Raw genomic sequence first — 72089 nt, 5'->3', positions numbered from 1 at the left:
CCGTTTAATGACCGGTTTGTCGATTCTATATTTTAAGCGTAAAGATAAATGACGATAATTAAAGTGCGTAAAATAATGACAATAAATAAAATGACAGTAAATAAAATTGCGAGTAATAAAATGACAGTAAATAAAGATACGATGAGAAATATAATAAAAGAATTATGCTTATTTAAACTTCCGTAATCATGATGTTTGACGTGTTGATTTTAATTTATTACCATGGGTTAATTGTCCTTTGTCCTGGTTTATTTGATACGTCTATCTGGTTTTTGTCCATAATAGTCCATCGGTCATAAATATAAAGTGCGAGTATCCTCGTCAAATTACCCTTATACCCGAAGTCAAATATTCCAACTGATTAAGGATTTAAACTGTGACGCAGTTATCACTTCTGTCAACAATTACACCAGTTATCAATGTATGTAATCCACCCCTGTTTTAATTAGTTTATGAATATTAATTCATCCACTTGATCAGAATGAATAATCAATTACCCAACCCAATTGATTAATTAAATGATTATAACAGATTCCATATGTGAGATGACCCGTCCCTATCCATAAGGACGAATACAATAACATATGATTACATCGCGAGGTATTTGACCTCTATATGATACATTTTACAAACATTGCATTCGTTTTAAAAGAAAAGCTTTCATTTACATCGAAAGTTGACAGGCATGCATACCATTTCATAATATCCAAACTATAAATGACCTAATCTGTCATCTACTTAAATATAATCTTTAATGAACTTCAACGACTCGAATGCAACGTCTTTTGAAATATGTCATGAATGACTCCAAGTAATATCTTTAAAATCAGCTAATGCACAGCGGAAGATCTCTTTCAAACCTGAGAATAAACATGCCTTCAAGTGTCAACCAAAAGGTTGGTGAGTTCATTAGTTTATCATAATCATTTATTTTCATCATTTTTATAGACCACAAGAATTTCATTTCCAGTTCTCTTAAATATACGTCCCATGCATAGAGACAAAAATAATCATTCATATGGTGAACACCTGGTAACCGACATTAACTAGATACATATAAGAATATCCCCTATCATTCCGGGATCCTCCTTCGGACATGATATAAATTTCGAAGTACTAAAGCATCCGGTACTTTGGATGGAGTTTGTTAGGCCCAATAGATCTATCTTTAGGATTCGCGTCAATTAGGGTGTCTGTTCCCTAATTCTTAGATTACCAGACTTTAATAAAAAGGGGCATATTCGATTTCGATAATTCAACCATAGAATGTAGTTTCAATTACTTGTGTCTATTTCGTCAAACATTTATAAAAGCGCATGTATTCTCAGTCCCAAAAATATAAAGGGAAAAAAAGGCAAATGAAACTCACCATACTGTATTTTGTAGTAAAAATACATATAACATCATCGAACAAGTGTAAGGTTGGCCTTGGATTCACGAACCTATATTAATTATATATATTTATATGACGGTCAATATTTGTCTAACAATTTAGGCTAAGTCATAGTGTACCACAATCCTAATGCTCGAGTCTGACTCAACAGTATAGTAACATGTTATATTACCCATGCTCATTTAAAATTCTAGTAAAAGGTGACGTGTGAAACAACGTAACACAAATGGTATCATAATCATAAAATAGTATTTTAGTATTTAGAGAAAGTCAACACGAAAAAATTAACTGAAAAGTTAATGGAAAAAGTCAAAGTTCAAGGTCAAAAGTCAAAGGTTAAAGTAAAAACGAGGTCGCATGCAAAAATACAATAACTTATACAAAAATGATTTTTTTTCGGTCAAACATGACTAAACGACCACTTCAGCGATTTTTTAGAAAAATTATCGAAACTCCGATTGATAAACGGGCAAAGATAAAAGTTACACATTACCAAAAAGATTAAGCATAAATTTTTACAGAAGTAAACTAAATCTAGACAACTCGTAGTTGCCAACGCGGTTTCGGCGTTTCAAAGTTAATTTTTCAGCTTTAATAAATTTACAAAAGTGACCGAGTAGCCTACTTTGGAGATTTTTAGAAAATTCCTCGAAACTCGGATTGACAAGCGGTCAAAGCCTTCAAATTCTCGTTACCATAAAGATATAACATGATTTTTGGCAAAAGTAAACACACATCAGGTCGACCATGGCAACTGATACAAAACTGACATTTTTAATAAAAAGTTCCAGCTCTTTTTAGAATTTTAAAATGTGACCAAACAGTCAACTTTGACGATTTTTAGAAAAATCGTCGAGACTCGAATTGACAAACGGCCAGAGTCGTTTGTTAGACCTTACAGCAAAGAATTTAGTGGTATTTTTGTTTTAATCTGAAACAACGCAGGTCAGCGAGAATTTCAGTTTCCGTATCGACGTTTCATCAAAATTTACAAAATTTATTTTATCTATAACTTGACAACCGTTCAACGAAACGAGACGTGCTTTATATGAAAATTCATCTACTCGACGAGTAGAATTCAAATAACCACTTTTTATTACCCAAAAATTTAGTTCACTAATTATCATTAGCAATCTTAATTACGAAATTAAGTGTTTAATTCAAAACTTTCTAACCGTTCATCGAATCCATTCGATATCTAAATGAAAAGTTCTTAATTTTTCGCTAGCTTTCCAATGACATGCATATCTTACACCTTATTTCATCCATGGTATAACAACCTTTAAGATTCAACATAACCTATCTAAGGGCAATATTAAATGTACAAGCATGCATGATCCTATTTTCTCGAGCACTAGTCAGGGATACACTATTAATATGTAAAAATAAATTTAGGAGTACTCACGTATCAATATTGAGGTTCAATATTGTAGGAAAGGTTCGTAAACGCAACGGAGATGATAAACACTAGGTTGACCTCACGAGCATACCCATGAACCATTCCCATCACCTCCATAGCTATAACCCATAATTTCCTTAGCCCTATCCTACTCATAAAACTTGTCTTGAAATGACCCGCTCATGACCTCGTCGTAGTATTTTATGTATAACACTAATAATATCGCTCTCAATAATACTAATAATAATAAGATTAATATTAATAATAATAATAATAAATTAAGTAATACTCCGTAATATGAAAATGAAAATGAATGGCAGATTGAACGAGTTCGGTTTTTAAAGAGAAAGTTTGCCACCTACCACCACAACTTGCGACAACTTTATGATTCCCATTTCAAATCTTACGTAACTTTACAACTTTATGTAAAGTGTATATATATATATATATATTATTTAATATATAATATATTTAATCTTTAGAATTAATTAAATATTATATTATATTTACGCTCATGGTAAAAATATAATTTTTACAAAAATGACACGGTCGTGGTCTCACGACTCATGTACCACTTTCGGTTTTTCAGGCGCACTTTCGTACGTTTAGAAAACTAGCCTTTTACGTTACGTGACGTGTACCTTTTACAAAAATTAGACTTACTCAACAATAAATTACCTTTATAAAAATATAACTTATAAAATTGAGCGTTGTGGTCATTTCCTTCTATAAATTAAAGTCTCGTTGTTTGTCAATATATTTTATTTTAAATTAAACATTTTGTGACACGTACCTTTATTAATAACTAGACTTAAATTAATTAAAAACTAACCCACTCAAAGTGTAACTTAATCTTTTGAGTGTTTTGATCATTTCCTTTTATAATTCATAATCTTGTTATTTATCAAAGCCTATTTATTAATATTAGTTTAAAATCAAAACGTTTTATGACTAATTAAAATTTATAATCTTATACATATTTTTGAAATATTTATCTAATAACATACTAGTTATCCTTTCAAAACTAATTATATAATTTAAGTTCATTTACATAATCGAAAATCCTATAACGTTTATGCTTTAAAACTTAATTTGATTTCATTCTTTTATGCGTAAATGTTTAGTTTAATTTCCTTAACTTTCTAAATAATATAACTTATTATAACATATCAAATGGGTTTATCTAGTCAACGAATCGTATCCCAATTATTCCTTCTATATGATAAATTGAGTATTATGAAATTCAATTCTCCACTAACTTTTGTCTAACTCCCAATAAGTGATACTTTGTTCTTACTTGTAAATCACTTTACCATTTATTCCGAATACCGTTAAAAAAGTAAGGGTTTCCTAATTCAAAGTGGACCTCATAACAGAGACTCATAATCATAGTTCAATGTATCCGATAATTCAATCATTTGATATTATCTTTTAATCTCGTCGATAAACTTACATCGAACAAATACGTTCATGTAAAGTATTATTTATTCAATACCTTGATAGCATTTCCAAGTTCATAAAATATATCTCATAACTTATATTCATATTAACTAATCCGTTCAATGTTTTATTAATATATCACAATTTAATAATCACACATGTATATGTATATATATTTATTTACACATAATTGTTCGTGAATCGTTAGGCATGGTCAAAGGGTAATTGATTACATGAATATAGTTTCAAAGCTTTCGAGACTCAACAATACAGATTTTTGCTTATCGTGTCGGATATATATAAAGATTAAAGTTTAAATTTGTTCTGAAATTTCTGGGTCATCACAGTACCTACCCGTTAAAAGAAATTTCGTCCCGAAATTTGATCGAAGTCGTCATGGCTAACTATAAAAATGTTTTCATGACGAATATGAGTTAATAAATAGAGTTTTATCATCATTGAGTAATATAGATAGAACAATTTGATTATGCGAAGAGTATAAGTGAAGCTATCGCAAGAGTGTGAAATGAGTAAATGTATATTCGTTTTAACCAATGACGTGGTTATGATTGATTTTCCGGAATTCATGGGATTTAAAGAAAATCTTCGTAATAAGATTTGGGGTTTCGGCGATTTAGGAAATCAGGATCTTCTTTGATTAAATGCAATAATCTGTTTCGATTGGTCTGTCGGATATTTCACTATAAATTCACTCCCTTCATTTCCTTATTTCCACAGCTCACACCTTCTATTCTTGCTCCCTTGATTCATATTTTAAAACATTCGTCAACATGCTCCATCCAGTACTGATTCTTGATATACTCCTAACTTTCATATCTGTCATCCTTCTCTTTCATCTACCACCGGAGGAAGTTACTTACTTCTATCATTACCTTGGGGTTATAGTGTTTTTCATTCTCCCGTGTCTTTATATCGCTATACGTATTGATATACACGGTTTGTAGTTTCTGGGTGGTCGTTGGGTTTTATATCTTCCTTTATACTTCGATGTCCCTGCTTCTGTCTTCTATAATCATTGTCATCCATAGTTAATGTTCTCTCCTATTTGCTGCGGTTTATACCCCAATTTTTGATTTCGGAGCTTTGTCCTTTCGTTTCTTCTTCTTGCGATTAAGTAGCTCTTGTAATGGTCCGGAATTTGTATGTATGGCTTTCAGAAGGAATATAGTAATTGTTCTAAGTTAGAATTTGAAAGGGTAATATCTTGATTTGTCAAATTACCAGAATATCCTGAAAAAGGCCGAATCATCAAGAAATATTTTCTTGATATATTTAGAGGTTAGATAGAATGTAAGAGTCGTGTAAATGACACATGATGACGGTATGTCCTGTGAATCATCACGTCCATTAGAAACTCAGCATGAATTACTGTAATATAATGACGTTGATCAAGTGTCATTATATTATACTAACTCATGCATCAGTTCCCAACACTACTTCAAAAACATTCATATTCGAATTTTTCAGAATTTAGAAACTAACACAGTCTCTTTTATTTTGCAGTTATTACGGAGAGATAAATGATACTTGATAAGAATAGTTGTGATGATATTTCCAGAAATATGGAGAATATGTATAATGGAAGATACGAAGATATCTTATAATATTTAAGATATGATGATGATGAAGAATATCTGTCTGTGAAGGTTTAGAATAAGAAGTAAGGTGTTTGCTAACGAGTTCAGCAGGCACTGAATCATTTAGATCCTTTGAAGGCAGATTCAGTCTCTATAATTTGTCCACGGCTTCCCTCATACTTTGCTCAATCCGTTTTTCAGTACCAAATCCTTTCTTTTTCTGAGCTTTACCAACTCACTATCTTTTATCATCAAAATTTTGACCGTTTAAACCTTCTACCATTTTTATGTTTCCTCTGCATTTAATGCTATAATATCTGAATCTCTGGTTATCAATCCGAGGTGGGTTCAGAAGAATCGTGTTTCAGATGATTAAACGCTGGTGGTAATATGGTGGAATATGAAAGGTTCCCCAGTAATAATGACGAAAGAGCAACGTATCTATCGGGGTTATAATAAGACTAGTCCGACTGAGAAATCGAAATTGACTTGCTGGAGCTGTGACAAAATTGGCTACTTTGAAAAGAAATCGAAGTGTTGTTTTTGCTAATAAATGCTAAAGAATTCGACGAGGGTACGTGTTAAACTACGACTTTGGTTTCGAGAGCTTTTCAGGTACAAGACTTCGGATAATGTGTGGTTGGATCATCATCTCGATTGTTCAATGTTTGAAGTGTCTTCCAGGATTTCGAAGGGTTTTAAATGCAGATTGTCATAGTCAATATCCAAATGATAAAATCGTCCTGATTCCCTAATGAATTTCATCTATTTCTGAGTGTTACGAATAAAAGTGATGTTCTGTCACAGTTTTGAATTCAAAGTATGACTTTGATAGATGTAGGAATTCTAAGAGTGATGTCTTCTGTTAAATCTTGACTTGGATTTTTTTGATTTGTCAAAATTAGAATATGTAATCAAATTTGGATGAGAATAGTTATTTTGATTTTTACGAAAGAATGTATATTGTTGAGAGAGTAGTGAATACAGTTGGTGATTGCTGAATCAGATTCAAAGAATGTAACATATTAATTGTGAATTTAGACATCTCTCGGGTATTACCTACCCGTTAAAAAAAATTCACAAATAATGTTTTGAATAAGAATTTTCATTACAGTCCTTATGAAAATATAAGTGAATATATTTTCTTCAGATGTAATACAGATTCAATGAGTTTAAATCATATTAAGCTCATTTGATTTTCAGATTGAATTAGAAATGAATTTTTTTTTTTTTTTTAAAACATTAGAGATTTCATAATCTTTGCGGAGTATTTCACTAATGTAGTCAATACTTCAATATTTATTCTTATTGATATTCTTCAGTGAAGGATGTTGACGCTTGAAGAATTCTTGCGAACTTCGCAAAGTACGATTGATGTTTTCTAGAAAGTTTCGAGTGCATCGAAGATGAAAGTGTAAAATCAAACATGTTATTGAATGATACACTTGACTTATTATGAGACGGAATTCATTGAATTGAAGCAGAGATTGTGGTTAACAATGATGAAATTGTTAACGAATAATGTACATCATAGCATATTAGTAATATGAATTAACCGGATAGTTAAGTTCCATACATAATAGCTTAGTACAGAAAGATTTATTATGGTTAAATTTTTTTTTTTTTTTTATATATATATATAGGATATACATATAAATTCTTTGGAGGAACTGAGTTAATACTTCATATCTCGTTGATATAATATACTCGTTATTAATTCGTAATGATTTCCACAGTGATTCTTGAACTGGCGAAGCTTGTGAGGTTGGAGGTGTTGACGATTCTCACTATGTTGACAGCATTTGACTGTGTTGGTGAGGCTATTGGTACTGCTGATGTTGTTGGTAAAACAAGTCTAGCTTGTACCTTACGCACTAGTCTTGTTAGGGTTTCGGTTCTTCTCTCTATCATCTCTGTCCACTCATCTAGTTTTTGGTTTAGGCTGAGATAGATAATCTCTAAAACTTTAGAGATTACATAATTACCACAGAATGTTTCTCCGATGAAGTTATGAATCAATACTTCATCATTTGTTGTTGTTGGTACTCCTTGGTATCTTTGGTGCGTGTGACGTTGATATCATATATATAGATTGGGATATTGAGGTGTGTGATGCATATGTGATTGTTGGTGGTGGTAATGATCCTGTTGTTGATGGTGGTGTTGTTGATGCCGGTGATGCTGCTGGTGCTTAGGGTATTGAGGCTTGCGATGTTGATGTTACTGGCGGTACTGATTATGCTGCTGGTGCTGCTGATGGTGTTTGTAATCCTTGCACCATAAGCTCCAAAGCCGTCACACGAGCACGAAGTTCGTTAACTTCTGCTAGTATACCGGGATGATTGTTGGTTGGGACGAGCGGATAAATAAAATCTAGAATTTAATGTAGTATATAATCGTGACGAGATACTCTGGAAATGAGAGAGAAAATGGTTTCACGAACAGGTTCGCCGGTAAGTGCTTCAGTTTCATCGCCAAGAGGGTAATGTGGTGGATGGAAAGGATCACCTTCTTCTTGTCTCCAATAATTGAGGAGGCTACGAACCCATCCCCATTTCATCCAGAATAGATGATGACTGATTGGTTGATCTACTCCGGTCACACTGTTTTCGGAGCTCGAATGGAAATCCATATCGACATAGCTATCGAAATCTGAGGAGTTCGAACTGGTTGAGGGATCCATCTTGTATGATTAGGGAAAGAATTTTGTTATGAAATAGATTATAGGAATTAGATTTGATATTCTTCAATACATAATTTACATATGTATATATATTATCAAAATCCCATAAATTACGGAAGAAACTTTGAAAGATGTCAGTCAAAGTTCACAGTAACAGATATGCCAGGATAAGATTTCGTCTATACACTATTATGCAATAAATGCAAGAAAACGCGTATAGACTAAAGAATGATAATCAGGTAATTTCCTAAGGATGGTAGGTAGATGATTTCCGACTAAATGATAAGCAAAACTTTTGACATGCAGACACGGTCGAAGTCCAGACTCACTAATGCATCTAAACAACTATCAGTTAGACACACTAATGCAAGACCTGGTTCGCTAAGACCACCGCTCTGATACCACATGAGATGACCCGTCCCTATCCATAAGGACGAATACAATAACATATGATTACATCGCGAGGTATTTGACCTCTATATGATACATTTTACAAACATTGCATTCGTTTTAAAAGAAAAGCTTTCATTTACATCGAAAGTTGACAGGCATGCATACCATTTCATAATATCCAAACTATAAATGACCTAATCTGTCATCTACTTAAATATAATCTTTAATGAACTTCAACGACTCGAATGCAACGTCTTTTGAAATATGTCATGAATGACTCCAAGTAATATCTTTAAAATCAGCTAATGCACAGCGGAAGATCTCTTTCAAACCTGAGAATAAACATGCCTTCAAGTGTCAACCAAAAGGTTGGTGAGTTCATTAGTTTATCATAATCATTTATTTTCATCATTTTTATAGACCACAAGAATTTCATTTCCAGTTCTCTTAAATATACGTCCCATGCATAGAGACAAAAATAATCATTCATATGGTGAACACCTGGTAACCGACATTAACTAGATACATATAAGAATATCCCCTATCATTCCGGGATCCTCCTTCGGACATGATATAAATTTCGAAGTACTAAAGCATCCGGTACTTTGGATGGGGTTTGTTAGGCCCAATAGATCTATCTTTAGGATTCGCGTCAATTAGGGTGTCTGTTCCCTAATTCTTAGATTACCAGACTTTAATAAAAAGGGGCATATTCGATTTCGATAATTCAACCATAGAATGTAGTTTCAATTACTTGTGTCTATTTCGTCAAACATTTATAAAAGCGCATGTATTCTCAGTCCCAAAAATATAAAGGGAAAAAAAGGCAAATGAAACTCACCATACTGTATTTTGTAGTAAAAATACATATAACATCATCGAACAAGTGTAAGGTTGGCCTTGGATTCACGAACCTATATTAATTATATATATTTATATGACGGTCAATATTTGTCTAACAATTTAGGCTAAGTCATAGTGTACCACAATCCTAATGCTCGAGTCTGACTCAACAGTATAGTAACATGTTATATTACCCATGCTCATTTAAAATTCTAGTAAAAGGTGACGTGTGAAACAACGTAACACAAATGGTATCATAATCATAAAATAGTATTTTAGTATTTAGAGAAAGTCAACACAAAAAAATTAACTGAAAAGTTAATGGAAAAAGTCAAAGTTCAAGGTCAAAAGTCAAAGGTTAAAGTAAAAACGAGGTCGCATGCAAAAATACAATAACTTATACAAAAATGATTTTTTTTCGGTCAAACATGACTAAACGACCACTTCAGCGATTTTTTAGAAAAATTATCGAAACTCCGATTGATAAACGGGCAAAGATAAAAGTTACACATTACCAAAAAGATTAAGCATAAATTTTTACAGAAGTAAACTAAATCTAGACAACTCGTAGTTGCCAACGCGGTTTCGGCGTTTCAAAGTTAATTTTTCAGCTTTAATAAATTTACAAAAGTGACCGAGTAGCCTACTTTGGAGATTTTTAGAAAATTCCTCGAAACTCGGATTGACAAGCGGTCAAAGCCTTCAAATTCTCGTTACCATAAAGATATAACATGATTTTTGGCAAAAGTAAACACACATCAGGTCGACCATGGCAACTGATACAAAACTGACATTTTTAATAAAAAGTTCCAGCTCTTTTTAGAATTTTAAAATGTGACCAAACAGTCAACTTTGACGATTTTTAGAAAAATCGTCGAGACTCGAATTGACAAACGGCCAGAGTCGTTTGTTAGACCTTACAGCAAAGAATTTAGTGGTATTTTTGTTTTAATCTGAAACAACGCAGGTCAGCGAGAATTTCAGTTTCCGTATCGACGTTTCATCAAAATTTACAAAATTTATTTTATCTATAACTTGACAACCGTTCAACGAAACGAGACGTGCTTTATATGAAAATTCATCTACTCGACGAGTAGAATTCAAATAACCACTTTTTATTACCCAAAAATTTAGTTCACTAATTATCATTAGCAATCTTAATTACGAAATTAAGTGTTTAATTCAAAACTTTCTAACCGTTCATCGAATCCATTCGATATCTAAATGAAAAGTTCTTAATTTTTCGCTAGCTTTCCAATGACATGCATATCTTACACCTTATTTCATCCATGGTATAACAACCTTTAAGATTCAACATAACCTATCTAAGGGCAATATTAAATGTACAAGCATGCATGATCCTATTTTCTCGAGCACTAGTCAGGGATACACTATTAATATGTAAAAATAAATTTAGGAGTACTCACGTATCAATATTGAGGTTCAATATTGTAGGAAAGGTTCGTAAACGCAACGGAGATGATAAACACTAGGTTGACCTCACGAGCATACCCATGAACCATTCCCATCACCTCCATAGCTATAACCCATAATTTCCTTAGCCCTATCCTACTCATAAAACTTGTCTTGAAATGACCCGCTCATGACCTCGTCGTAGTATTTTATGTATAACACTAATAATATCGCTCTCAATAATACTAATAATAATAAGATTAATATTAATAATAATAATAATAAATTAAGTAATACTCCGTAATATGAAAATGAAAATGAATGGCAGATTGAACGAGTTCGGTTTTTAAAGAGAAAGTTTGCCACCTACCACCACAACTTGCGACAACTTTATGATTCCCATTTCAAATCTTACGTAACTTTACAACTTTATGTAAAGTGTATATATATATATATATATTATTTAATATATAATATATTTAATCTTTAGAATTAATTAAATATTATATTATATTTACGCTCATGGTAAAAATATAATTTTTACAAAAATGACACGGTCGTGGTCTCACGACTCATGTACCACTTTCGGTTTTTCAGGCGCACTTTCGTACGTTTAGAAAACTAGCCTTTTACGTTACGTGACGTGTACCTTTTACAAAAATTAGACTTACTCAACAATAAATTACCTTTATAAAAATATAACTTATAAAATTGAGCGTTGTGGTCATTTCCTTCTATAAATTAAAGTCTCGTTGTTTGTCAATATATTTTATTTTAAATTAAACATTTTGTGACACGTACCTTTATTAATAACTAGACTTAAATTAATTAAAAACTAACCCACTCAAAGTGTAACTTAATCTTTTGAGTGTTTTGATCATTTCCTTTTATAATTCATAATCTTGTTATTTATCAAAGCCTATTTATTAATATTAGTTTAAAATCAAAACGTTTTATGACTAATTAAAATTTATAATCTTATACATATTTTTGAAATATTTATCTAATAACATACTAGTTATCCTTTCAAAACTAATTATATAATTTAAGTTCATTTACATAATCGAAAATCCTATAACGTTTATGCTTTAAAACTTAATTTGATTTCATTCTTTTATGCGTAAATGTTTAGTTTAATTTCCTTAACTTTCTAAATAATATAACTTATTATAACATATCAAATGGGTTTATCTAGTCAACGAATCGTATCCCAATTATTCCTTCTATATGATAAATTGAGTATTATGAAATTCAATTCTCCACTAACTTTTGTCTAACTCCCAATAAGTGATACTTTGTTCTTACTTGTAAATCACTTTACCATTTATTCCGAATACCGTTAAAAAAGTAAGGGTTTCCTAATTCAAAGTGGACCTCATAACAGAGACTCATAATCATAGTTCAATGTATCCGATAATTCAATCATTTGATATTATCTTTTAATCTCGTCGATAAACTTACATCGAACAAATACGTTCATGTAAAGTATTATTTATTCAATACCTTGATAGCATTTCCAAGTTCATAAAATATATCTCATAACTTATATTCATATTAACTAATCCGTTCAATGTTTTATTAATATATCACAATTTAATAATCACACATGTATATGTATATATATTTATTTACACATAATTGTTCGTGAATCGTTAGGCATGGTCAAAGGGTAATTGATTACATGAATATAGTTTCAAAGCTTTCGAGACTCAACAATACAGATTTTTGCTTATCGTGTCGGATATATATAAAGATTAAAGTTTAAATTTGTTCTGAAATTTCTGGGTCATCACAATATGAACGTCACTAAATAGGACAACCATAATCATTATTAATTATTAGGTTAATTAATTTGAAGATAGGTTCGACAGACTCCAATGAGTTGTCACTCAATTAGACAATACCCCCCATCTATTAATAGTCAATAATCCAATTTCCACAAGTGTCGGTCTTTTGCCCAAACCTTAATTATGGTCCAAAGTTCAATAACCCAATTTTAGTAATTAGCCCAACATCATGAGTACTTCATTTTAAATAAGCATAATAACGACTTAGCTACGAGACATTAATGTAAAAAGGTTGAACATAACTTACAATGATTAAAAATAGCGTAGCGTTACACGGACAGAATTTCGACTTACACACTCAAACGATCTCTATCATAAATCTTATTATTATCATAATTTAAAATTAAAATTAAGATTATTGTTATATCTTATTAAGTTAACATTATGATAGAGATATAGAATATAGATATTGATAATTGATATAGATATTTGATTGATAAAAAAAAAGATCGGAAAAAATTCTTCCTCTCCCTCATCGTTACATAGATCGTTCCTTTTATAGGCCAAATTATAAATTGAATTTTCATTTACGACCCCTGAACTATGCTCAATTAACAACTTTTTATTATTTAATATTATTCTTATTATGATTTATTTAAATATTATATTTTATTCTTGTGCATAGTTGACTCGTAATTTTTACACCGTTGCGTCGAGCGTTGAGAGTTGGTTCATGTCCTGGTTCCGGATTTTCGAACGTCCTTTCGTACAATTTTATATCGTGTCCTTTGCGTTTTGTAACTTGTACTCTTGTCATTTTTAGACGTTCTTCATCAATAAATTGAACCTTTTGAATTGTATCTTGTACATTTGAGCTTTTTGGACGTTTTGGTCTTTCAAATCTTCGTTTTTGTCTTTAAATCTTCATTTTCGAGCGATTTGCGTCTTTCGTCTTCGCACTTATTTATTTAACTATTACAACTAAAAATAAGGAAATTACATTTAAAAACTTTACATATTGGAACGATATTGCTACTAAATATATGTTCATTTGGAACACTATCAACATGCCTTTATCCTGATCCTTAGCAAAATCAGAATCTGCATAAGCTACTATATCACACTTTTCAACTAACCCTTCACTGTAGTAATTTAACCCAATGCAGTCCCATTCAAGTATTTGAGTATCCATTTAACTGCTTCCCAGTGTAGTTTGCCTGGATTGGCCAAATACCTACTAACTAAACTTGCAGCATAACCAAGAACTAGTCTAGTACAAACCATCAAATACATCAGGCTAAATACTGCACTTGAATATGGAACCTTTGACATTTCATTAATTCCCACATTCGTAGAAGGTAAATCTTTAGCTGACAGCTTAAAATGTTGACCAATAGGAGTCTGCACAGGCCTACCATGTGACAAATAATAGTGATGTAACACCTTTTTGACATTTCCAGTTTGAGTCAGCCTCAATGACTTCAGAATTCTATTTCTAGATATTTCCATGCCCGAAATCTTCTTAGCACTACCCAACTCCTTCATGTCCAATTCCATTTAAGAAGCTCTTTTGTATCATGAACCACACTCTTATCTGCACAAGCAATCAGCATATCATCTACATACAACTGTAGATACACATACTTCCTTTTTCATTTCCCTGAATTATACACAACTATCATAGTTGCTTTTATGAAAACCATGACCAATAATACAAGTATTAAACCTCTTATACCATTGCCTAGGTGACTGTTTTAGCCCATATAATGACTTCTGTAACAAGCACACCTTATTTTCTTCACCAACAGCTACATACCCTTTTGGTTGAACCATGTATATATCTTCATCTAAATCTCCATGTAAAAAGGCAGTTTTTACATCCAATTGTTCCAACTCAAAATCATATACAGCTGATAAAACTAAAATGACTCTAGTTGAACAATGTTTAACAACTGGTGAGAAAATCTCATTATAGTCAACTCCGACCACTTGAGTAAAACCTTTTGATACTAGCCTAGTTTTATACCTAGACTTTTCTCCACCCGCAATTCCTTCCTTCAACTTGTATATCCATTTACACCCAAATAGTTACTGCGCTCCAAGTCTTTCCACCAACCTCCAAGTCTTATTTTTATGCAATGATTCAATCTCTTCATCCATTGCTTGTCTCCACTGTTGACTTTCATTTGATGCTATAGCCTCATCAAACGTTAATGGCTCACAAGTATCTTCATGTTTAGCAGTAGCAAAAGCAAATGCAGTGACATCTCCACCTTGCCTATACCTCATAGGTGAAACAATTTGCCTTCTTGACCTATCTCTAGCAATACTATAATCAACCATTGTATTACTACCACTGCTTGTTGACTCATCACACTGGATTGGTACATCCTTTTTGGTACCACCAAACTCCACCTCAGTTTGACTACCATTAGTAACAACTTGAGTTTTCAATAGTGTATCCCTGTAAACCACCTTTTCATTGAAAACTACATCTTCACTAACAATTATCTTTGGCTTTGAATCATCACATCTCCATAGCCTATATCCCTTCACACCATCAGGGTAACCAAGAAAAATGAACTTTTGTGCTCTTGGATCTAATTTCTCATTAACATGTGCATATGAAACACACCCAAACAACTTTAAATGATCATGGTTACGGACTTTACATGACCACATTTCCATAAGTGATTTCATTTGTATGGCAGATGATAGTGATAAGTGATCAAATAAGCATATGTTGACACTGCTTCAACCCAGAAACTCTTTGGTAACCCATAATTGGACAACATGCACCTGACTTTGTTTAACAAAGTCCTATTCATCCTTTCTGCAAGCCTTGTGGAATGCCACGAACTGTTAGATGCCTTGAAATTCCATTGACTTTACAGAAGTCAATAAAGTCAAAATTACATAATTCCAACCCATTATCAGTCCTTAACTTCTTGACCCTATCCCAGTTTGATTTTCAACAAGTGCTTTTCATTCCTTGAACTTTTTAAAAGCATCACTCTTGTTTTTCACAACATATACCCTAACTCTTTTGGAATAATCATAAATAATGGACAGAAAATACATGCATCCACCCAAACTTTATGTTCTTGCCCCTACAGATCAGCATGAACATATTCAATTACTTTGTTGGTCTTATGAACTCCTCTACTGAACTTAACCCTGTGTGCTTTTCCACAAACACATTGCTCACAGAATTCAATATCCATCAGATTTATCTTGCCAAACACCTCTTTCTTGTTGAGTTAAGATAAACCTTGAGAACTGTTATGACCCATTCTTTGATGCAATAGCATGGTATTGTTTTCTCTTTTGCTTTCAACCATAGCAGCATCATAAGTCAAAGTTTGACCATCATAATGATACAAGTTATTGCTTACCTTGTAATACCACCAATGAACCTTTAACTACTTTGATTTTTTCATTCTTCATGTTCACCTTATGACCAATGCTTTCCAGTTCACCTAATGAGATTAAATTCCTTCTTAACTTAGGAATATATCTCACATTAAGAAATTCACAAACCATGCCACTATTTGATCTTAAAGTAACCTGCCAATGCCTTTTATTTCACATTACGTGTCATCTCCCAACATCATTGTACCTTGATCAATATCATGATATTCAGTAAAGAAACACTTATTTAGAGTCATATGATATGAACAACCCGAATCCATTACCCATTTCTGATTTGAAACATCAGATGAAACTACCAACACATTTGCACTTTCATATCCATCAGGATATGCATCTTGACTTACTTCTTTATTGACTTTACTAGATCCATTACCCTTCTTGTTTCTTTCTGGACAATCTCTCTTGAGATGATTTTTAGAATGACATATAAAACACTTTCTTTTGAATGTATTTCTAGATTTTTGATCTATGACTATTCATGGGACTAAAATCTCTTCTGTCAGAGTGAGTGTCCCCTGACTACCAGACCTTCACTTGTTTCATCACTTAAATCAATTCTTTTCTTTAATTCCTTTGAATTGATTGCTGACAGAACATCATCCACAAACAAAGTATCACGCCCATACGTAAAAGTATCTGCAAAGTGTTCATATGATGATGGTAAAGAAGTCAAGAAAATGTTAGCTCTATCTTCATCATCAATCTTTACGTCTACATTCTCCAAATCAAGCATCACCTTATTGAATTCATCTACATGATCATCCAGTGACTTTCCACCACTCATTTGAAACCTATATAATCTCTTCTTCAAGTATACACGATTGGCCAATGACTTAGTCATGTACAATGTTTTCATTTTGGTCCACAACCCATGTGCAGTTGTTTCTTTTGATACTTCTTAAAGAACTCTATCACCAACACTAAGAATGATTGCACTATGAGCCTTTTCCATAATATCACTCTTTTATTTTTCAGATAGTTCATCTGGTAAACTATCGATTCCTTCCAAAGCACCTGCAATCCCTTGATGAACTAATAATGCCTTCATCTAACACGCCACAATCTAAAGTCGTTCTTGCCGTCGAATTTCTCCAATTCGAACTTAGCCGACACCATGATTGAAGCCAATTTTCAATTCTATCACCGATTGATAAAACTACCTCTTATCATCACTCAAGAACCCTAACAGGGCTCTGATACCATTTGTTATAAAATCAAGATGAAATAAAATGAAATTGAGAGCTAAATTGTACTCGTTTATTACTTGATTGAATGCAAAAGGATTACAACTGAATTAATTGAAATGAAAATAGAAACTATGGTTCATATACCCAATTCCAGACACTAACGACATCTAAAAATATTACAACTATGACCCCTGCACTATTAGACAAGTTACCATCTGGTCCTTGTACTATTATGACTTTGACAATAACCAGCTAATCTCTATTTACAAGTATCATTATCATTTATCAAATAATACTAAACATGGTGAGATTGTGAACAATATCGGATCAACCCTACCCGGTCGTGTCAACCCAGACGGGTTGACCTGACCCGACTTGGCCCGTCTTTTTTCCCTTATTTGAATATATTTTTCTTGGTCTTTACAAATTTGTTTTCCTTCTTTTTTATGCCTTTACTTTTAAAAAAATTTAGTTAACCGACCGTTAAAAGATTTTTTTATGTAAAATTAATCGATCGTTAACCGAAAAAAAAACCTCGCAACGAAGTTAGTTTTTTATAACTTAATTTTACTTCCTTCTATCCTTCCTTTTTCATTCCTTTACTATTTTTACCGCTTAATTTCCGGACCTTTAACCCTTTTGTTTTAGACGTTCAATTAACCGAACGTTGACTGACAAAAACCACCGTGTAGCGAAGCGCAACTTTTTATATTCGTTAAATTTAAAATATAATACTTTTAATAACACCACTGTTGAAATCGGCTAAATACTTTCTATAAAACTACTGTAGAAATTCGTTTCTCGCAACAATGTTACATCACTACTAGGAATGACAGTGGATCAGATATGGATCGGCGATGCCGTATTTATATTTATACCTGTTAGTTTTTTGATGTCAAAGCTAAGGGGTATAAAATACTATTAAATTTTACAAGGAAATACTATTAAATGCGATACAATTTTACACAAGATATTTATTTATTTATAGAATGGATATACTTAAACCTTGCTACAACACTTATAGGCAGTGTACCTAATCGTACAGTAGTGTAGTTTTTAGTAAGTCCGGTTCGTTCCACAGAGAAAAAAAATCTTTAAACAAAGCTTAACGCTATATTAGTTTTATTTTATAAAAATACGAATATATATATAAGTAATATTATTATTTTAAAGGGGGTTTTTTACCGTTTAATGACCGGTTTGTCGATTTTAAAACTTTAGTTGCAGTTAAAACAAAATGTAAAATATTAAATAAATAAAAGACTTAATTTAAAGCGTAAAGTAAATAACGATAATGAAATTGCGATAAATAAAAGTGCGATAAAATAAACTTGCGATAATTAAAAAGTACGATAATTAAAAGTGTAATTAAATACAATAACAATAAAAGTGCGATAATTAGAAGTGCAATTAAATATAAAATAAAGGAAATTAAATATGAAATAAAAGAATTATGCTTATTTAAACTTCCGTAATCATGATGTTTGACGTGGTGATTTTAGTTTTATGCCCATGGGTTAATTGTCCTTTGTCCTGAATTATTTAATATGTCCGTCTGGTTTTTGTCCATAACAGTCCATCAGTCATAAATATAAAGTGCGAGTGTCCTCGTCAAATTATCCTTATACCCGAAGTTAAATATTCCAACTAATTGGGGACTTAAACTGTAACAAGGTTTTATTACTTTGTTTAATAATTACACCAGGATATCGACTGCGTGTAAGCCAAGGTTTTAATACTTTGTTATCAATTATGCCAAGTGTCCTTGTACATAATTTCACCCCTGTTTTAATAATTCTAGTGACTATTAATCCATTCCCGTGTCCGGTTAAATGAACGATTATTCGTACATATAAATATCCCGCCCATCGTGTCCGATTGAGTGTATATGGTTATTTATAGGGACGTCCAATTGTAAATCTTTATATTTAAAATTAACAAACTATCATTTAGTTAAACAAATATAAAGCCCATTAATAGCCCATAGTCTAATTTCCACAAGTGTCGTTCTTTTGTCCAAACCCCAATTATGGTACAAAGCCCAATTACCCAATTTTAGTAATTAGCTCAACATCATGATTACTTCGGTATTAAATAAGCATAATAATAACTTAGCTACGAGAAATTAAATTAAAAAGGTTGAACATAACTTACAATGATTAAAAATAGCGTATCGTTACACGGACAGAATTTCGACTTACACCCTTACAACATTCGCTAACATACCCTTATTATTAGGAATTAAAATTAAAATTAAAATTAAAATATAAATATATATATATTACGTATATATTGAGAGAGAGATAGATTAATGGATATTTTTACGATCAGAATGCCTTTTATAGGAATTTTCGTCCAGGTGAGCTCCGCAAGTCGCGGCCTTTTCTTTCTTTGAACTCCGCAAGTCGCAGAGTTCGATTTTACAGCTCACACCATTTTGGAGCCTTTCTTGCCGACGGATTATTATATAAATATAATATATATATAATTTATATAATTAATTATATATTATATTATATTTATATACATAGTTAACTTGTAATTTTTAGTCCGTTGCGTCGAGCGTTGAGAGTTGACTCTGGTCCCGGGTCCGGATTTTTGAACGTCCTTGCGTACAATTTAATATCTTGTACTTTGCGTTTTGAATTTTGTACTCTTGTAATTTCAAGACGTTTCTTATCAATAATTGAAACCTCTTTGATTGTATTTTGTACTTTTGAGCTTTTTGATCGTTTGCGTCTTCAATTCGTCGAATCTGTCTTTTGTCTTCACCTTTTATTATTTAAACGAATATCACTTGTAAATAGGACAATTGTAACTAAAAGCTTGTCTTTCTTGAGGAATAATGCTTTGAAATATATGTTCGTTTTTAGCATTATCATTTTTGTTTATCAATATTCATGTAATTTCAGTTCATTCATCAATATCTATATCTAGTAGATTAAGCATGTTAATATATATTGGATATTTAAAAGTATTATAATATTTTGTAATATGTGATAAAAACAAGATTTTTTTGTGCCGTTGGTCTCTCCATTATACACCAAATAGTGAACAGCTTCCCTTTCATTTTTTTCTGCTTACAGCATCCCTCCATTTTACAAATATGTGTTTCAGTGTCCCTCCGTCTAACTTTCATTAAATAAGTCCGTTAAGTCATGACACGTGCCTTGCATGTGAGGGTAAATTCATCTTTTAGTCTTCTTCTTCACCAAACCTTAAACTAAAAATAAAATTCTAAAAATCAAATTGAAAACCCCATCATCATACCAAGAGCTTGATTCCGAATAATCCATTACACTGCATTACAATACTATAATAAGAAATCTCGGTCTTCTAAAATTGATTCGACTCCACGATCAATTTTCTGCATATTTCTTTTAACAATCCGTTGATCAACGTTCACTCTTTACGGTCCTTGATATTGCATTTGTTCAAAATTAAATTTAGGGTTTTTGATTCAGTTTGGAGGCGGAAAGTGTTGGTAATTGTAATTGAGGTTAGGTTATGGTGAAATTGGAGGTGTAATTTTTTTTATTTTTTTTATTTTTTTGAAAAGCAATTGAAGGTGTAATTAGTTCGAAATGGATGATATAGGAAGCAGCGGTGGCGGATCATTTGTGGTAGTTAGAAGGATTTCATAAGGACTTGATAGAAGTAATACTTGTCAAACTAGTTCAGGTATAATAAGTGTATATATAATTGTAATTATAATTTGTTATTATTGGAAAATAGCTTGTGATTAAGGTGATTATGATTATAATATGTGGAATTGCGTTCATATGGAGTAGTACTTATTATTATGTGTTTTACATGCCAGGAGTTAATTTGTAGAAGTTTGGATCTGTCGCGATTGAATTTAGATGATTACTTGCATTGATTTTTGTGGTGAGTTGAGTTTGCTTACTAGTGTGGATTTGTGAATTTTATCAAACTTTCAATTGTTTTTCCTTAAAATATTGATGTTATGTAGGCTTGATTAGGTTAGTTGAGATGTTAAGTTTGAATTGTTTAGTAAAGGATTTAATTAAAACAACAACAAAAAATGAGAAAAGCGATCTGATTCACTACTGTTCAAAGCTGAACACAATTTTTATGAATATGCTTATATGCTAGGATATATAAATTCCTGAAGTAAATCGGTTTGCTCTCACACCTCTCACTTATATTTACATTCTCATTTGATGTTAAGCCGAGTTACTAATATGTAGGATCATAGTTTTAATGTTGGGGAAGTACACTAAATACCATTAGTGGTAGAAGAAATGAAATATGCAAGCCCCTATGTGTAATTATGAACTCATTACCAGAGTTTATTGTGCATACGTTCTCTTGTAATTCAGGGATATCTAGTTAGATTTGTGCAAATATAGCTAGAATCTAAAAGATAATTAGTTACTTCTTTGAGCTCTGGTGCTTAAATACCATTTCTTTATATGTTTATTTATCATAAATAAAAATAAAATATAAACAAAAAACTGTTTTATGGATCTGTTCTTGCATCCAAACAGGATTCAAGTTAACTAGGGGTGGTGGGTTTATCTCGTTGGAGAACTTATTGTATTTTGCGAGAAATTACCCGGTATGCCTTTTTCTATTTTAAATATCTAATAGCTTTCGATAATTTTTAGTAATCAATTATGTCACATTTCTATTGAACCAAATGTTTTGCCTTAATGTAAACACTGGTTACGAGTTTCGGAAAAGGATACTAGGAATGGCAGGAAGGTGAGCGGTCCATGTGGGTTCTGCTTTGTCTCCTACTAGAAATGGCAAAATGGGTCCTTATTATAGTTTTGTTTTTTAATTTAGTTGTTGGTTTTATTTTTATTTTTTTTAATTTAGGGTTTGAATTTTGGGGAAGAGCAAGTTCAACAAACATTAGATTTAGATACAGATGAGGACGATGGGGAAAAAGACAATTTTACCCTCACATGCAAGGCACATGTCAAGGGTTAATGGACTTTTTTAACGAAAATTTGACGAAGGGACTCGGTATGCTTAAATGGGATAATGGAGGGATGTTGTAAGCAGAAAAAAATGAAAGGGACGCTGTTCACTATTTGGTGTATAATGGAGGGACCAACGACACAAAAAAGACTAAAAACAAAAACGTAATATAACAAAAAGATATATAATGTGATATAATTTAAAATCTATCTACAAGAACGTGTAATCTTTATCGAAGATATAACACAATTTGTTAAATTTACTATTAAATATGGACTATGACAAATCAAATGTTACATTTGTATGTTTATTTGATTAGATATGCCTGTTTTATTAAAATATATCATAGCTAATTGATTATAGTATATGACTAGCAAAATGTATGTGTAATGGTAAAATGTATTTGCAATAGTAAATGTGTTTGCATATATTTATATTTATGTATTTATATATGTAAAGCTTTCTTTTCATTGAGGCATTGAGCGAAAAAGGCGCCCCGAGAAAAGAGCATTCCCGAGAAGTCTCAAAATAAGAGAATAAGCCCATTTTAGGATCGAAGAAGGACTTTTAGGAATGGGAATGGATGAAGCGGGGTGGAGGAATGGTCAACTCCGTCTCAAGAGAATTATGCAACTTTTGTGGAATGAGATGGTTTCGGTCTTTATCAAGATAGGTCAAGGGTGCGTCGAGTCATGTCCTTTTCTTATATTAGTGAAAACTCTTCTCTTCTAAAATCTTTCAATTTTCTTTTAGTTTCAGATTGTTATTCAGGAAAACGAATTTTTTTAATAGAATATGTAATATAGAGGTCAAAACTAGTGATTTAATTGATATAATCTTTTATTTATATTCATTTAAATTTATTCGTATCCATATACATTTGAATTATCTATCTTTATCTATAACTGTATGTATATATGTATATCTACATCTATAGCTGTATATGTATATATGTATATACATATACATTTGAATTATCTACATCTATATCAATCTCTGTATCTATATCTATATCAATCTATATCCATATACATTTGAATTATCTATATCTATCTATACCAATAAATTTGCTGGTGATTGTCACTAATCACTACAATTATCTTCCAACTCCACAATACACGAAAGAAAGAGAATATTTTTACTAGTAGGGTCGGTAGCTTACGTGGAAACTTTAATAATTCTACTAGTGGTCAGCCGAAACCCCTTTCTCCACTGGTTTTGATATTTTTCAGAACCCTAATTCTTCCGTACTAGTATAAAATTACTTGCAGCTGCTGCTGCATCAATCCTTGTAACAACACTCAACCATTGCTAATCGCCCATGGTTTCTCTTGCGTTTTCATCTGCAAATCTCGCTGCTACCAATCAATTTCGTTCTTCAATTCCTTCTTCTTCGTCTTCCAACCGCTTAATTGTCAGTTTCCTGTTTTCTCTTTAAATTATATCGATTTCATATTGCCTTTTATGTATATGCATTGAACTCTCACATTTTACACATATATATAGATTTTTACTTCACCTTTCACAATCAATTATTGTGTTTCGTCTGTTTTACAGATATGTTAATGCTGATTAATTGTACAGTAATTCAATATAAAATAATCACAAGCTTTTTATTTTATATGTGAGTGTATTTATGTATATTTATGTTATATGATATGTCATTGTATTTCTTACCTGTGTATAAGTACATATGGTTCATTTTTGCTATAGTTTTACATACATATGTAAGCATACTTACATTTTGTTGTTGTGGAAGCAGAGTTGCAGGGTCAATTACAAGGATAATGGAAGTTTGGGTACACAAATGCTCACCAATGAGCAAAAAAGTATGCCTAACTTCTTGACTATGAATCAATTTGAGAAAACTCCAATGAAAAAGGACGAGAATAGACTTCGAATTTTTTCAGGCACTGCAAATCCCTTGTTATCTGAGGTACATTTTGGTCAATAGTCATATACTTTTGTTATTCTGTCGTATACTCGTATTTACAGACAAATATAGGCCTATGCTGCTTATTTTTTTCTTTAATATCTTTGTTACGGTATCAATCACTTGAAATTATTTGCATTAGTGTATATGCTGATTAAGGTTTGTTCTATTTGACAGGAAATTGCATGTTACATGGGCCTGGACCTTGGTAAGATCGATATAAAACGTTTTGCCGATGGAGAGATATATGTCCAGTTGCGTGAAAGTGTTAGAGGGTGTGATGTGTATCTTGTGCAGCCGACATGTCCTCCTGCAAATGAGAATCTTATGGAGCTTTTGATTATGATAGATGCATGTCGCAGAGCATCTGCCAAAACCATCACTGCAGTTATCCCATACTTTGGATATGCAAGAGCTGATCGCAAGGTAATTTTGTATTATGAACTACAGTACTAACTAACTTGGTTTAACTAACACATTTTCTCCATTTTTCTGAAACAACCCAACCCGTATTCCATACGATAATTTTTTTTTTATAATAATAATACACATTTACGCGCCAATTAAATGTGTAAACTATTTCACACGTTCGTTAAAACATACATCAAGTTTAGTGTTTACAAAAGGCACGAAGGCCATTAATAAATGTGATACAAGTTTGACCTACTACAATTGATAGTTTATAATCCAAACGACACATGAGCATGGTTTGGGACTAAACTACCCAAAACGTTAGGCCAACATCAAAAAGCCAACACCACAAGCACTCCCCGACAACATAAGCGGGAGACCACTAGTCCAAACGTATGCCCTTACCCTTGTCCAAGCCGGAACCTAAAAAAAATGGTAAACAACGAGAGGGTAAGCAAGGCTTAGTGAGTGCAACAATTATACATACATATATATAACCTACTTACTTGCAAACACTTACCAAATCCGCATACATACTAGTTACATAATTAGCATACCTTTCACATGTATAACGCTAAGTACCACGACAACAAGGCTAGTATAACAATAGCATATAACACAACAATACAATATGCTATAATACAAGTATAACGATGATGTTCACAACATCTATAGTACTCAAAATCTCAAGGCTAGCCTAACGAATGGTATCGTCAACATCGAACTTAAAACCCATTCGCCTATAATAATGTGGTATCGTCAACACCGAACTTTAAACCCACATATGAGGTATCGTCAACATCGAACTTTAAACCCTCATCCAACGTCACTACTATAGTCGTAAGGCATCGTCAACATCGAACTTAAATTCCATACGTTTATATTAATGTGGTATCGTCAACAACGAACTTTAAACCCACATATATACTCTAGGGTACGGTATCGTCAACAACGAACTTTAAACCCTTACCCCACAAATAAATAAATCATATATATACATATATAATTATTCCACTCACCTTGTCACAAGGATGATGATCTAGTACTTCCGAGCTTCAACGCAATGTACCTAAATCATTAAGTGCACATTCAATTTCACAACTAGTGGGATTAACCACAATACTCCCACTTGAGCATTTAATGACCCAAATTGCATTAAATGACTCAACTACTCACAACCGCCCTCTTAATGGCAAAGACTCGACTTTAGTTACCAACATTAGTGCATTAAAGTCTACTAGCCTCAATTGACATCCACCTAGGGTAATTTACACCCATTTTACCCAAACTAGGTCAACTAGTACATTCTTGACCCAAATGACATCCCTTTCAATTCTAACAAGTGTTTAATGCTTACAATACCATTAACACTTTCAAACTCACAATTACAAGACCAAAACCCTAGATTATGGCCATTAGGGTTTCATTACAACAACCTAACCCAAATTCACCCATTTTACTCCCAAATGGGTCATACAAGCTTCTATTAACCAAAACCCTAGCCATAATCAATTAAAACTCGAAACTTAGAGTTAGAACTTACCGAGACTATCACCACGTAGCTAGAGTCACAAGGAACAACTTTAATACTTGCTCCAAAGATCAACCCTAAATCCTTCCTCTCTCAATCTCACTTTGAATCCAAATGGGTGTTAGAGTTTTGGGAGAGAAATTGGAAGAAAATGAAAAAGGAAAATGAAATAAATGAACTAGTGGACCAGATTTAATGCACCCATCTGATCTATACGTCCATTTACCATTTTGCCCCTCAAAATCTCTTAATTTAACCTAAAACCGGGACCTGGCCAGCAGGCCTGCCGCGGCGCGGCACTAAACGTCGCGGCGCGACGAATCAAAGTAAAATTCACCATGCTTAAGTCCTGTTCTGATCAGGAAACGCTTGATGGGTCGCGGCGCGGACCCGTTTGTCGCGGCGCGACATACGCCTGGGTCTGGCCACTTCGACTAGTTAGTCAAATTTCCAAGGTTTCCACAACTAATTCCTTCATTCTCGTTCCCAATACACGTCTAAGCCTCGCATCTAAGTCTCACGAGACCTAACACTACACAAGCTCATTTGTACACTTATATACGCACATGTTAACTAGCACACAATAAATTATATATATATACGTTTATCTATACAATTACGCATAAGCTTCCGAATCATAACGTACAAATGGTTAAATATGTACCTTTAGTCACGTACGGGAAAAACGGGATGTTACAACTCTCCCCCACTTAGATCGGAGCGCGTCCTCGCGATCCAAGCCGCATGACAAGCCGGAAGATAAACCAAAGCAAACTCTTCGGATTCCCATGTAAACTCGGAACCCTTTCGATGTCGCCATTGCACTTTGAAGGTTCTAACTTCCTTGTTCCGCAACATCTTAACCTTTTCATCAAGGATTGCAACCGGTTCTTCCGCATACTCTAACTTGTTATTCAAAGTAATCTCATCCAATGGCACCCAAGTCGAGTCATCCACAAGACACTTGCGAAGATGGGAAACATGGAACGTATTATGAATTCCCGCAAGTTCTTCGGGTAACTCTAATCGATAAGCAACCTCACCAACACGTGCCAATACCTTGAAAGGACCAATAAACCGAGGAGCTAACTTTCCTCGCTTTCTAAACCGAATCACACCCTTCCATGGAGAAACCTTAAGCATCACCATATCACCTTCTTGAAACTCAATCGTTCTTCTACCTTTATCGGCATAAGACTTTTTCTATCTTGCGCCGCTTTAAGTCGAGCCCGAATCATTTCAATTTTTCTATTCGTCTCCAAAACCAAATCGGAACTTCCGATTTCTCGTTGACCCACTTCTCCCCAACAAATGGGAGTTCGACATCTACGCCCATAGAGCATCTCGTATGGTGGCATCCCAATACTAGCGTGGTAACTATTATTGTATGAGAATTCCACCAAGGGTAAGTGCTCGTCCCAACTTCCACCAAAATCAATAATACACGCCCTTAACATATCCTCTAGCATTTGGTTAGTACGCTCGGTTTGACCGTCCGTTTGAGGATGATACGCCGTGCTCATTTTCAATTGAGTACCCATATCTTCATGAAACTTGTTCCAAAACCGAGATGTAAAGCGAGTATCTCGATCCGAAACAATAGATACCGGAACCCCATGTCTTGATATCACCTCCTTTATAAACAACTTAGCTAAAGTCTCCGATGATATCGTTTCCCGAATGGGAAGAAACAAGGCACTCTTCGTCAATCTATCAACAATCATCCAAATCGTATCGTATTGGGTTCGCGCCGTCTTCGGTAACTTGGTAATAAAGTCCATGGTAATGTGCTCCCATTTCCATTTCGGGACTTCCAATGGTTGTAACTTACCGTAAGGCTTTTGGTGTTCGGCTTTGACTTGCAAGCACGTGACGCATTGTTCAACATACTTAACCACATCACGTTTCATGCCGGGCCACCAATAATCTTTCTTCAAATCATAGTACATTTTCGTTGCACCCGGATGAATGGAATACTTGGACTTATGTGCTTCATCAAGTAGCATTCGCCGGTAATCCCCCATCTTGGGTACCCACACCCTTCCTTGAAAGGACAACAAGCCACGCGAGCCCATTGTAATGAACTCCGATTGGCCAACGATTCGTTCCGTGTGCTTATTGTGAACATAAGCCTCTATTTGATCTTCACCCATCTTTTCAAGAAAGTCATTAGTGATAATCAAACGTAACGATCCTACCTTTATCGCCGGATGTGTACTCTTTCGACTCAAGGCGTCCGCAACAACGTTCGCCTTACCCGGATGATAAAGTATCACGCAATCATAATCTTTCACCACGTCCATCCATCTACGTTGACGATAATTCAAATCTCGTTGAGTGAAAAGATGTTTCAAATTTTTGTGATCCGAATATATCGTACACTTGACACCATACAAGTAATGGCGCCAAATTTTCAACGCGTGCACTACCGCCGCCATCTCAAGATCATGAGTCGGGTATCTCGTCTCGTGTTCTTTTAATTGTCGAGAGGCATAAGCGATGACTTTACCTCTTTGCATCAGAACACACCCGAGTCCATTCAACGAAGCATCACAATAAACCACCATGTCTTCAATTCCTTCCGGTAACACCAACACCGGAGCTTGACATAACTTCTCTTTCAACAATTGAAAGGCGACTTCTTGTTCATTTTCCCAATTAAATTTAACATTCTTCCTCGTCAACTTCGTCAAAGGAGAAGCAATCTTAGAAAAGTCTTGAATAAACCGACGATAATAACCGGCCAATCCGAGAAAACTTCGGATTTCCGTAGGCGTAGTCGGTCGTCCCCAACTCTTCACCGTCTCGATCTTCCCCGGATCTACTTGAATACCATTCTCATTCACAATATGACCAAGGAATTGAACTTCCCTTAGCCAAAATTCACATTTGGAGAACTTTGCATACAACTTCTCCTTTCGTAGCGTCTTCAATACTTCACGCAAATGATGTTCATGTTCGTTCATACTTTTCGAGTAGACTAGTATGTCGTCAATGAACACTATTACCGACTTGTCCAACATAGGTTGGCACACTCGGTTCATAAGATCCATGAATGCCGCCGGTGCATTCGTAAGACCAAAGGGCATAACTACAAACTCGTAATGCCCGTAACGCGTTCGAAAAGCCGTCTTCTCTATGTCTTCCTCACGGACCCGCATTTGGTGATAGCCGGACCGTAGGTCGATCTTAGAGAAATACGTTGCACCTTGAAGTTGATCAAATAAATCGTCAATCCTAGGTAATGGATAACGATTCTTGATCGTCACTTTATTCAACTCACGGTAATCAATGCACATACGCATACTACCATCTTTCTTCTTCACAAATAACACCGGAGCGCCCCATGGCGAAGCACTCGGTCGAATAAAACCCTTCTCGAGCAACTCCTGGGTTTGATTTAACAACTCTTGCATTTCCGTTGGTGCTAAACGATAAGGAGTTTTAGCAATGGGAGTAGCTCCCGGAACCAACTCAATACGAAACTCAACCTGTCTTTCCGCCGGAACACCCGGTAATTCGTCCGGAAAAACGTCTTCGAATTCACTAACAACCGGAATTTCACGAATAGGTGGTGGCTCATCACGAGTATCAACAACATGGGCAAGAAAAGCCATGCCACCACTAACAAGAAAACGACGTGCCCGTGCAAAAGAACATATCGGCACAAGTCTTCTTCGTTTATCGCCGTGAATAACTAACTCTCCCCCACTTGGGGTCTTCACGCGGATAAATTTATCATGGCATGCAATATCGGCTCTATTCCGATCGAGCCAATCCATGCCAACAACGATATCAAAATCGCCCAACGTCATAGGGATAAGATCAATTTTAAAGTTTTCGGCACCAAAAACAACGTCACAGTTCTTGCACACATCAACCACTAGCACCGTCTTGCCGTCCGCTATTTCGACCTCTACCGGACGACTTAACTTAGCTAACGGTCTATCAAGTTTAGGCACAAATTTTGGAGATACAAACGACACATTTGCACCGCTATCAAATAAAATCCTTGCTGGATTAGAGTTAACCATAAAAGTACCTGAGACAACATCGTGGGATTGCTTGGCTTCGTCATTCGTCATCAAATAGTTTCGCCCTCGAGCCGTACCCGCCGACTTCTTTAGCCTTTTAACATTATCGTTGTTCAAATCGGGACACTCTGACTTTCGGTGTCCTTCTTTGTTGCAATTAAAACAAGTGAGCTTGTTTGTTGAATTTGGCTTCGGACAATCTCGAGCCATATGTCCACGTACCCCACAATTGTAGCAAGTAGGGACAAAGTTCCCAAAACCACCGGTAGCGCCCTTCTTCACACTATTGACACTTTCGGAACCCTTTTTGTTCTTGTTCTTCTTATCTGAAAAATTCGAATGACTCGAACCTTCAAACTTTCTTTTTGAAAAAGTGAAATCGCTTTTTCTTGGAACCTCCGGCTCAAAACCCCGAGCCAACTCGTATAGCTCTTCAAAAGTCTTAGCCATCCCCCGACTAATCTTACCCTTGAACTCGTCATTCAAAGTACGATAAAAATCCTTCATTAGCTTGTGATCATCACCAACATATTCCGGGCAAAAACGAGTCTTTGCCAAGAAGGTAGACTTTAGAGTAACCAAGTCCATTGAACCTTGTTGCAAATTGTGCAACTCGTCCCGGATTCTATCGAGGTCGGAAGAAGTTCGGTATTCTTTGAAGAATTCCTTCTTAAACTCCTCCCACGTCAAGCTCATGCATTGTTCCTCACCATATAATTGGATTTTATCATCCCACCACAACTTCGCCTCTTCTCGTAACATGCTAGAACCATACCTTGCCTTCTTCTCGGGAGGACATTCCGCGGTACGGAAAGCTCCCTCGATATCGGAAATCCAACATGTGCTTTTCAACGGATCTCGTACTCCATTAAACATCGGAGGTTGAGCATCCTTGAAGTTTTTGTAGTGGAAATCTCGCCTTCCATGACCACCATTACCATCACCCCCTTCACCACGAGGATAAATGTTTCTAGCTTCTAATGCCTCCTCGATTGCGGCATTCATTCGCTCATTTATCATTTCGGTTACTTGCCCATCAACCGATTCTTGAAAAACCTTTCGGACATCCTCAAGGAATTCCGCTCTTTGCCTTTTAATAATGGCCTCAACCTTGGCCGTGAACCCGGCGTCTTCACTAGTACCTCCGCCGTTAATATCATGTCCGTTTCTCATCTTCATTCTATAAGATGGAAAAGATTAAACAACGACTCGATAGGACTTAACACATAAGTATATACATATACACCACACTACCCCATCTTGCTCAACAATCGTCGTACATCGCTTGTTTGACACGATTTGAACCCGTAACAATGGTAGCTAATCATTGTTACGCGAGCACGTCGCATTAACTTGCTAGTACAACGTCTATCTCGCTTGATGATTTGCTAAACACAACACAAAACAATTAGTGCAAGGTTAGTTCACATAAACCTAAGCACTAACCGATCCCCAGTCCGACCCGCCTCCTACAAGTCCCGCATAAAGCGCATACACAATAAAGTCTAAGTCTAGGCACCTATCTCAAGTCGCCTAAATCCCTTAGACCATGCTCTGATACCACTTGAAACAACCCAACCCGTATTCCATACGATAATTTTTTTTTTATAATAATAATACACATTTACGCGCCAATTAAATGTGTAAACTATTTCACACGTTCGTTAAAACATACATCAAGTTTAGTGTTTACAAAAGGCACGAAGGCCATTAATAAATGTGATACAAGTTTGACCTACTACAATTGATAGTTTATAATCCAAACGACACATGAGCATGGTTTGGGACTAAACTACCCAAAACGTTAGGCCAACATCAAAAAGCCAACACCACAAGCACTCCCCGACAACATAAGCGGGAGACCACTAGTCCAAACGTATGCCCTTACCCTTGTCCAAGCCGGAACCTAAAAAAAATGGTAAACAACGAGAGGGTAAGCAAGGCTTAGTGAGTGCAACAATTATACATACATATATATAACCTACTTACTTGCAAACACTTACCAAATCCGCATACATACTAGTTACATAATTAGCATACCTTTCACATGTATAACGCTAAGTACCACGACAACAAGGCTAGTATAACAATAGCATATAACACAACAATACAATATGCTATAATACAAGTATAACGATGATGTTCACAACATCTATAGTACTCAAAATCTCAAGGCTAGCCTAACGAATGGTATCGTCAACATCGAACTTAAAACCCATTCGCCTATAATAATGTGGTATCGTCAACACCGAACTTTAAACCCACATATGAGGTATCGTCAACATCGAACTTTAAACCCTCATCCAACGTCACTACTATAGTCGTATGGCATCGTCAACATCGAACTTAAATTCCATACGTTTATATTAATGTGGTATCGTCAACAACGAACTTTAAACCCACATATATACTCTAGGGTACGGTATCGTCAACAACGAACTTTAAACCCTTACCCCACAAATAAATAAATCATATATATACATATATAATTATTCCACTCACCTTGTTACAAGGATGATGATCTAGTACTTCCGAGCTTCAACGCAATGTACCTAAATCATTAAGTGCACATTCAATTTCACAACTAGTGGGATTAACCACAATACTCCCACTTGAGCATTTAATGACCCAAATTGCATTAAATGACTCAACTACTCACAACCGCCCTCTTAATGGCAAAGACTCGACTTTAGTTACCAACATTAGTGCATTAAAGTCTACTAGCCTCAATTGACATCCACCTAGGGTAATTTACACCCATTTTACCCAAACTAGGTCAACTAGTACATTCTTGACCCAAATGACATCCCTTTCAATTCTAACAAGTGTTTAATGCTTACAATACCATTAACACTTTCAAACTCACAATTACAAGACCAAAACCCTAGATTATGGCCATTAGGGTTTCATTACAACAACCTAACCCAAATTCACCCATTTTACTCCCAAATGGGTCATACAAGCTTCTATTAACCAAAACCCTAGCCATAATCAATTAAAACTCGAAACTTAGAGTTAGAACTTACCGAGACTATCACCACGTAGCTAGAGTCACAAGGAACAACTTTAATACTTGCTCCAAAGATCAACCCTAAATCCTTCCTCTCTCAATCTCACTTTGAATCCAAATGGGTGTTAGAGTTTTGGGAGAGAAATTGAAAGAAAATGAAAAAGGAAAATGAAATAAATGAACTAGTGGACCAGATTTAATGCACCCATCTGATCTATACGTCCATTTACCATTTTGCCCCTCAAAATCTCTTAATTTAACCTAAAACCGGGACCTGGCCAGCAGGCCTGCCGCGGCGCGGCACTAAACGTCGCGGCGCGACGAATCAAAGTAAAATTCACCATGCTTAAGTCCTGTTCTGATCAGGAAACGCTTGATGGGTCGCGGCGCGGACCCGTTTGTCGCGGCGCGACATACGCCTGGGTCTGGCCACTTCGACTAGTTAGTCAAATTTCCAAGGTTTCCACAACTAATTCCTTCATTCTCGTTCCCAATACACGTCTAAGCCTCGCATCTAAGTCTCACGAGACCTAACACTACACAAGCTCATTTGTACACTTATATACGCACATGTTAACTAGCACACAATAAATTATATATATACGTTTATCTATACAATTACGCATAAGCTTCCGAATCATAACGTACAAATGGTTAAATATGTTCCTTTAGTCACGTACGGGAAAAACGGGATGTTACATTTTCCCAACTGAACATCTGTTTAATCCTGAAAATTATCAGTCTAAAGATGTTTGACACAAAAAATTAATTTCTTCTGTTGATGGTTTAGACTCAAGGACGGGAATCTATTGCAGCTAAACTTGTTGCGAATCTGATAACAGAAGCAGGAGCAGACCGAGTTCTTGCTTGTGATCTTCATTCGGGGCAATCAATGGGTTATTTTGACATTCCAGTCGATCACGTTCATGGTCAGGTAATGATGTGGTTTCTGTAGCTATTTTTGGCATATAAAATCTGATATAGTCATGCTACTTTAAGTTATTATGGATTTGAATCTAGTTCGACATGAACAGAAGTTAAATTGGAATATTAAGTTTCACGGCTTGTTTTCTTCTTCTTTATTTTATTATTGTTTGATTATAACTACATGTTTAGATTCTTTTCTACCTTGGTTTTTGGTGGTGTTGATGATTTCCTTTTTCTTTTTTTGCATAAGTAGCCTGTGATACTTGATTACCTTGCCAGCAAGACAATCAAGACTGATGATTTAGTGGTAGTCTCACCGGATGTTGGTGGGGTTGCTAGGGCACGAGCTTTCGCGAAAAAGTTATCTGACGCGCCGTTAGCCATTGTTGATAAGCGGCGCCATGGGCACAATGTAGCAGAAGTACGTTGCTTCTCAAATTAAAAAAATCTACACGCACTACTTTTAAGTATCTTTTGTGTTTGTTTCTTCACTATGGAAAATTATGACAAATACAGACTCTTATTCATTTGCAAAATCTGTTTTCCTGGTTTTGTAAAGATAATTTTATTTTAGAACCCTTCTAAACCTGAGGCAGTGCTAAAGCTGTTACAGTTCCTATCTTTCACATTCATACTTCATACTTCAAATTTCAAAAATCTTATGACTATTTGGGGATTGAGCCGCCTTTAAACTGTAACTTAATGATTATGATATTTTTCCTATTTCTCTCGCTTTTGGAGTCCCCTGACATCATTTCTGATGTCACTTTGCAGGTAATGAATTTGATTGGTGATGTGAAGGGTAAGGTAGCAGTTATGGTGGATGACATGATTGATACTGCTGGTGAGATTCTTCTCCCTATTTGTACATTTTTATATAAAATGGAGATATAATTGGATAGTAGGTCAATGAAATGGCTGGTAATACAAAAGTAAGTGAAAATGATGAATTTGTGGATGTATGTTTTTTTAATTTTACAGGTACTATATCGAAAGGAGCAGCCTTATTGCATCATGAAGGGGCAAGGGAAGTTTATGCATGCAGCACTCATGCTGTTTTTAGGTAATTCACATTCCTTTCACTTAGTGTGTAATTTTGCTAATTTCATCTGCTTTTCTTTTCTTGATATACAAATCAAAGAGTGATAAATCATAATTCTGATCACATTGATGAAATTACTTAAAGTTTATATTTTTTGATACAGTCCACCTGCGATTGAAAGGTTGTCAAGCGGTCTGTTTCAAGAGGTGATTATCACAAATACGATTCCGATATCAGAGAAAAACTATTTTCCACAGCTGACCGTCCTATCGGTAGCAAACCTACTTGGCGAGAGCATCTGGCGTGTGCATGATGACTACCCTGTAAGTATCGTTGACCTTGTATGCAATTTCCCATCAGTTGTTCGTTTTTCCGTATACACTAAGTTTAAAACTACTGCATTCGGCAATGGTCAAAATTGAGTAGTGTAATTTTCTACATATATGAGAATTAAAATTGAATCAAACATTTTGTCAAATATAAAATAATCACTTTTGACAATTTCAACGAGTATTACTATTACTAATTTGTGTTGTACCATGCTCTATACAGGGAGGTTTTGAACACTTCTCTGGCCTGGGAATCGATTGATGCGCTAGCAGTGATGATATATGTTCGGCAAGATCTGGCTGATGTGGACTTTACTGTATGTACAAAATTTATTCCTCTGCGAATTCAATTTGTGTTGTGTAAAGGCGTACTTAATAGATCAGATTACACCAACCAAATCACCCTTGTCAACAAGGTTGGTGGTGCATTTTCTGTTAATGGTGCTAGTCAATATTCAATTATTAGATTGCAAGATAAGCAGGATTTAGACGCACACTCTTTTTACATAACACCCATGGAACAGCAGGAATTAAGAGCAAATGTACCCAAAGAACCTTGGGCATATCATAAGCAATTATGACACCAAGCTTGATAAATGGTTGTTTATGAAGCCTATAATCGGTGTCAACTCCGACCTATTTGAAACTTGTTAAGTTGTTATTGTCAACCATGGTGTCTGCATCATATATTCCCCGATAACCGTAAATTCTTAAGTGCGTGTACTGTATAATTATAGCGGATCTATTTAATTTATGTTTTTTTGAAGAAAAAAAAACAAATTTAATCATGACATTATAAAAATAAGTTTAAACCATATTTTTACACATGAAGTACATTCATAAACATGATTACCAAACTTCATAAAGAGGAAATGATCAACAATCACAAATCACTTACAAAAACATCAAACTTGCTCTTTATTCTGGTAATCTGTTCTTCTAGTCTTGGGCAATATCCACTTTAACAGCTTCATCACCACCCACACGACAAAAAAGATCGTATGAATCAACGCGATGACACCACAAGCCAACATCCAAATCAAACAAATCCAAATACTTGTTGCATCTACATAACCATCAGGTGCCATCATAGCCAACGACTGCCAATAACTTAGCACCATGAACACCAACATCCACAACGCTCCAAGCGTAAGCAACCACATCAAAAACTTATTCCTCAAACTTAACCCACTTATCAACACTAAAACTACACCCAAAGATATTATCATACTGAACGTATTATACATCACAAACATATTAAATTGGTCCATGTCTACTTCTGTTTGAACTGCATTTCCAAGCTCATATCGACCATTTTGTGTGTTAGTTATAGCCCCTCCAGGTGGATTGACGCCTGTATTGAACGCTGTCACTGCCACTATCAAAGCAGCGATTATTAAGACAGCACGTTGTTTTTCAAGCCAGTTGTGGTCGTTGTTGGCATACCTAGCCCAAGTTCTTGATAACAACCCGCCTTTTTGTTTAGTCGTGTGTGAGGATTTGGTTGATTTTTGAAGTGGTTTAGGAAGTGTATTAAGATTACTCGCTCTTAAAACACCAGCTTCCATTAGAATTTGTCGTGCTTCGAGTGCTTTGAGATCTCGTGGACAATGATCTAATACATCTAGTGCTGTTAATCCAAGTTTGTTTACAACATTACCATTTGCTTTGATACTTTCTATCTCGAGTAGGTAGTTTAATATCTGCACAGAACCAAGATATGTTGTTAGTGAGGTTTAAAACTGAGACCTTTTGTGAGGATATTATAGCTATTTTTGTAATAAGTTCTATGGTTTTCAGGATTTTCATAAAACTTTCCCTGAAAAATAAATCATCTTTTTTTTTTTTCTTCCTATATCTAAATTTACCCTACAAAACTAGTTTTAAATAATTTAAATTAAAGAATGTATCAGTATGTACCTGTGTCTGTTTACTAAAAGCAGCAGCATGCAAGAGGGTGTTTCCACCATGATCCATAATTTGGGCCAACTCTTCTTCATTCCAATATTTCACCAACAATTTCAACGACTCAAAACGGTTAAAACTAACACACATATGCAATATGGTCTCCCCTGTAGCTGGAATAACTTTCACAGCATCCGGGTTGGCTTCAACCAGTACCTTCACAACCTCCAAATGTTCATTAATGGCTGCTAAATGAACAGGTGTCAACCCATCTTGATCTTGAAAACAACATAAATCACGACCCCCTACCCGTACAAGTTCCTGCACTATCGTTAAGTGCCCATTGGCTGCTGCCACATGGAGTGGGGTCCGTCTTTGGCTATCCAAGGAAACTGCAAGTTTTGGGTTATGGGTCAAAACCACCGTGGCGAAATGGGCGTGGCCACGCATTGCTGCGATGTGGAGAGGGGTTTCGTTGAATGATCCTGCAGTGAGTGAGAGTCTATCAAGAATGAGCTGATCTTGATGGAGTAGTGTATTGAGTGTTTGTACGTTGCCAGTTAACGATGCGTCGTAAAGCTTTGTCTCCATTTTTGATGATTATATGAATATGAATGACAACAACTTGTTTACATGGTGTTTATATACAAGTTTCAAGGGGGTAATTTGGGCTTCCTTGATGTTTCTGATGAATAATTTATTGTTGACCGGAAATAGTCAAAGTCAAAACGACTGAAAGGATAGATATGGGTTTTTTTTTTTCGATAAAGAGGATAGATATGGGTCTAGTGGACAGTAACGTATTTCCTTTATATATTAAAAAATAAAGTCCATACAGGTTGTTGGGTGGACATGATGAAGTGTGAATGGAATGATATACAGGGTGTTAGATATTTGGTCTCATACCATTCAATTTAAAAATTGGAAATCTAATGAAAATTGAATGAAAAAGATAAAATGAATTTAAGATTCGGATTTGGTTTGGTTTCGGTTTAGTTTATAAATCTAAATTCGATTTTTAGCTCGCGTTCAGTGTAACTTTTTATTGAAGGTATATGATAATTCGATTTTTAGTTCGGGTTCAGTGTAACTTTTTATTGAAGGTAAATGATAAGCGTAGCACTAACTGCTACATTTAAACATTTCATATATAATTTGATTTCATATTTGTAACTAACAATACCCAAAATTCGAATTATATTATATTACATTGTTTATATATATAGACCATAAATCGATTTCAAAACGAATACAACAACAATACCCAATTCAAAACGAGAACTTAAATTCAAATTTTTGTGGTTGTTTTGATTAATTTTTTTCTGTCGAGTTTAACTGAAGCTGAAACGAAACTAAATTCGGTTTCAATTTTGAATCATAATCCAGTTTCGATTTCGTTTTTGCTCTAAAATATTTCCACACCAAATAAATTGATCCGAATAATTGAAGAAACTGAATCGAATATATCGAAAACCGAACCAATATTACTGCGTATAGTGTGTTTAATTATCAAGGTCGTGTTGGAAACTTCGACGAGCCCAACACACCCACTATAGAGGACCTAGGTTATACTCACTCACTAAACCAACACTTTGACGTTGGTTAGCCTTTAATTTTATAAATCCTTAGTTGTGACGATCGGTCCAAATCCATATGGACGAACACGTCATTCATTGATTTCATTGCGAGGTATTTGACCTCTATGATACGTTTTGTAAACATTGCATTCTTTTGAAAAGGCACACCATAAATGAATATTTAAATCAAAGGTTTTCGACATCTAATGATTTCTACATATAGACAATCACCATAAATAATAGTTTACAACAGTACTTCCATTGACCATGCAGTCAAAATAAGATACATGGTGATGATTTGGTGAATGCAACGTTTCCTTGAAAAATATGTCATGCAAGACTCCATGCACATAGCTTGTCTAACATCTAAGCAAACAGCGGAAGACTTCTAGGAAACCTGAGAATAAACATGCTAACAAGTGTCAACACAAAGGTTGGTGAGTTCATAGTTTTAGTGTTTCGTATAATCTGTATATAAAAGTGGATCACAAGATTTTAGTTGTTTCATCCAGAAATGTTTATCAATAGATTATATAAAAGTGGATCACAAGATTTCAGTTGTTTCATCCAGAAACGTTTATCAAAATATTCTACGAAATTGAGCACCCTGGTAACTAAACTTTAACGTATATATAATTTGTACCCTTTGTATAATCATCTTAATAATACACGCAAACCAACGTGTACGCTTCTCAAATAGCATACGTCCGTTAAAAGGCTAGTGCTCTAGCTCGGACGGGGATATCAAGCCCTATGGATCCATATACTACTACTCGCGCCCACCAGTTCTTATAACTGGCAGTTACTAGTTACCAAAGCTAAGGGATTTTCGGTTCAAACTCAGTGTAGAATTTAGTATGTACTTGTATCCATTGCGTTTAAAATAAAGTGCATGTATTCTCAGCCCAAAAATATAGATTGCAAAAGCAATTAAAAAGGGAGCAAATGAAACTCACGCATATAAATATTGTATATCGGTTAATAAAGCATTTGCATGTATTCTCAGCCCAAAAATGTAGAGAGTAAAAGGGATCATATGAAACTCACAGTTTAATATTGATATACAATATTGCAGGAAAGCACGTAGACGCATCGGAGATGATAAACACGAGGTTTGATTCACAAAAATACCCCCGAACATTACCCATAATTTCCTTGGCAATAACCCATATTTTCCTTAGCTCTAGCTCGCTCGGAAACTCGTTTTGAAAATTACTTGGACATCACTCCGTCGTAATATTTTTTTGTACATTATTATTTTTGTATCGCAAAAATAATAACACTAATAATAATAAAAAAAATATATAATAAGATTAATAATAATCTTATTAATAATAATAATAATAATAATAATAATAATAATAATAATAATAAATAATATTACGGAGTATATATATATTTGTGTATGTGTGTGATTTAAATCGAGCGAAAACACTGAAATTTATAGATGTGGCCTGAAATCTGGAGTCATGCGACTCGCATGGAAATGGCCTTCTGGCCATGCGACTCACATGAGGACCAGGGACAGCTCACATTGTTTTGGCTCCTAGCTTGTCGACATAATATAAAATAAATATAAATATAATATATATAATTTAAATTAATTAATTATATATTATATTAAATTCACGTGCATAGTTGACTTGTAATTTTTGTTCCGATAAGTCGTACGTTGTCACTCGACTTATGTCCCGGTTCCGGTTTTTCGAACGCCCTTTCGTACGCTGAGAAAACTTGTACTTTACGTTTCGTGAATCGTACCTTTGTCAAAATATAGTCTTAAATCATCCATAAAATATACCACTGTAGCAAAGTTACTGTAGCAAAGTCAATTTTTACTGTAGCAATTCACTGCAGCAAGTCAATTTCACTGTAGCAAATAGTGATTTTCAAAAACACTGTAGCATTTTGGGTACTGTAGCAATTTGAAATGTTACTATCGTTTACTAAATAACTTGAAATTATATATATGTATATATCTTTTTAATATATATAAATCAGTTTTTTTTATACACATTGGAAGTTATTTATAAATAAATTTTAATAATAAATATTTCAACTTATCATATATATTCAAATAGATATTTAAACCAATAAGTTTAATGTACGGTATCAAATAATTAATACATTGTTACCTTTTCAAGTTTTAGTATATATGTATCTATTTACATATAATTGTTCGCGAATCATCGAAAACAACCGAAAGGTATTTAAATATATAAAAGTAGTTCAAAAATTTTGAGATTCAGTTTTACAGACTTTGCTTATCGTGTCGAAAATGTTAATCATACAAAGATTAAGTTTAAATTTGGTCAGAAATTTCCGGGTCATCACAGTACCTGCCCGTTAAAGAAATTTCGTCCCGAAATTTGAGTGAGGTCGTCATGGCTAACAATAAAAATGTTTTAATGACGAATATGAGTTGATAATAGAGTTTTATCTATGTTTGAATAATATGGATAAAATAATCCAATTACTCGAAGCGTATGAGAGAAGTTATCGTAATCAAGTGAAATGGAGAATAGAGATGCGTCTTATCTCTTGATGTAGTAACGATTGATTTCCGGATTTTAAGGAATAGAAAATCTTCATAATTTTAATAAGATTTGATTTTTCGGAATTTGCAGAAATTAGGATTTTCTTTGATTAAATGCGTAACCTGCCTCTATTGCTGCGTCCGATATTTTGCTATAAATTGACCTCTTCCGTTTCATTTATTTTCAACACTCCTATAATCTTCTTTATTATTTCATACATCCCAACAGATTGTGAAAATGCTTAATCCAGTTCTGATTCTTGATATTTTCCTGGCTATCGTATCCTTCATTCTTCTTTTTCATCTACCACCAGAGGAAGTTATTTTCTTCTACTATTACCTTGGGGTTATAGTGTTTTTCATTCTCCCGTGTCTTTATGTTGCTATACGCATTGATATACACGGTTTGTAATTTCGGGGTTGTTATCGGGCTTTATATTCTCCATTATATTTCGGAGCTTCAAGCTTTCGTTTTCTCTTCCCGACCTTAAGTCAAGCGAATAATGGTCCAGAATTCGTAGGTATGAATTTCAGAATAAACATAATTAATGTTCTACGAAAGAAACGGTAATGGCACAATCTGACTTGTCAAATTACCAGAATATCCGAAAAAGACCGAATCATCAAGAAATATATTTTCTTGATATATTTAGAGATTATATAGAATGAAAGAGTTATGTAACATGGTTTATGATGAGGGTGTGATCTGTGAACCTTTGTCACGTTCCATTAGAAACTCAACATGACTTACTGTAATATAATCACGTTGATCAAGTGTCATTATATTATACTAACTCATGCTTCAGTTCCCAACATTACTTCAAAACATCCATTTTTTTCGAATTTTTTTAGATTTTAGAAATTAAAATAGTTTCTTTTATGATGTAACACAGATAGCGCGAAGAGGTAATGATTTCAGATAAGAATGGTTTAAAAAAATATCTTCAGAAATATGGAGGATATTTATAATGGGAGATACGATGATATCTTAGAATATTTAAGATAAGATGATGATGAAGAATATTGTCCGCAAAGGTTTTAGTGTAAGGAGCAAGGTATTCTTTAATGATTTCAGCAGACTCTGAATCATTTGGATTCTTTGAAGGTAGATTTAGTCTTTGTGATTTGTCCACAGCCTCCTTCATGGTCTGCTCAATCCGTTTTTCAATTCCAAACCTTCTCTTTTTCTCTGCTTTACCACCATACTATTCTTTATCATCAAACTTTTGACTGTTAAGGTCGTTTACAGTTTTTGCTGCTTCATCAGCATTGTTCCAATTTCAGAGAACTAGTTTCATAGTTTGGGGTGTTTTTCAAAAACTTCACATTCGAAGTATGTAATTCGAGGAGGTAGATGTTATATGTACACATATAACTGTTGGCGTAGACGTGCTGCAAGATTTCAAAATACTGATTGTTAATTCCCGGTGGTTGGTATGGCAATTACCGTTACAAGATGTGGATGAGTACATGATCAGATTTCAAGGTATATATAGTGATTTCCGGAGAGATTTAAATAGCAGAGTGACGGAGTCGCTGGTACATTTACTGCTAATATGATGGGATATAAAAGGTTCCCCGATAACAACAAAAGAAAGGGTAATCCTATATGTCAAGGTTTAATTAAGGCTTATCCAAATGAAGTTGACTTGCTGAAGTTGTGACAAAACTGGATACTTGAAAAGGAATTGTAAGATTATTTTCAGTAATAATAATGCCGAAGGATTTATCACAGATACGTGTTAAAGTTTTACTTAGGTTTCGAGAGCTTTCCAGATGTATGATTATAAGTACAAATCTTTCTTCTCGTAGATATCGTGTAATTGGTTTGTCTTCTCGTTTGTTCATTAGTTGAAGTGTTTCCAAGAATTTCGATGGGTTTGAACGCAAAATGTAATCATATGATGTTCTAGTACTGTTCTGAATTCAAAGCATGGTTTTCGAAGCATGGTTTTGAAAGATGTAGGAATCTAAGAGTGAGGTTTTTCGTTTAATCTTGACTTGGATTCTGATCTATCGAAATCAGAATATGAAATTGAATGAAAATGGTTATTCTGCGATGAACAGATACGTATATCTATAGGTTTGAGCAGTATAGTTAATGATTGCTGAATCAGAATTGAAGAATGTATAGTGTAACATATTAATTGCAAACTTATATATCAAAGTTATAATAAGGCTTATTCGAATGAATAATTGAAGTTGATTTGTTGGAGCTGTGACAAAACTGTCTATGTTGAAAAGGGTTTGAAAAGTTATTTTTGCTAATAAATGTCAAATGGTCTGACACGATTACGTGTTAAACTGTGACTTTGGTTTCGAGAGTTTTTCAGGTGCATAACTGTGAGTAACATGTGGTTGGATCATCATCTCGATGGTTCATTGTTTGAAGTGTTTTTCAGAAATTTCGGACGGTTTGAATACATATTATAATCGTTAATATACATATGATGTTCTAGCACAGTTTTGAAATCAAAGTATAGCTTTGAAAGATGTAGGGATCTAAAAGTGATGATATCGGGTATATCTCGACTTGGATTCTGATATGTTAAAATCAGAATATGTAATTGATTTTGAATGAGTATGGTTGTTTTGATTTCTATGAAAGAATGTTTCTCGTTATGAAAGTAGTTGATGATTGGTTGAATCAGAATCGAAAAATGTAACATGTTAATTGTGAATTTATATATCTCTAGGGTATTACCTACCCGTTAAAATATTCTCATCATTAACAGTTTGTACAAAAGGATTTTCAATTACAATCTTTATGAAAATATATGTATGTATATTTCCTTCAGATGTAATATAGATTTAATGAGTTATTAAACTCATTTGATTTTCGGTTGGAACTAGAAACGAATAATCTCTTCTATATTAAAGATTACATAATCGTCGCAGGATATTTCTCCAATGAAGTTATGAATTAATACTTCATCGTTTATGGTTATTAGTATTCTTCGGTGCCTACAGTGCGTATGAGGTTGATACTCGTGGGACAGATTGTGAGGTTAAGGTTTACGGTGCGGATGTTGTTGTTGGTGGTACTGGTACTGTTGTTGGTTGTGCTGCTGGTTCTGGTGGTGCTACCGGTGCTGCCTGTGATGCCTGTAAATTGTGCATCATATTCTCCAAAGCCACAACTCGAGCGCGAAGCTCGTTAACTTCTTCTATTATTCCGGGATGATTGGCGGTTGGTACGAGTGGATGAATAAAGTTTAAAATTCTAGTTATCATATAATCGTTGCGAAATATCCTGGAAATGAGGGTAAAGATAGTGTTTCGAACGGGTTCGCCGGTAAGTGCCTCAGGTTCCTCACTAAGAGGTGAATTCGGTTGGTGGAAAGGATCGCCTTCCTCTTGTCTCCATTGATTAAGTTGATTACGAACCCATCCCCAATTCATCCAGAATTGGTGATGACTGATTGGTTGATTCATTCCGGTTACACTGCTTTCGGAACTCAGGTGGAAATTCATATCGGAATCCGAAGAACTCGAATTACTTTCAGAATTCATCTTACACGGTTAGATAAATAATTTTCGATGTGAAATGATTTTCGGATATCGGATGATATTCTAATTACATAGAATACCTTTATATAGTACAAAGGATCCGCAAATTACGGAGAAACTTTCGGAAACTGTCAAGTAAAGGTAACAGTAACAGATACGCTAAGATATTCATTTTGTCTATACACTAGTCATGCAATCCATGCAATAAGGTGTGTCTAGACTACAAATGATAAGCAGGTAATTTTCCACACAAGGAATGATAAGCAGGTAATTTCTAACAAAAAAAATTATAAGCAACAACTTTTATCATGCAGACATGGTCGAAGTCCAGACTCACTAATGTATCCTAACAATAACCGGTTAGACACATTAATGCAAATTCTGGTTCGCTAAGACCAACGCTCTGATACCAACTGTGACGATCGGTCCAAATCCATATGGACGAACACGTCATTCATTGATTTCATTGCGAGGTATTTGACCTCTATGATACGTTTTGTAAACATTGCATTCTTTTGAAAAGGCACACCATAAATGAATATTTAAATCAAAGGTTTTCGACATCTAATGATTTCTACATATAGACAATCACCATAAATAATAGTTTACAACAGTACTTCCATTGACCATGCAGTCAAAATAAGATACATGGTGATGATTTGGTGAATGCAACGTTTCCTTGAAAAATATGTCATGCAAGACTCCATGCACATAGCTTGTCTAACATCTAAGCAAACAGCGGAAGACTTCTAGGAAACCTGAGAATAAACATGCTAACAAGTGTCAACACAAAGGTTGGTGAGTTCATAGTTTTAGTGTTTCGTATAATCTGTATATAAAAGTGGATCACAAGATTTTAGTTGTTTCATCCAGAAATGTTTATCAATAGATTATATAAAAGTGGATCACAAGATTTCAGTTGTTTCATCCAGAAACGTTTATCAAAATATTCTACGAAATTGAGCACCCTGGTAACTAAACTTTAACGTATATATAATTTGTACCATTTGTATAATCATCTTAATAATACACGCAAACCAACGTGTACGCTTCTCAAATAGCATACGTCCGTTAAAAGGCTAGTGCTCTAGCTCGGACGGGGATATCAAGCCCTATGGATCCATATACTACTACTCGCGCCCACCAGTTCTTATAACTGGCAGTTACTAGTTACCAAAGCTAAGGGATTTTCGGTTCAAACTCAGTGTAGAATTTAGTATGTACTTGTATCCATTGCGTTTAAAATAAAGTGCATGTATTCTCAGCCCAAAAATATAGATTGCAAAAGCAATTAAAAAGGGAGCAAATGAAACTCACGCATATAAATATTGTATATCGGTTAATAAAGCATTTGCATGTATTCTCAGCCCAAAAATGTAGAGAGTAAAAGGGATCATATGAAACTCACAGTTTAATATTGATATACAATATTGCAGGAAAGCACGTAGACGCATCGGAGATGATAAACACGAGGTTTGATTCACAAAAATACCCCCGAACATTACCCATAATTTCCTTGGCAATAACCCATATTTTCCTTAGCTCTAGCTCGCTCGGAAACTCGTTTTGAAAATTACTTGGACATCACTCCGTCGTAATATTTTTTTGTACATTATTATTTTTGTATCGCAAAAATAATAACACTAATAATAATAAAAAAAATATATAATAAGATTAATAATAATCTTATTAATAATAATAATAATAATAATAATAATAATAATAATAATAATAATAATAATAATAATAAATAATATTACGGAGTATATATATATTTGTGTATGTGTGTGATTTAAATCGAGCGAAAACACTGAAATTTATAGATGTGGCCTGAAATCTGGAGTCATGCGACTCGCATGGAAATGGCCTTCTGGCCATGCGACTCGCATGAGGACCAGGGACAGCTCACATTGTTTTGGCTCCTAGCTTGTCGACATAATATAAAATAAATATAAATATAATATATATAATTTAAATTAATTAATTATATATTATATTAAATTCACGTGCATAGTTGACTTGTAATTTTTGTTCCGATAAGTCGTACGTTGTCACTCGACTTATGTCCCGGTTCCGGTTTTTCGAACGCCCTTTCGTACGCTGAGAAAACTTGTACTTTACGTTTCGTGAATCGTACCTTTGTCAAAATATAGTCTTAAATCATCCATAAAATATACCACTGTAGCAAAGTTACTGTAGCAAAGTCAATTTTTACTGTAGCAATTCACTGCAGCAAGTCAATTTCACTGTAGCAAATAGTGATTTTCAAAAACACTGTAGCATTTTGGGTACTGTAGCAATTTGAAATGTTACTATCGTTTACTAAATAACTTGAAATTATATATATGTATATATCTTTTTAATATATATAAATCAGTTTTTTTTATACACATTGGAAGTTATTTATAAATAAATTTTAATAATAAATATTTCAACTTATCATATATATTCAAATAGATATTTAAACCAATAAGTTTAATGTACGGTATCAAATAATTAATACATTGTTACCTTTTCAAGTTTTAGTATATATGTATCTATTTACATATAATTGTTCGCGAATCATCGAAAACAACCGAAAGGTATTTAAATATATAAAAGTAGTTCAAAAATTTTGAGATTCAGTTTTACAGACTTTGCTTATCGTGTCGAAAATGTTAATCATACAAAGATTAAGTTTAAATTTGGTCAGAAATTTCCGGGTCATCACATTAGTGCACAATAATATTTAGGCGACAGTGTCGACCATATATCATTCAGGCGGTATAACCGACCATATATCACTTAGGTGGCAGAGCCGACCATATAATAAAAATAACACAAGTGCACTAAGAACTTAAACACAAACCGAGGCTTAACCGGGAAACTTAACAAAGAACACTTTTATTAATACAAAGAAACAATTACAATATTATGGACTCAACTCACACTCTTACTTCTTCACAACTTCTACTTCTAACTCTTCTTCACTTCTTACTTTTTCTCTACTTCACACTTCACTTACTCACACCTTTCACAACTTGATTACAAATGAAACTCCTCACTCATATTTATACTTGTCCATGAAAGTTTCTACACACTAGATATTTTCATGGATAAATATCTAGATATTTCTCACCTACAAATATCTATATTATCTAGATTTTTCTACATATAAATATCTAGATATTTCTTTTACATATTAATATCTAGATATTTTCTTATACATATTAATATCTAGATATTTTTCCATACATATTTACAAATTCCATATTATTCCAAATTTGCATTGTATTTTAACACTCCCCCTCAATGCAAATTTTCTTCCAACGATGACTTGCAGATCATTCCAAGTGCTTCTCTGAATTTTGTAAACATCGGTTTACTTAGGCTCTTGTTGAATATATCTGCAACCTGTTCATCTGTCTTTGTTGGCACCATCTTGATCTCCCCTTCAAGGACCTTCTCGCGAACATAGTGATAGTGTACTTCTATATGTTTTGTTCTTGCGTGAAAGACTGGATTCTCTGCTAGACGTATAGCTGATAGGTTATCGCAGAAAAGCTCTACTTGATAGTCTGTTGATTGATGAAGATCTTCCATTAGTTGTTTCAACCATGTAATTTCTTGTGTTGCTGATGATGTCGATCGATATTCTGCTTCAGTGCTTGACAAGGATACTGTTGGTTGTCTCTTGCTGCACCATGATATTACTCCTGATCCATGACTAAACATGTATCCAGTTGTTGACCGTCGTGTATCATAGTCTCCAGCGTAATCGGCGTCACAATATCCAGTCACATGACATTCTTTTATTTTCTTGTATAAAATACCAAAGTTGATAGTGCCTTTAACATACCTTAAGATGTGTCGTACAACATCAAGGTGAGGCTTCTTCGGATTGCTCATGTATCGACTAACCACTCCAACTGCATAAGATATGTCTGGCCGGCTTAGTGTGAGATAAATAAGATTTCCGACCATCTTTCGATACATGGTAACATCTTGAAGACTTTTTCCTTCATCTGCTCGTAGTTTTGTATTCGGATCCATCGGAGTTGAGATAGGTTTGCAATTAAGCATTCCGTACTTTTGTAAAAGATCTCGCGCATATTTCTGTTGTCCCAGAAATAATCCTTCTCTTTTCTGCTCTATTTCGAGTCCAAGAAAATGTTTGAGTTCTCCAAGCTCCTTCATATGAAATCTGATAGACAGATTCTCTCTTGTCCTTTGGATCTCCTTATAGTGATCTTCCGTGATGATTAAGTCATCCACATATACTAGCACTATGACTAGTTTTCCTTGATCTTGTTTCACAAATAAACTAGAATCTGAAGGAGCAACTGTGAAACCACTTTGTACCAAGAACTCGCCAATTTTCCCGTACCAAGCTCTTGGAGCCTGCTTCAAGCCGTATAGTGCTTTCTTTAATTTGCAGACATGGTCAGGATGGAACTTGTTCTCAAAGCCTCTTGGTTGCTCCATATAAATGTCTTTGTCAAGTTCTCCATGTAAGAAAGCGTTCTTGACATCCATCTGCCACAACTTCCAAGATTTGCTAGCGGCTAAAGCTAGTAGAGCTCGAATTGTTGTGATCTTCGCCACTGGACTAAACGTTTCTTCATAATCCAGCCCAAATTGTTGAGAAAAACCTCTAGCAACAAGTCGAGCTTTATACCTTTCAATGGAGCCATCTGATCGAGTCTTCACCTTGTAAACCCATTTACAAGATATTGGTTTTACATCTTTTGGCTTTGGAACTAAACTCCATGTCTGGTTTTCTTTTAGTGCATTAATTTCTTCTTCCATCGCTTTCTCATTCTTGACTTTGTGCTGCTTCTTCATAAGTGGAAGGCTCAATAGGTATTGATTCATCCACATGAGCAGCATTGGCATACCTCGGATTAGGTTGCCTCGGCCTTGTTGATCTCTGTAATTCTTGCACATGCTCCTCGGCATTCATTTGGCTTGGACGAACCTCTTCGGATGTAGATTGATGTACCCCAGTTTTCCATGGACTCGTTTCCTTAGATTATGATCCATCTCCTTCTTTAATTGGATCCGATATGTGCTCTTTATGTTCTTCTTTCTCTTCTGGAACTTCTTCTAATCCACGAGATTCTGGAAGCTCTACCTTTTGAGGTGACCACCATGAAGAAGCTTCATCAAATACCACATTTCTTGAAGTATGACACTTTTCAGTATTTGGATCACAACATCTCCATCCTTTTCTTGATTCATCATAACCGACAAAAATGCACCGAATTGCCTTCTTATCAAATTTGCTTCGTAGATGATCTGGTACGAAGACGTAGCATACACATCCAAAAACCTTGAGATGGTTGACGGTTGGCTTGATCTTCCATAATCTTTCATATGGTGAAATATATCTCAACTTTGTTTGTGGGAGTCTGTTAATCACGTATGAAGCCGTCCTCATACATTCGACCCAAAATCTTCCTGGTACATTCTTACCATGAAGCATACTTCGACAGGTTTCAGCAAGATGACGATTCTTACGTTCTGCCACTCCATTCTGTTGTGGAGTATTAGGGCAAGTTAATTGCCTTCTGATCTTGTGCTTCTCAAGATAGATATTGAACTCGGTTGATAAATATTCTCCTCCATTATCTGTGCGTAAGCATCAAATCTTAGTATTGAGCTCACTTTCTACCTTGTTCATGAACTCTTTAAACTTCAGAAAAGTCTCCGACTTCTCCTTCATGAAGTAAACCCACACATATCTTGAGAAGTCATCAATGAATGTCACCATATATTTCATACCTCCAAGTTATGTTTGTTTCACTGGGCCGAAGACATCTGAGTGTATGAGCTCTAGTGGTGTCTTGGACTGATGCGCTGACTCCTTGAATGGCAATTGGTGAGCTTTGCCAAATTGACATCCAGCACATATTGTATCTGTTCGGATATCAATTAGAGGAAGCCCATTTACTATGCGTTTCACAATCATCTCCTTTAACATATTGTATCCCATATGCCCAAGACGTTCATGCCACAGATCAGCCGTCTCATTCTTTCGAGTCTTATCCACATAAGCTATTTCAGCAGATAATACATAGAACGATTCTATTCTTCTTTCATGCATAACTGGATTGTCAACCACCTTTACTCTCTTGAATACGGACACATCTTCTGGTCCAAAGAGCACATAATTCCCTTCTGCTGTCAATTGTGGTACTGATAGTAAATTCTTCTTTAGGCCAGGGACAAGATACACCTTCTCGAGTTGGAGCTTATGAGAGTCGCCTTCATTTGGAATTATTGTCTTTCCAATGTGAGAAATAGACAACCTTGAATTGTTGGCTGTCAACACGACTCTCTTTCCTTTGTAATCCTCCATTTCTTGCAGCTTCGTCCCATCGTTGGTCATATGATTTGAGCACCCAGAATCGATGATCCAATCATCTTTGTAGTTTATTTTTTACTTTAAAGTTATTGTAAGAGCTTGATCATCTATGTCAGCTTCAACAGAGAGTCCAGCTTCTGCATCCTATGTTTCCTCATTAATGGTTGCTTCGAATGTGACCTCTTTCTTCTCATCTCTTGCGGCGGACACATTTCCTTCGAAAGTTCGCCTTCTGGGAAATCTACAATCTCGAGCAAAATGACCCTTCTTGCCACACTTGAAGCATTCACAATTCTTTCTCTTATCATTTTCTCCATGTTGTTGGCGATGATCTCTTCTTCCTTGTTGAGCTCCCCGAGCTCTCCCTGAAGCGTTGCCTTTTGACTTTGGGTGACTCTTCCATCCATATGTCTGACTTTCTTTCATCGCATCTTGTCTTCGAGATGTTGCTTTCTTCTTATTGGTGAAGAGTGCATCTTCTCCGTCTTTTATGGTTACTTCATTTATCTGCTTGGCTAATGCCTCTTGATTAGCCAATAAATTCTCTAGCTCTATTAATGATGGTTGAGTAGGCCATCCTCTCACAGCGGCTATAAATCCATTATACTCGGACCTTAAGCCGTGGATGATAATTCTCTTCATCCTTGCATCACTCACTTTCTCTTCAGGAGCAAGTTGAGATATCTCACGACAAATAGATTTTACCTTGGTAAAATATTGAGAAATAGATAGACTTCCTTGTGAGATACCCGCAAGCTCATTTTCCAAGAGCTGGAGGCGTGCTTCATTCTTCTTTGAAAATAACTTTTCAAAAGTTTCCCAAGCGGCCTTTGGTGTTTTCTCGTCACGAATGTGCTCCAATAGATCCTCCTCGATTGTAGTCTTCAATATAAATAAAGCCTTCCTGGCCTTGATGTTCCATTTTCTCAAGGCTTCGGCATTTTCTTTCGGTGGAGGCATTGTGTCACTGCCAACAACTATTTCCCATAAATCCTGTCCTTGTAGGTAGGATTCTATGCAAGTCCGCCAATAACCATAGTTGTGGTTATTGAGACTCTTAATTCCACTGCTCGTACTTGCAAGATCTGCCATCATGACGTCCAACGTCCAATAAGCTTGGTCCCAGACCAATGAGCTTTCACAGTTCCTAAATGTGCTCTGATAGAATCTCCCTTAGGGCCTTGGTGTTAACAAGACGATGTAAACGTCCAACGTTTACCGATGAGTACCTCCACTAGCAATGGTCCCGAACGACCCGCTCTGATACCAATTGTTGGAAACTTCGACGAGCCCAACACACCCACTATAGAGGACCTAGGTTATAACTCACTAAACCAACACTTTGACGTTGGTTAGCCTTTAATTTTATAAATCCTTAGTGCACAATAATATTTAGGCGACAGTGTCGACCATATATCATTCAGGCGGTATAACCGACCATATATCACTTAGGCGGCAGAGCCGACCATATAATAAAAATAACACAAGTGCACTAAGAACATAAACACAAACTGAGGCTTAACCGGGAAACTTAACAAAGAACACTTTTATTAATACAAAGAAACAATTACAATATTATGGACTCAACTCACACTCTTACTTCTTCACAACTTCTACTTCTAACTCTTCTTCACTTCTTACTTTTTCTCTACTTCACACTTCACTTACTCACACCTTTCACAACTTGATTACAAATGAAACTCCTCACCCATATTTATACTTGTCCATGGAAGTTTCTACACACTAGATATTTTCATGGATAAATATCTAGATATTTCTCACCTACAAATATCTATATTATCTAGATTTTTCTACATATAAATATCTAGATATTTCTTTTACATATTAATATCTAGATATTTTTTTATACATATTAATATCTAGATATTTTTCCATACATATTTACAAATTCCATATTATTCCAAATTTGCATTGTATTTTAACAGGTCGTTTACCCCACTGTGCCACTTGCAAACCAGTTCCCTTTCCACTTGATAATTCACTCAACTTGACCACTTGAACATATATACACTTCAGACCAAAAATTAGCAATATGTAATATTAAATTTTAATATTTTAATTATTAAATATGAAACCGGTAACGTTTGTATACTAACCTGCAGCAATGAAATAGAGTAGTGGACTAGCATCTTAATATACGAATGTAGCAAAAAAGTTTACATAAATCATATTCTACACAAGAATGAAATACTTTAATTTTCTTAAATACTAAACATTCGATAGGCTCCAAATACATAGCAATAAAAATATACAGGGGAGTCCCGGAGGGGGAGCAAGGTGCAAGGTGACCAACTGCTCAGGGCCCATGATTTTCAGGGCCTAATTTTTGTATATATACAGATATAATCGTTTATTTGATAAACAGAGGAATTAGGGAAACACAACTGAAACAACAAAAACAAAATACAATTGGCTCAAAAACAACAATCAAAGGCTCTAGAACGAAGGAAATCAAAGTCCACTAGCATTCTAGCAAGACCGAAGAGGTCTTTTTTTAGTTAGTTTATATTACTCGTTAGGGTCTAGGGGCCTTTTTTTTACCTCGTTCCGGGCCCTTAAATTCTCGGTACCGGCCTGAAAATATAACCTCTGAAAATATAACCTAAATAAAATCCATGTATCCCATGCACCCTTGATTTATTCACACGATCTTACTTGTTCTTGTAGTGTCGGGCATTGTCCGCTTTGATAGCTTCATCACGACCCATACAACAAAAAAGATAACCATCCAGGCCTAGCCTGGGTGGCCACCAGCACTTTCAGTGAAGGGGAGGTCTCGGGTTCAATCCTAAGGGGTGCCCGCATTTAATGACCAAACTGGAGAATGCCTTACCTGGTAGCGGTGGAGGGCTGGCTTGCCGTTTACCCGGGGTTTACCTGCGGTGGGGGGGGCCAATGTGCTCTGGCCCATAGTGGGGTTCCTCGTAAAAAAAAAAAAAAAAAAAAAAAAAAAAGAAAAAAAAAAAAAGATGTATGAATTAACGCCATGACCTCACAAGCCAATATCCAAATTAAACTGATACAAACACTTGTTAAATCTACATACATATCAGGTGCCATCATGGCCAACGACTTCAAATAATTAGCCACCATGAACACCAACATCAACAACGTGCCAAGCGTAAGCACCCAGATCAAGAAGTTGTTCCTAAAAGGGAATCCACTCATCAATAATACAACTATGCCCAAAGATATTATCATAGTGAACGTATTAAACTTGACAAATTTACTAAAGTTATCCATGTCTACTTGTATTTGAACTGCATTTCCAAGCTCATATCGACCATTTTTTGTGTCACTAATAGCCCCTCCAGGTGGATTAACACCTGTATTGAACGCCATCGGTGCCACCACTAATGCAGCGATTATAAGAATCAGACGCTGTTTTTCAAGCCAGATGTGGTCATTGTTGACATACGTAGCCCAAGTTCTTGATATTAAACCGTATTTTTGTTTAGTCTTTGGGGATTTGTATGATATTTGTAGTGATTTAGAGGGTGGTCGAAGGTCATTCGCTCTCAAAACACCAGCTTCCATTAGAATTTGTCGTGCTTCGAGTGCTTTGAGATCTCAAGGACAATGATCTAATACATCTAGGTCTGTTAATCCAAGTTTGTTTACAGCATTTCCATTTGCTTTGATACTTTCTATTTTAAGTAAATAGTATAAAATCTGCACAAAACCAAGATATGTTGCTAGTGAGGTTTAAAACCGAGACCTTTTGTGAGGATATTATGGCTAATTTTTTATAAGTTCTATGTTTTTCACGATTTTCATGAAAATTTCTCTGAAAAATAAATTCTCATTTTTTCCCACTGTATCTAGATTTACCTTACAAAACTAGTTTTAAATAATGTAAATTAAAGAATGTATCAGTACCACCTGTGCCTGTTTAACTATGCTTCATAAAGCTTTGTTTCCATATTTGGTGATGGATGAAATGAATTGAATGATCACAACTTCTTTACATTGTGTTTTATATATACATTTCATGATGTTTTTGGCCTGATATTTCTGATGAATAGTACATTGTTGACCAAAAAAATTCAAAGTCAAATCGACTGAAAGGATAGATATGGGTGAAGTGGATAGTAACCTTTTTCCTTTATATATTAAAAAATCCATACTGCCATACAGCGATACAGATTGTTTGTTGGGTGGTATGAAACTAGATTTCTATTCGAGTCTAGTGTGATGATGATGTTACATGGAATGAGGGCCACCCATAACGCGTTTAATTATTAAGTAAGATTGTTTAGCCCACTGAGCCACTGGCTAACCAGGTCCCCTTCCACTTACTAATTCACTCAACTTGACCACTTAAACAAAGTGGTGGAACTTCAACTCGATAACAAAAGGGACAAACTAGTGATGGGGTTAAAAAAAGAAAAAAAGAAACCGTTGTTTTAACCTAACTACTAGTGTAAAAAGAAATTTAGTGTACCATATTCTTTAATCCAAGGAGGCCAAATTACCCCCAACTATAGTTATCTTCCGCCCCTAACCTACGTCAGCCCAACTAAAATGAATGAATTAGCAATGTATAATTTTTAAACATGAAACGGTAAAACGAATAAGGTTTTTTTTTTTTTTTTCAGACTACCCAGAAAAAAGAGAGGACATTTTATCAAATGTACGCAGCCTATTCGGGTATCCCGTGACCGTTTAAAACCTTTTTCCCGAGTTGATTGTTTTTAATATAATAACCAGTAAAACGCATCAATGAAATGAGAGAAATAGAATAGTAGTGTATTAATATACGAATGTAACAAAAAATTTCACATAAACCAACTTCTACACAAACACGATACTTCTATCTATACAATAAAATTCACACACTCGTAGTTTGGGAAGTCACCACTTCCCATCTGTTTTCCCTAACATAAGACTCCCAAAAAAAGGAACATATAAATAAATACATAAACCGTTTGTCTTTCTGGTATTCTTTCATGTCTTATGTATATATGTATATACCATAACCAGTATCAAATCTAACAATCGATCCCGCATTGTCCTTGAATGGCATCAAGCTTGTCGTCTGTAGTAAAGGGGTCAATTCTGACCCAAAGAAGCGAGAAAATAGAAGCAAGAAGGATCGACCACACAATAACAATTGTAGGTGTCCTGTTCGATCGACCCATCAAACCCTTAAGGAAAGGGTACAAATGAACGATAACCCAAATAGCGAAAAACAATTTCCCAAACAACGGTCCCCATGACTGATAACCACTGTTGATGGCTGACGATACACCAGATACAATTCCGACCAAGTTCACGATAAGGACGGTTGTCGGAGGGATTAAGAGAGCGGTCCATTTGAAAATGTAGAGTTCGGCGAAATCACCGTCTTCATCGTTTGCTTTTGATGTGACGGTGAAATTAGTGTCGATTCCGGCGAGAACTTTGAGAAGACCTTGAAAAACGGCAAAAAGATGGGCGGAGGTCCCACCGATGACCCAAAACTGTTCGTTTCTCCACCAATCTTCGATGCTGACACCACTCCATCGTAATTCTAATATTCCGGTTGCGGCAATCGATATGAAAAGAAGAATAAACCACATACTAGCATAGTTGCTAATCTGCAAAAAAAAAAAAAAAAAAAAAAAAAAATTCACAAAAAGACATTTTTAAAAGTCAAATTTGATCATTTAATGTAAGAAATTGACTGTTAGTTATTTCATATCTATACCCGAGACTTGCTATTGCAAAGACATTGGTACGAGGTTTAACACATCGAACATACTCACTTTGATAATTATGTAGCGTATAAAAATTTATACAAAGTACTACAACTTATAAGATACTTGATATAGAATATATATCATCTTGAATATAAAAATTAATGATTTTCTAACGACAACCCCTACGCTTGTCGTTAAGGTGCTTAACAAGTTTGTACGTAGCGGTTATCGATTTAATTTAAAGTGACGGTTATATAATTGTACAAGCCTATTAGGCACCTTAACGGCAGCCTAACTTAAGGCTGTCTTTGGAAAAATCCAAAAATTAAAGGTCAAATATATCAACTTCAAAATGAACATGAATTTTATTTAATTTATCGCTAACATTCAGATATCTCTAGAAAATCTACGCATTTACATAAAAAAATTTTTGTTAAAAATCACTAATATGACTTCAAAATCAAGAACTTTTTCTAATATAAATAACGCATGTACGAAACCATACGAGTTACTGCAGCATAACATAAAAAAATTAGCATAAAAAACCTTCACATTGTAGTTAAAAATCTAATTTTCACATAATCCATTAACACATTCACTTTCAATGGGACCCGACCCACCAAAACGAACAGAGCATTCAATCCAAAAAGGTTTTATGAAGGAAGAACGTACCTCGGGAATAATGAACTTTCCGGTGAGAAGGCAGACGGCTGGAAGCACACAATAAGCAAGTAATGGGAGTGAAGTGAGAGGATACACGATTGTATTAATGTAAGCGAGCCGCTCCAAGAGTTTCAATTTACCGTTATACCCATACCAGATGGGACAATGTCTACTAAGCAAAATCTCAATAGAACCTAAAGCCCATCGAAGAACTTGATTTAAACGATCAGAAAGATTGATTGGAGCAGAACCCTTAAACGCTGGACGTGGCGGCATGCAGTAGATTGATATCCATCCTCTTGCATGCATCTTAAATCCCGTTAAAATATCTTCCGTCACCGATCCATAAATCCATCCAATCTGAATTTAAAATAATAAAGAAAAAAGGCAAGATCAGTCAACCAATATCTTACACAAATTTTGCAGGTATGCAATCACATGTTACATTTAGTTCCCATATTAATATTAATAGTCCACTATACTATTCAATTTTGAGATGTCCCAAATTAATAGTCCACTCCTATCTATTGTATCTATCTATAAAAATATAAAAATAATGAGGCAAAGCTCCCATATATCATTAACTTTTGCATGCAAGACGAAAAAGATAGGTAAAAAGTAAAGGGTAAAACTGTAAAGTAAATAAAAAGTAGTACAATGTAACGAGATTTATGTTTTCTGTCTGGGGACTATTAAATTGGGACGGAGGGAGTATCAAAATTACCTCTTTACCCCATTCGCTTTTGTCCTCATAACCACAACTAATAACATGTATTGCCTCCTTTAAAAGGGTAGCGGGATTTGTGGTCGGAGGAAGACCTCCCATCTCCATAAAAGTAGCCGAAATGAACACCGACGATTGACCGAATCGTTTTTCTAAGCTCCTTTGAGACATGAGTAGCGACTTTTCCTCATCGTATCCTACGAAACGTATATTTATTCAACACATAAGCAACTATTTAACTAATATAACATGAAAATGAAGTGGAAATATTTTAAGTTAAAAAGAAAACCTTCAACGCCTTCATCCATATCTTCCATATTGAAAATAGGAATGGTTGATTCAGTTCTTTTCGCTGCTCTTTTTTTATCTACGTACTTTTTGTTAGCGTGTCTTGCTTTCTTTCGTGAACCACAACAAGATTTGATGATAATGTTCGGTTCTAAATCAGCCTCAGTCAAAACTGGATCATACCCATAAAGAGCTTGTCTGTTAAAGCAACAACCCGTCCCCACATAGACCGGGCCCTGAATGCCATCTAGCCCTTTCAAGTTGATCTACAAATTTACAGTTTTCAACATGTAAAATGTCATGACTTCCAAAACTTATTACTCCGTATATTCAACATTTAATTTCAATATTAAAAAAATTAAGGGTAGAAAATGTACGTCGAAAAAGACAATGTTTCGGTTAGCATATCGATCGTGCAAATCGATCCCGTCAAATCTTTGTGGGAATTGAACATAGCATGTCTTCTTTCCATAAGCGGGATCCATCATAAAACACATGGCTTCTTTAAGAGCTTTACTATTGTTGAAGTAATGATCACAATCGACATTCAAAAGATACGCACCGTTTGTTAAAACGGCAGACACTCGTATCTGTTTAAATGACAAAAGGCTTGATTATATAGCAATCAATAGACCATACGCACATAAAGATTTGAACTTGCTCCAAGTTATTACATAATTTACTTAATATATAGTGAAAGATAGAAATAAATATGAACGAACCAAAGCATTCATTGCACCGGCTTTCTTGTGATGTTGGAAACCGGGACGTTTCTCACGAGAAACGTAAACTAGACGGGGTAGCTCATTGCCATCGGTATCAAGACCTCCACTGTGTCCTAAGAACACCTATAAAACGGTATTAACAATAAGTGTTTTACTTTTAGTCAAAATCCTAATAAAATGAAATATATAATTTTTGTATAATAATATACATATAATACATAATACAAAATGTGAAATTGTTCACCTGGATCATTCCCGGGTGATCCCGGGGGTTATTTCCAGGCCACGGAGTTCCGTCTTGCATTGTCCAACCTTCTTCAGGCATCTTTTGTGCTTTGGCTACAAGAGCGTTGATCCGCACCTTAAACTCTTCGTATTCTCTCTGTCATCAATATAAAATACGTTGAATTCCAACGAACTTAAAAAAATATCTACTTTAAATTTTTTAAAATTATTTTTTCAGATATATAGATTACTCACCTTCATGGCTCTGCGTTCCTTGACAAAAGAAGGTTGAATCTTATCTTTCAAATAATCAATCTTCTGAGCAAAATAAAACTCGGGCGCTCTCGGTTCAATACTATGTTTCTTGCAAAACGGGACCCACTTCCTTGCAAACTCAGCAGTCTCCGATAGTGACTCAAACGACAACATGGCAGAACCGTCATCAGACACATAACATGAAACTTTGTCCACAGGGTAATCCACAGCTAAAATCGACAACACCGTGTTTGCAGTAATCAAAGGTGGTTCCTTTAACGGGTCAACCGTACTTACAAACACATCAATAGGCGCTAATTGTGACGGCTCCCCATCACGATGAAATCTACAAAAAAAAAAAAAAAAAAAAAAAAAAAAAACACTGTTTTAAGGAATGTTAACTTCAAAAAGTGAATTTTTTTTTTTTTGGCAGTGAAAATTGTGTTTACCGTATTGCCAGCCTGTCAAGGTAGGTTTCACGTTCAACAGGGAACCATTTTGGGAATTGATCGAGAAGCCATGATAATGCAAACCAGACCTCGCAAATAACGGATACTAACCACAAGGGATATGCGTCGTTAACTGGATGACTACAACGGTATTGCAAGAAGAAACCCAAAATAATCAACCGTAAAATGATTACAACGCGATATGGAGTCAAATGAGCTGATGAAATAGGCACCACACGGCTCATTGGTTGGCGAGCATCGTCAGCCCTGTCACAGAAGCCATATCAGCATCAGAATAAACAATTTTTTTAATTATAATAAGAATTTAAAAAAAAAATTTGAAACTTAATAATTCAAAATAGAAACTTGAAACCTATAAAAAAATATTTATCAAAAATAGAAATCTGGAAAAATAAGGTTATACCAAATTAGTTTTCATAGATAGTTAGCATATAACCAGTAGTCGTGGAGAATAAAAAAAATATACTTACCAAATTGTAAAAAAAAAAAAAAAAAAAAAAAAAAAAAAAAAACCTTTAAAAACTCAAAGTAGAAACTAAAAACCTATTAAATATAGTTAAATTACTTCACATAACAATATGAATTATCTACTCTATAATAACTTAAACAAAAACAATAATGAAGCTGGCCTACATTTGCAGTTCTTCTCCATTCGATCCGGTACGTTCGATGTCGCCACCTCTTCCCTCACTACCATATTTGTTAGTCATTTGCATAATATTTTTATCCTGTTTTAGCTTCCAACCTTCAACTCTTTCTTTCCAGTCAACGTTACCGAGGCCATAAGAATTTAAGTCTTTTGATGGGTCCACAATTCTTACAGGAACTTCAAAAAAGATGCCATAAGTCAAATGATATGGTCAACAAATATATGAACAGATAACTAAACTAAAATGGTGTTTTTCATGTGTCAGTGGCGGTAGTAAAGAACGTACCTGGTTGTCTGGGATCGATGTATGGAAGTGAGTGGACGTGCTTGTCACCAGGGCCAAGTGGACCTGACGTACTTCTTACAGACAAGTTGTCAGGCGTTATACTTGGAATTTCACCCGATATCTGAAAACAAACAGCAAACATTAGCACATATATTTGAAAAAAAAATAAAAGGAAAAATACAAATTTCTATATAGGTTACACCATCAATTCGTTACAAAAAAATAATAATAGTATTCCTTTTTCATTGACTAAAAACATTTTTGAAGGTGCATGCATTGCAGTGTTGCATAACTCGGAATTACTGGGCGAGTACTCGGGTTTAACAACTCGCGGAGTACTCGGTCAAAACTCGGCCAAAACTCGGGATTACGGTCAAAACTCGGCCAAAACTCGGGATTACTCGGAAAATCGGTCAAAGGTCGGTCAAAGTCAAACTTGGTCAACACCCGAGTACTCCTAGAGTTGCCCAGTACTCCCTAAAAAGTCCCGACCGAGTACTCCCCGAGTAGCGATTTTTGCAACCTTGATGCATTGATAATAGTTTTTGGGCATAAAGATTAGTTTTTTAATAAATAAATATCAAGAGGCTAAAACATGATATTGATTAGAAGGATTAAAAAAAAAAAGAAATATAAATTCCATAAGGCTATCAAATATATATTAATCAATGATGACTAACCTGTTGGCCATTAGTAAGATGGGGAATCGGTTGCTCGTGTCTAGCGGATGAAGAAAGATCAGTATCATCTCCCTGCCATTGGCGTCTAACCTTGTTGTTCCCTTGAGGATAATTAAACTCGTTCTCCAAATCATCAATGTCATCCTCATCATCATCACCGTCAACTCGTGGACTCCCTAAAAACCATACCCATCATCAAAAGATTCAAACTTTATCAATTTCCATCAAAAAAAGTCAACAACATTTTGACCAACAAAAGCTAAAGTTAACCTTTGTGTCTTCTGTATCTAGTCTTGCACTGAGGGCAAGATTGATTTCCATCTCTCCTCTCGTACTCATAGCAAGGCCGACAGACTGGAAAGGCACACTCGTTGCAAGCAACAAAGATATCACCTGTTTCCGTTAGGCCAACGGTGTCACCGCAAATCTGGCATATCTGCCCGTTCAAATTCGTCAATGGCTTGGGCTGCATGATCAATAAACGAGATGAATATTATAGCCAATCAATCAACATCTTCGAATAGGATATTAGGACATTAAAAGGATTAGAATTAGAATCAGAATCTCATATTCAGTTTACTAAAGTAAACTATGTGTGTATAATTTCACATTTATCAGTACATTTAATCTTTTTACATCAAGTCCTTTCATGCTACTTCAATTATCAACAGGAGAAAAACTGAAATTCATTTCAATTTTCCACATCAAATTCAATGTGAATATGTAACATCAGTATAAGAGGCAAACTTTAGCAAACTGAACACCTAAAAAAAACCCCATATTTACCAAAATTTAATATGAAATCAAAATCAAATGATCAAAGTACTTGAACAACCTCACCACAAATTAAACCACCTAAATACCAAATCTGAACTAAATTATCAAAACCCTTCTAATCAAAAGGCAGCTCAATTATGCAAAAATCTAACAAAATCACTCATTATTGATTCAATTACATTGAGATCTAAGCAAAATCAACCAATATAACTCATACTAGATAACACCCACATAATAATTTCACTATCACACACTCATGTTCCACTTAACAACAAGATCTGCAAAAGAAAATCAAAAATTACATAAGTAAACATATTAACAAACATACCCCTCCATCAGATTCATGCCTAATTCTGACCAACTCATTTCTTTTATGTGATCCAGCCACCAATCCAGCATTTGCCTCCATCTCTTCCGATTAAAGAAGAAACAGAGGATATTTATTTTATTCAATAATTTATTTTAATCAAGTTTGGAACTTTAAGATCTAAAAGACAAAAGGATGGAAAATTTGAGATGGGTTTTTATTGAATTCTATCACTCTGTCATTATTTTGTGATAATATGATATCTTGTTCAGTAGGCTTTCGCTTTACTTGTCACTTGTCACTTGATATACATGCCACTGCTTTTTTGGATTATTTTATATGCAATATACCTGTGCAACAATATAGTTTACCGGCGTAACCGGTCAATACCGGAAACGGTTTGACTAATGACTAGTTCAGCTCAGCTCAGCTCGGCTCGACTTATTTAATTGAGTGATGATTTTTATTCAGCTCAGCTCGGCTCGACTTATTTAATTGAGTGATGATTTTTATTGTCCGGACGTCACCGAGCCGAAAGAGAGCTGGAATTGGATTTTTCCTTTATGGTCCTTCTAACATTTTTTGTTTTGTTTGAACGATCCTTGTACTTTAGATTATTTTTTTATTGTATCTATTACTTTCTCTGTTCGAAAAATTATTCACTTGAAGTATTACGGATTTAATACGGATTACTATATATACTAGTTATTTTTTTTCCTTGAAAGACAAATTGTATGCATCGTACAGAGGAGTTTTTAACCACTTTCGCGATTATTTTTCACGCACGCACACACTTTGGGTAGAAAACCCGAATCCTATTACAGGGATCCGAACTTTAAAGTATTCGAGTAGCAGGCGGGTCAAACCTGGATCCTGAATATGGTCGTTAAAACCTCCCTTAAAGATTTCTTAGGAGATAGTGATCGAACTATCTATACTAGTTTTAACACGGGACTTAGCGGAAAAATAACTAATAACTAGAATTAATTATTATATATTATTTAATAATTATGAATAAAATAATAATTCTATAGTTAAATCAATGGATGAAATTTAAGATAATAAGTTGAACTCGAAACAATGGTTAAATATAAGATAACGATAATTATGACGTCATCATCTAAATAAATAGTTGATATTGCTCATTTTACACATATTTATATTCGCAATATCTGCCTCCTTTATATGTCATTTGAGCATGTTTATCGATATTATCATTCGTTTTGCGTGAAGTTTGTTTCATATACTTTTATTTGGAATTGTGAGATTTTTGATCAGAAACAGGGCTTCGCGTGTGTTTTTCAATAAACATCGCTCAACATCCGGAGGATCGTTTTCTATGACGAACGGAAATCCTATGAATTCATCGGAATTCATATGTAGGTCACATGAATTATTTCTTGTTTTTTATGTCCCTCTTTTGATACGGGGGTTGCATAGCATGGTCGGATTTCGGACTATGTGCCAGACCACAAACTCTAGGGATAGTCTTCACTATTTCGTCTCACAAGGATAGTTCATGCGCTCGAACACCTTACCCAATTTGTACAAGGATGAGCGGAAATTCTTTTGTGACTATAAGTCATTTATGTGTAGGGCACTCGATTTATTTCGTGTGTTAACATTAGACTCGTCAATCTACTCAATTCATCACTTTTAATCATTTAATTCTTAAATAAGTTATTCAAACGTATCATAAATATAAAGTCAAAATTAACGCTTATCAAAATATAAATATAACAACAATTTGTTAGGATAAAAAAATACTACTTTTTTTACTATTATTAACTTTGAATAACTTGAACACATGTTCTATGTATAACTAGCTTCTCCGGTGATCCGGTGTTACTCGCTTTCTGTTTGAATAAGATCCACCGCTTTTCTCCTTTTCCGGCGACAGCTTTTGCCCGTTTGGCTTCTCCGGCCACAAGGCCGGTCTCCAGGCGGCGATCTTGTTAGGATTTTCCTTGGGATCTGGCTTCCGGTTCTTCGTTTGGAGATGTCTTGTCGGTTTATCATCGTCGTCGGGGTGGGGAGCTTCGGATCAGGTGGCTCTTTCCCTTTCGCTGCTGGTTGTTGTTCCTTGTGGGTTTGTAGGCGGCGAGTTCCTCTTCTGGAACTCTACTTCCCGGTTGGTCGGTGTAGTGACCCGAACTTTTCCATGTTTATATATATTAATTGAGATTGATATTTACATGATTAAATGTTTCCAACATGTTAAGCAATCAAACTTGTTAAGACTTGATTAATTGAAATATGTTTCATATAGACAATTGACCACCCAAGTTGACCGGTGATTCACGAACGTTAAAACTTGTAAAAACTATACAATGACATATATATGGTTATATATATAGTTAACATGTTTTTATTATAAGTATGTATCTTATTAGGTATTTTAACAATGAGTTATATACATAAAAATGAGACTATTAATTTAAGAAACTCGAAAACGATATATATAACGATTATCGTTATAACAACGTCTTACTAGGTACATATGAATCATATTAAGATATTGAATCACTTGGTTAATTATGTTAAATGATAAGTAAATATATTATTAAGTGTATTAACAATGAAATACATATGTAAAAATAAGACTACTAACTTAATGATTTCGAAACGAGACATATATGTAACGATTATCGTTGTAACGACATTTAACTGTATATACATCATACTAAGATATATTATATATCATAATATCATGATAATATAATAATTTAACATCTCATTTGTTATAATAAACAATGGGTTAACAACATTCAACAAGATCGTTAACCTAAAGGTTTCAAAACAACATTTACATGTAACGACTAACGATGACTTAACGACTCAGTTAAAATGTATATACATGTAGTGTTTTAATATGTATTTATACACTTTTGAAAGACTTCAATACACTTATCAAAATACTTCTACTTAACAAAAATGCTTACAATTACATCCTCGTTTAGTTTCATCAACAATTCTACTCGTATGCACCCGTATTCGTACTCGTACAATACACAGCTTTTAGATGTATGTACTATTGGTATATACACTCCAATGATCAGCTCTTAGCAGCCCATGTGAGTCACCTAACACATGTGGGAACCATCATTTGGCAACTAGCATGAAATATCTCATAAAATTACAAAAATATGAGTAATCATTCATGACTTATTTACATGAAAACAAAATTACATATCCTTTATATCTAATCCATACACCAACGACCAAAAACACCTACAAACACTTTCATTCTTCAATTTTCTTCATCTAATTGATCTCTCTCAAGTTCTATCTTCAAGTTCTAAGTGTTCTTCATAAATTCCAAAAGTTCTAGTTTCATAAAATCAAGAATACTTTCAAGTTTGCTAGCTCACTTCCAATCTTGTAAGGTGATCATCCAACCTCAAGAAATCTTTGTTTCTTACAGTAGGTTATCATTCTAATACAAGGTAATAATCATATTCAAACTTTGGTTCAATTTCTATAACTATAACAATCTTATTTCAAGTGATGATCTTACTTGAACTTGTTTTCGTGTCATGATTCTGCTTCAAGAACTTCTAGCCATCCAAGGATCCATTGAAGCTAGATCCATTTTTCTATTTTCCAGTAGGTTTATCCAAGGAAATTAAGGTAGTAATAATGTTCATAACATCATTCGATTCATACATATAAAGCTATCTTATTCGAAGGTTTAAACTTGTAATCACTAGAACATAGTTTAGTTAATTCTAAACTTGTTCGCAAACAAAAGTTAATCCTTCTAACTTGACTTTTAAAATCAACTAAACACATGTTCTATATCTATATGATATGCTAACTTAATGATTTAAAACCTGGAAACACGAAAAACACCGTAAAACCGGATTTACGCCGTCGTAGTAACACCGCGGGCTGTTTTGGGTTAGTTAATTAAAAACTATGATAAACTTTGATTTAAAAGTTGTTATTCTGAGAAAATGATTTTTATTATGAACATGAAACTATATCCAAAAATTATGGTTAAACTCAAAGTGGAAGTATGTTTTCTAAAATGGTCATCTAGACGTCGTTCTTTCGACTGAAATGACTACCTTTACAAAAACGACTTGTAACTTATTTTTCCGACTATAAACCTATACTTTTTCTGTTTAGATTCATAAAATAGAGTTCAATATGAAACCATAACAATTTGATTCACTCAAAACGGATTTAAAATGAAGAAGTTATGGGTAAAACAAGATTGGATAATTTTTCTCATTTTAGCTACGTGAAAATTGGTAACAAGTCTATTCCAACCATAACTTAATCAACTTGTATTGTATATTATGTAATCTTGAGATACCATAGACACGTATACAATGTTTCGACCTATCATGTCGACACATCTATATATATTTCGGAACAACCATAGACACTCTATATGTGAATGTTGGAGTTAGCTATACAGGGTTGAGGTTGATTCCAAAATATATATAGTTTGAGTTGTGATCAATACTGAGATACGTATACACTGGGTCGTGGATTGATTCAAGATAATATTTATCGATTTATTTCTGTACATCTAACTGTGGACAACTAGTTGTAGGTTACTAACGAGGACAGCTGACTTAATAAACTTAAAACATCAAAATATATTAAAAGTGTTGTAAATATATTTTGAACATACTTTGATATATATGTATATATTGTTATAGGTTCTTGAATCAACCAGTGGCCAAGTCTTACTTCCCGACGAAGTAAAAATCTGTGAAAGTGAGTTATAGTCCCACTTTTAAAATCTAATATTTTTGGGATGAGAATACATGCAGGTTTTATAAATGATTTACAAAATAGACACAAGTACGTGAAACTACATTCTATGGTTGAATTATCGAAATCGAATATGCCCCTTTATATTAAGTCTGGTAATCTAAGAATTAGGGAACAGACACCCTAATTGATGCGAATCCTAAAGATAGATCTATTGGGCCTAACAAACCCCATCCAAAGTACCGGATGCTTTAGTACTTCGAAATTTATATCATATCCGAAGGGTGTCCCGGAATGATGGGGATATTCTTATATATGCATCGTGTTATTGTCGGTTACCAGGTGTTCACCATATGAATGATTTTTATCTCTATGTATGGGATGTGTATTGAAATATGAAATCTTGTGGTCTATTGTTACGATTTGATATATATAGGTTAAACCTATAACTCACCAACATTTTTGTTGACGTTTAAAGCATGTTTATTCTCAGGTGAATATTAAGAGCTTCCGCTGTTGCATACTAAAATAAGGACAAGATTTGGAGTCCATGTTTGTATGATATTGTGTAAAAACTGCATTCAAGAAACTGATTTCGATGTAACATATTTGTATTGTAAACCATTATGTAATGGTCGTGTGTAAACAGGATATTTTAGATTATCATTATTTGATAATCTATGTAAAGCTTTTTAAACCTTTATTTATGAAATAAAGGTTATGGTTTGTTTTAAAAATGAATGCAGTCTTTGAAAAACGTCTCATATAGAGGTCAAAACCTCGCAACGAAATCAATTAATATGGAACGTTTTTAATCAATAAGAACGGGACATTTCAGTTGGTATCAGAGCGTTGGTCTTAGAGAACCAGAATTTTGCATTAGTGTGTCTTATCGAGTTTGTTAGGATGCATTAGTGAGTCTGGACTTCGACCGTGTTTACTTGAAAAATGATTGCTTAACAAATTTTGTTGGAAACTATATATTTTTAACATGTGAATATTATGTGATATATTAATCTCTTAACGCGTTTGATATTATGTGATAGATGTCTACCTCTAGAACAAGTCCCATTGACTCACCTAATAATAATGAAGAGTCAAATGTAAATTGGAATGATTCGTGGACTGATTCACAAGTTCCCGAAGAGGAACCGGAAGAAGAGTCGGAACCGGAAGAAGAATCGGAACCGGAAGAAGAATCGGAACCGGATGAAGAAATAGAACCGGTGGGGGAAATAATAAAACGGTTAAGTAAAAGAAAATCCTCAACCAACCGACCAAGGTTAATTATGGTCAATGGTGTTTCCGCCAAGGAAGCAAAATATTGGGAGGATTACCAATTCTCCGATGAATCGGATTCCGACGAGAATTCCGATGATGTTATAGAAATTACCCCAACTGAATTTAAAAAGGCAAAAGAAAATAATAAGGGAAAGGGTATAAAAATAGAGAAATCTAATTCCAACCCCGATGAACTTTATATGTATCGTCAACCCCCGAAGTCCTTAAGTTGTAACAATGACCCGGGAACCTCTAAACCACCAGGTTTTTCTAAACCAATGTGGAAAATTACGGCTCGTATTAGGGGAACATCATATATCCCTAGAAACCTGGCAAAACGAACCAAAACCGAAGAAGAAGAAACGAGCGAGTCGGAATAAGATAGTTGTATTCGTGTGGTGTAATATATGTAATATAGTGTGCTTATGCTTTATGATATATGTAAAAATTGCTTGTATTAATAAGTATTTTTTTATGAATCTAACTCTTGTCTATTTTACAGTTTAAAAACACAAAATGGATAGACAACCCGATATTTTAAGAGACCTACCCGGAGACATGATTGATGAAATCTTGTCTAGAGTCGGCCAGAATTCCTCGGCACAACTATTTAAGGCGAGATCAGTTTGTAAGACATTCGAAGAACGTTCCAAGAATGTCTTGGTTTATAAGAGACTTTCGTTTGAAAGATGGGGGATATCACATTGGGAAACCCATAAGTTACGATGTGTTTACTTTGACGCATATATTGCGGGGAACCCAAATGCTATTTTACGCAACGGGTTAAGAAATTATTTTGACTCAATATATCCGAATATTGGATTTCGTGATTTAGAAAAAGCGGCTAACATGCAACATAAAGAAGCATGTTATGCTTACGGATTAGTAATGTTCGCTTCTCACCAAAGTGAGAACAAGAACATCGGGCTACAACTATTAAACAAAACGTTTCCACAAGTGACGGAGTCGGTAATTAGGGTAAGAAATGAGGTTTTTAGATTATTACGGGACTGTTGGACATTACGTAACCCTCGTCCCTTTGACGACGTTACAACACGCTGTCTTATCAACGGCCATAGCGGTTATGTTGCACAAGACCAAGGATGGGAAGTAGTCCTAGTAAAACCAGAATGCATGACTTGTTTCTGGACGTATGAATTACGTGTCTTTATTGCCTTTGCTGAACGACTTGTGTACTAGCTAGAATTATCTTCACAACTATCTTGTATCAAAGTTATTGTGTGCTATATTTCATGCTTTATGTAAAATAAGCGGTATTGTAAGTTTGTAAAATATTGTATAAAAGTTTGAATGCAAAATATTATTATAATCAGTTTTTCATATAGAATTGTAGTAGTTGAATTGTATATTAGCTACTAAGTATGAACTTAACGGGTAGGTACTACCCGAATTTAAACTTATAAAACGCTAATATGAAGAAAAAGCTTTTATAAATGAGTTCATATTATGCTACGAAATACTATTAACTACTCTTAATATTCTGTATGATTAACTTGTTCCATTTAACTATTTTGAAGGAAATGGCACCGACTACTCGACACACCGTGAATATGAATGAAGAGGAATTCCGTACTTTTCTAGCTTTAAACATAGCCGCAGTACAGGCTGCGCTACATACCAACAATAACCTTGGATCTAGCAGTACAGGAAATCGTGTAGGATGCACCTACAAAGAATTCACTGCCTGCAAACCTTTGGAATTTGATGGAACCGAAGGACCGATCGGATTGAAACGGTGGACCGAGAAGGTCGAATCGGTGTTTGCCATAAGTAAGTGTACTGAAGAGGACAAAGTGAAGTACGCTACGCATACCTTCACAGGTTCTGCGTTAACATGGTGGAATACCTATCTAGATCAAGTGGGACAAGATGATGCGTACGCACTACCGTGGTCAGCATTCAAGCACTTGATGAACGAGAAGTACCGTCCCAGAACCGAGGTCAATAAGCTCAAGACAGAACTTAGAGGGTTACGAACCCAAGGATTTGATATTACCACGTACGAAGGACGATTCACATAATTGTGCCTATTGTGTCCGGGAGCATTCGAAGATGAGGAAGAGAAGATCGACGCGTTTGTGAAAGGATTACCGGAAAGAATCCAAGAAGATATAAGTTCACACGAGCCCGCCTCCATACAACAGGCATGTAGAATGGCTCACAAACTAGTGAACCAGATTGAAGAAAGAATTAAAGAACAAACTGCTGAAGAGGCCAATGTGAAGCAAGTCAAAAGAAAGTGGGAGGAAAACGGTGATAAGAATCACCAATACAACAACAACAGCAATTACAACAATAATCGCAACAATTATCCCAACAATCGCAATATCAATCGCAACTACAACAAACGGCCCAACAACAACAACAACAACAACAACAATAGCAACTACAACAATCATCCCAACAACAATAATAACCGCAATAACAACAACAATCAGAAGCAGCTATGCCAAAGGTGTGAAAAGTATCACTCGGGGTTCTGCACCAAATTTTGCAACAAGTGTAAAAGAAATGGTCATAGCGCGGCGAAGTGTGAGGTCTACGGACCAGGGGTTAATAGAACGAAAGGAACAAATGGTGTCGGAACGAGTAATGGCGGAGCAAGTAGTGTCGGAGCAAGTTATGCTAATGTAGTTTGTTATAAATGTGGAAAACCGGGCCACATTATTAGAAATTGCCCGAACCAGGAGAACACGAAT

At 34.8% G+C, this 72089-nt stretch overlaps 3 protein-coding genes and 1 pseudogene across 4 annotated transcripts; 1 reads left to right on the top strand and 3 right to left on the bottom strand.

Moving 5' to 3' along the window:
* The first annotated feature begins 23679 nt into the window (after nt 1-23679).
* LOC139858875 (ribose-phosphate pyrophosphokinase 1) lies at nt 23680-36401 on the top strand. 2 transcript variants are annotated; one of them, XM_071847714.1, is made up of 10 exons: nt 23681-23932; nt 24076-24142; nt 24281-24454; nt 24629-24877; nt 34228-34371; nt 34618-34785; nt 35139-35208; nt 35346-35427; nt 35570-35729; nt 35959-36401. In XM_071847714.1, the coding sequence occupies exons 3-10, from the start codon at nt 24326-24328 to the stop codon at nt 35995-35997; spliced, it is 1041 nt and encodes a 346-aa protein (XP_071703815.1). In that variant the 5' UTR covers nt 23681-23932; nt 24076-24142; nt 24281-24325; the 3' UTR covers nt 35998-36401. The 2 variants fall into 2 exon arrangements, with proteins under 2 accessions (XP_071703814.1, XP_071703815.1); XM_071847713.1 differs by lacking the exon at nt 24076-24142 and having other exon boundaries at nt 23680-23932.
* Nucleotides 36402-36537: 136 nt separating this feature from the next.
* Nucleotides 36538-38303, bottom strand: LOC139858874 (uncharacterized). The gene is made up of 2 exons (XM_071847712.1): nt 37656-38303; nt 36538-37438 (listed from the first exon to the last, which is right to left on the bottom strand). The coding sequence occupies exons 1-2, from the start codon at nt 38229-38231 to the stop codon at nt 36641-36643; spliced, it is 1374 nt and encodes a 457-aa protein (XP_071703813.1). The 5' UTR covers nt 38232-38303; the 3' UTR covers nt 36538-36640.
* A 15835-nt stretch (nt 38304-54138) lies between these two features.
* LOC139859176 (uncharacterized) lies at nt 54139-55763 on the bottom strand (annotated as a pseudogene).
* Nucleotides 55764-56599: 836 nt separating this feature from the next.
* LOC139859842 (cellulose synthase A catalytic subunit 1 [UDP-forming]) lies at nt 56600-63652 on the bottom strand. Its single transcript, XM_071848610.1, has 14 exons — nt 63382-63652; nt 62547-62742; nt 62277-62452; nt 61597-61717; nt 61295-61487; nt 60641-60907; nt 60192-60537; nt 59956-60093; nt 59709-59834; nt 59364-59576; nt 58988-59252; nt 58699-58895; nt 57984-58334; nt 56600-57209 (listed from the first exon to the last, which is right to left on the bottom strand). The coding sequence occupies exons 1-14, from the start codon at nt 63460-63462 to the stop codon at nt 56622-56624; spliced, it is 3258 nt and encodes a 1085-aa protein (XP_071704711.1). The 5' UTR covers nt 63463-63652; the 3' UTR covers nt 56600-56621.
* Nucleotides 63653-72089: the final 8437 nt, after the last annotated feature.

This window comes from Rutidosis leptorrhynchoides, chromosome 7 (assembly GCF_046630445.1).
Source record: "Rutidosis leptorrhynchoides isolate AG116_Rl617_1_P2 chromosome 7, CSIRO_AGI_Rlap_v1, whole genome shotgun sequence".
Classification (NCBI taxonomy): Eukaryota; Viridiplantae; Streptophyta; class Magnoliopsida; order Asterales; family Asteraceae; genus Rutidosis; species Rutidosis leptorrhynchoides.
Note: the sequence above shows the minus strand (reverse complement) of the source record. Positions and strands in the feature narration are given on the sequence as shown.

Coding starts and splice junctions, on each gene's coding strand:
- LOC139858875 (XM_071847713.1), top strand. CDS start 23,840: ATGGTTTCTCTTGCGTTTTCATCTGCAAATCTCGCTGCTACCAATCAA. Junction 24,878..34,227: donor ATGCAAGAGCTGATCGCAAG/GTAATTTTGTAT, acceptor TTGATGGTTTAG/ACTCAAGGACGGGAATCTAT. Junction 34,372..34,617: donor TCGATCACGTTCATGGTCAG/GTAATGATGTGG, acceptor TTGCATAAGTAG/CCTGTGATACTTGATTACCT.
- LOC139858874 (XM_071847712.1), bottom strand. CDS start 38,231: ATGGAGACAAAGCTTTACGACGCATCGTTAACTGGCAACGTACAAACA. Junction 37,439..37,655: donor CTTTTAGTAAACAGACACAG/GTACATACTGAT, acceptor GGTTCTGTGCAG/ATATTAAACTACCTACTCGA.
- LOC139859842 (XM_071848610.1), bottom strand. CDS start 63,462: ATGGAGGCAAATGCTGGATTGGTGGCTGGATCACATAAAAGAAATGAG. Junction 60,094..60,191: donor AGGAACGCAGAGCCATGAAG/GTGAGTAATCTA, acceptor TATTGATGACAG/AGAGAATACGAAGAGTTTAA. Junction 58,896..58,987: donor TATGGATGAAGGCGTTGAAG/GTTTTCTTTTTA, acceptor TACGTTTCGTAG/GATACGATGAGGAAAAGTCG.